We start from the raw sequence: 72,089 nt of genomic DNA, 5'->3' as shown, positions 1-72,089 counted from the left end.
TCAAGAAATGAGAAAAGACATTATATATATGTATATATATATATATATGTTTATGGAATAGTTTATGGCGTAAATGACAGATTTATTAAAATAAGAAGAGACCTATGTGACTATATTTTAGTAATTATAAAAATATTTATTAATAAATAAGTCTGGTAAGGTAAGTGGTGATCAGCTAACAAGAATCGTAATGCCATGTTCAGACCTTTGATCTTTTTCCTTCACAAGAGTTCGCTGAATATTTGTAAGGATGGAAGTGATTTGATAGAAATCTAGCTAGAATGTGAATAGTCATGGGGGAAACGGGCTGGAAAATTAGGTATAATTATTGGAGAAAATGAACTCTGGGATTAGATACTAAAATAGACTGTTAAACACCTATGTGAATAAGAACAGAGAACACAGGTGGAGAATGGTAGTGTACACGGGGAAGGTAGAATACTATAGATTTGGTAGTAAGTTTCTTCTACAATTGCATTATTTTTCTTCTTTTTGCCTTGTGCCTTGATGAAAAATAATTGTACAAAAATGTTACTTTCCCTCATTGTTCAAATCCAAGTCTTTTATTTGACTGGTAAGGCTCTAAAATATATCCTAATTCCTTCTTTGATCTCATCTACTTCTCTTCACTCTCTCTCTGTCCAACTAGACTGACATCTTCCCCTTTCATGAACTTGCCAGGCTTGGCTCAGAGCTTTCACACTCTCTGTTTCCTTTGCTTGGGATGTTCTTCCTTCAGAAATCTGCATGTCTTGTTTCTTCAACTCCTTCAGGTTTTTATGTAAATGTTACCTTATCTATATTTTCCATCTTATCTAAAATAGCAATCTCCTTCTTTCCCATCCCTGCTCTATTATTTTCTTTAGCACTTAGTACCTAACATAATAAATGATTTATTCTCTTTATTGTTTTCTCCACTAGAATATAAGTTCCATGAAGTCTGAATGTTTTACTGCTTTGTTTGCTGTAAACTCAGCATTTAGAACAATATTTCCACCATTGTAAATGCTCAAATATAATTGTTAAATGCATAAAGTGGCATGCTTTTACAATGTATGTAGCTGCTTTTGTGCTTTTTATATTTGTATTCATTTCTGTTATATATACTCTCTATCACCATCACTTTGTGAATTTGACCAAATTGGTACACAGAAAACCTCTGGAAACCCTAGACAACTCACTCATTCTCATGTAACTAGGCCTCCACCTGCCCCCTACCCATCCCCTACCTCTCTCTCTCTCTCTCTCTCTCTCTCTCTCTCTCTCTCAGAGAATATAAGGGGAGAAAAAAATATTTTTATTCTAACTTAATATCAGTGTAGATGACATTATATTAAATAATATTTTTCTCCTAAGTGCAAAGTATATATAGCATATTATGTCAAGTTCCACATAGTGACAGACATCCAATAGTCATCTGACCTTCACTCACTGCTTTGATTTGTTAGAAATATATGAAGGGCCCTGAGTCAGGGGAAAATAGATTCTACTTAAGCCCTAAAAAAAAAAAAATTATCACTAACCTCCAAAGTAGTCATAATAATTCCCTTGGCCAGTGATTGGTTTATGAGTGGCCACATGACCCATTTGTAGCTAGTGGGGTGGAAGTGGCAGGCTACTGAAATGGGCTTCAGAGAAAGTCTGTGCTTTATTGGTCATAAGGTCAAATCCAATTGTCATGGTGCTTTAGTTTATTTCCCTTTCCTATTCATCCTGCCTGGAATGTGAATGTGATGACTGGAGATGCAGCTTTCATAAGGTGATAAACGTGAGGAAAGCCAATGTGCCAAGACTGACAAAGCAGAACATCAGAAAGACCCTTGTTCTCTCATGGCATTATTCAGTACCTGCAAGTCAGTTTTTTGGCTGACTTCTGAATTTCTTGTTACATGGAAAATAAAAATATATTTGCATAAGATACTATAATTGCATTTTCTGTATTCCTAATTGATGCACTAGTGAACAAGTGATTTAAGTATGTTGATGCAGTTAGCTAGTATTAATACAACAGTACCATGCTATACACTTTGCTTACTTGCAATAATACATTCATTGTAAAATATTTTAATAATAATAAGTTATATTAGAGTAATAATGAGATATTAGGGAATTTCATATATAATTGTGATTTATTGAAATGAGCTAATGGCTTCATGAGGTAAAATTATATTCAAAAAGGAGGCTCTCAATAGATAATAACAGCTAATATATATTATTTTAGTGAAGCAGAATTCTAAGTGCTTTACATTTGATATTCCATCCAATACTATAAGTTTATATGAAATCAAACATAAATATGTGGTACTTAATATTTTCTAACTCTCTGTTCTATAGATATCATTTTTTCACAAGAGATTTTCTAAATTCCACATATTAAAAAAAAGATCCGAAGGAAGATGTTACATAATTAATTTCATCCTACATAAAACAGTGTCAAGTTTGGTTGATAGGTGAGATTGACACAAATTTAATACTAATGCTCCGTTAAATGTACTTTAAATAAAAGCATCTAAGTCTCCCTTCTGATATGAGCAATACTTTTCAGGCTGGTAACTCTTAGAATCATGTCCTTTACTATTCCAAATAATAGTTTTATCACTAATTTGAAATAACATTGTGATATAGTTCATGACAAAAGTAAAAATGTTGAATGATGTCCTTGAATAAAAAATAATGAATAGAACATGAAATTCAGCTTAAAGGCAATTTTTTAAAAATCTGGTTTCCGGTCTGTTAAGTAAAAGGTTAGCAGTTGCCCCTCTGTCCTAACAATAAAAAAGCTGAACTGAAAAATTAATATTTCTTCTTAGATCTGTAAGAAAAGTGAGATAACATGGCAAACTGCTGCCCTCCAAATTGGAGAAATGGGCAAACACAGAGAATCACGACTTACAAGGGCAGAAACCCAAGCGTAGCAAATTCCACAGGAATCAGTGCCAGGGTGAAGAAACCTGACTGTAATTGACAAAACTGCTGGAGTTCAGTGTGGACAAGTCTGAGACTTAAAAACTCCAGGGAACTCCTGATTTTACCTCCGGGAGCATTACCAGGGTCTCACAATGAATGTCAAAGAAAAATTCTCTTGTGCTTCTGGCAGGGGAAGAAAAAAAGGAATCATTTTGCATTATGCCAGAGCATTCTATTCTTCTTAGCAAGGACTGCCCTCAAAAGAAACTATTTAACCAGGGCATAATCTGCTGGGGTTTTATCAGAGCCTAATTGACTTGAGGGAAGGGAAATGCCCAACTCCAGTTGGCTCTAGCTGTCCATTTGGAGGAGGAAAGGGGCAAAGGGAGAATGGGAAGCACATGTGAAGCCCACAGTGCAGAACGTAGGTTCACTAAAAGACTGAGACCTAATCATAGAACTGCAAAGAGCTTCCCTTCCCCTCACAACTTACCACCACATTACTAAGTCAATTAAGCAGTTCCTTTTACCCAGTAGCAGTTCCTTTTACCCATTATATCATGTCTAGTAATCAAGAAAAAAAATTATAAGACATACTTGTAACACTCAAACACACAGTTTAAGGAGAGAAAGCTAGTATCAAAATAAAACTCTTATGACAGCGATGTGGAAATTATCAGACCAGGGATTTAAAACAACTATGTTAAGATCTCTAATGGATCAAGTAGATAGTATGCATGAACAAATGGGCAATATAAGCAGAGACACAGAATTCTAAGAAAGGGGAAAAAATCCTAGAGACCAAAAATATGGTAACAGAACTTTAAGACATAGTACAAGGCTATTGTAATCAAGACAATGTGGTATTGATAAAAAAGTAAACAGATCAATAAACCAAAATAGAGAGTCCAGAGATAAATCCACGTAAATAGTCAAATAATCTTTGACATAGGTGAAAAGGTAACACAGAAAAGAGTCTTTTAAACAAATGGTGCTGGAACAACAGGATATGCACATATAAAGAAGTAAAACTGGATGCAGACCTTACATTCTCCACAAAAATGGACTCAAAATGGATTGTAGATCTAAGCGCAAAATACGAAACTATAAAACTTATAGAAGATAACGTAGGAGAAAATCTAGATGAACTAGGGTTCGGCGATGACTTTTTAGATAAAATATTAAAGGTGTGGTCCATGAAAGAATTGAAAAACTAGACTTCATTAAAATTACAAAATTCTACTCTGTAAAACACTGTCAAAAGAATAACATGATAAGCCACAGATTGGGAGAAAATATTTGCCCAAAACTTATGTGATAAAGGACTGTTATTTAAAATGTGCAAAGAAAAACAACAACAAAAAAACTCTTAAAACTCAACAATTAGAAATTTAAAAACCCAATTAAAAAATGAGCCAAAAACTTTAGCAGACACACCACCACAGCATATGGCAAATAACCATATGGAAAGATAATGCACATCATATCATCAGGGAAATACAAACTAAACAATGGGATACACTACACACCTATTAGAATGGCCCAAATTTGGAACACTGAAAACAAATGTTGGTGAGTGTGTGGAGCAGCAGAAACTCTCACTCACTGCTAGTAGGAATGTATATTGTAAACCCACTTTGGAAAACAATTTGACAGTTTCTTACAAAACCAAACATACTCTTACCATCTGGGCCAATAATTATGCTTCTTGGTATTTACTCAAAGAAGATGAAAACTATGTCCACTCTAAACCTGATGTGTATATGTATAGCAGCTTTTTCATAACTGCCAAAACTTGGATACAACCAAGATGTCCTCCAGTAAATGAATGAATAAACTGTGGTACATCCAGACAATAGAATATCATTTCATTTAAAAAATGAAAACAAAAATAAAACAAACAAAAAACTACTAAATCTCAAAAAGATATGGAGAAAACATGTGCATATCAATAAGTGAAAAAAAGCCATATTGGAAAGGCTACATTGGATGTGATTCCAAACATATGACATTGCAGAAAAGGCAAAGTTATGGGAAGAGTAAAATATCAGTGCTTGTTAGGGATTAAGCAGGAAGGATATAGAACAGAGAGGATTTTTTAAGGTAATGAAATTATTCTACGTGATACTGTACATGACATTGTAAATTTGTCCAAATCCATAAAATATACACCAAGAGTGAATCCTGTCAGGTACTATGGGCTTTGGGTAATAACAATGTATCAATTGTATATGTGCAACAGGGAGTGTATGAGAAATCTCTGTATTTTCTAATTTTGCTGTGAACATAAAACTGCTCTAAAAAATAAAGTCTATTTTAAAAAGTTAAAAGAAGGAAAACAGGTTGAGAAGTGGTTTGAGGGGAACTTCTATGGTGCTGATAATGTTCTCATTCCTCAGCCCTTAGGAATGACTTGTATTTTGACTGTTTCTGACTTCCATTGACATTAATCGATGATGTGCATTCAGAAAGTAGTGACCTAACATTTAAATTGATGTTGGAAATTATCTTTTGATTAGCATAGTGTAGCATCGCATTGAATCTTCCTTAAAACAAAAGAAAAAAAAAGCAGTGCAGATTTCATTTCAAAAGATGCTCAACTTCATTAGCTATTAAGGAAATGCAAATCAAAACTACAATAAGATACCATATCATACCTGTTAGAATGGCTGTTATCAACAGGACAAGTAATAACAAGTGTTACAGAGGTTGTGGGCAAAAAGGAACCCTCATATACTGTTGGTGGGAATGTAAATTGGTACAGTCACTATGGAAAACAGTCTGGAGGTTTCTCAAAAAACTACGAATTGAATTACCATATGATCTAGCAATCCAATCCCTTTTCTGGGTATTTGCCCAAAAACCCCGAAAACATTTATCTGCAAAGATATACATGGTGTTCATAGCAGCATTATTCAGTGGCCAGGACATGGAAGCAACCAAAGAGTCCTATTATAGATGATTGGATAAAGAAGCTATGGTATAGGAGGAAAAAAAATAGCATAGATGATAGAGGCTCTGTTCATCCCTCTGGAGACCAAGTCAAAGCTGTGAGGAGCAACAAGGAGCAAGGAGCAAGGAAAAAGCACCTGGGATATAGATGAACAAACCATACAACTAGGGAGAAATCAAAGAAATCACCCTGCAATGGCAGAAGGTATGACGGGGCAAGGACCCAAGGCTGCCCACTCTCTAGCAGATGAGTGAAACAGAGGCTGCAGCAGCGGCAGCAGCAGATGCCTCTTAACGGGGCCGCGTCCGCAAGCGGATTTTTGTGATGACGGATCTGCTTGCTCTGAGCACCAGTGCTGATTCGGCTGTGCACAGGAGGCACCAGGGACTTACAAGGAGACATTGTCAGAGTGAGGGTTGAAGCAAGACTTGCTCTATACAGAAGTGCCAGCAGTATCCATCGTTCCTTGTTGAGCCCTCCCCGCTCTCAGTGGCGGACACAGCACTGCCATAGCCGTGACGTCATCAAACTGGATAAAAGAGGTCGCTCTACCCAGAGGATTCCCTGAAAACCTGCCTCCCCCAATTCATGACCCTACCCAAGCCATATCCAGGTATATCTTCAGCGAATCAGGTGCTCCTTGCTGAGCAACGCCTAGACTCACATTGGAGCCAGGTGGCCTTGGTTTCTGTTGTGGCCTCTTGAGGCAACTATAAGCACAGCATCTGTGGATTGCTTTATAATCTCAACAGGTGGTCCTGAAGGGATAGAGGCTTGAGCTAAATTTGGCCTGTAGCTGAACCCCTCTCAGGACTGGACACCTACTTCACAAATCCACACTAATAAGACCGGGAGACTTAGGAGCTTTGATTAGTACATAGAAACAGATATGGGAAGGCAGCCAAAATGGGAAGACAAAAAAGCAGAAACCATATGAGAGAAGAGAATAGTGATCCAGATATAATGGGGTCATGAAATCTAACAGATGCAGAATTCAAAACACTGGTTATAAAGATGTTCAATGAACTTTTGGGAAGTGTAGATATATTCAGTGAGAACTTCAACAAAGAGATAAAAAACATAAAAATAAAAATGGAAATTATAAAAGAGAACCAGTCTGAAATGAAGAACACATTATCTGAGATGAGAAGTATATTAAATGGAATAAACAAAGGAATAAACAAAGTGAATAAATAAAGGGATCAAATGCCCTATCTAGCGGATGGGAAAGCCAAGATCATGCAATTGAATGGCAAGAAAAAAGATGCCAAGACTATAAAAATAATTTAAGGAGCACATGGGACACTATTAAAGGTCAAAATATCCATCTGATCAGCATATTTAAAGGAAGACAAGATGTTGAACAGCTATTTGAAGAAATAATGATGGAAAACTTCCCTAACCTGGTGAAGGAAATGGACATACAACCTCAGGAAGCTAAGAGAACCTCAAAAACCAGGGATCCAAAGAGGCCCACACCAAGACACATCATAATTAAAATGCCAAAGGTTAAATACAAAGGAAAAATCTTAAGAGCAGCAAGAGAAAAGCAGAGTTATCAATAAGGGAACATCCATAAGACTGGCAGCTGATTTCTCAAAAGAAACTATGCAGGACAGAAGGGCTTGGCACAAAATATTCAACGTGGTGAAGACCCAGGATCTACACTTTCCAACTAAAAGATAGAGTGGATGAATGAATAAGAAAATAAGACCCCTACATGCTGCCTACAAGAGATTCACTTCAGATTAAAAGATACACACAGACTAAAAGGAAGGGGATGGAAAAAGATATTGCTTCGATGGACCTAGAAGGTATTTAAGTCAGACAGATAAAGATAAACACTGTATCATTTCACTTATATGCAGAATCTAAGGAATAAAAAGAACAATCAAAAACAGATTCACAAATATAGTGAGCGATTTGGTGAAGGTCAGAGGGGAGAGGGGTTGGGGGCCTGAAAAAAATGGAGTAAAGGGTTAAAGAAGTACAAATTAGTAGCAATGAATGGTCATGGGGATGGGGAGCATGGCATAGGGAATGCAATTAGCATTAATACATTGGTTAGGTGGAGGGTCAGGGGAGGGGGGGAACAATTGGGGGGGTCATTTTATGAACTATATAGATGTCTAACCAATGTACTGCATACTTGAAACTAATTAAAATAAATAAATTTTAAAAAGATACACACAATGAAATATTACTCAGAAGAAAAGATGAAATATTGTCATTTGCTACAACATGGGTAGATCTCGAGATAATCATGCTAAGTGAAATAAATCTTACTGGAAAAGTTGAAAACAATATGATTTCACTAATATGTGAGATATAAAACTGAAAGCAACAAACATGACAAACAAATAGAGACTCATGGACACGAATAGTGGATTAGTTGTTACCAGAGGGAAAGGGGTATGGAGTAGGTAGATAGGGGTAAAAGGGGTCAAATATTTGGTGATGAAAGGAAATCTACCTCTGGGTGGTGAACACACAATAATGCAAAATATATAAAACACACTGTTGAATTGTACATTTGAAACTTATTTGATTTTATTAATCAATGTCACACCAATCATCTTTAATTAAAAAAATGTAGATTTCATTTCAAAAGATTAACATGAACATTTATCATTAATTTCAATTCAATAAGCAATACAATTTTTTTCTTGCATAGTATAGAAATATATATGCATTTTTTTTAAGAAACAGTGTAGGTCTACAATAAAAATTAGTGAGCAGTAAGAAATAATAATTCAAATACAATAATAGCATACAAAAAAGATTTAGTGATAAATTGCATAATTCAAACAAAAACTATATTCTAATTTTTTAGCACTCCTCTCCCCACCACCTGGGGAAAAAAAAAAAAAAAGAAATAAAGTTCAGCAAACAGGAGTAGTTAAGATCAAGGTAAATACTGGAAAATAAGTAGCACCTTTAGTCAATAAAATGATTGTCAGCATTTGTCTTCAATAATCCTAAATAGAGCACTTCTGATTTTGTAAAGAAAGTAAAACTAGTTAATATGTACTATGAAGTTTAGCTGCTGCATAATTCAGCATTTGCATAGAATCTTTACTGACAAAAAAAATGAAATCTTCAAAATAGACTAGCAATTTTAAGATAAAATGCTACAGGTGTTTACTTTCTACGTCTTACGTTGAAAATTAGCCAGACAATTCTAATATACATTCATCTTGCATCATACAATACTGTAGTATTCATTTAATAATCTAGATCCATCAATTTATTTCACAAAGGAATTATTTTGTGCCTGGCATTTTGTTAGACATTGAAGTTGTTAGTGTAATTAACATAACATCCTTGTCCTCAAGGAGCTCACAGTCTAGTAAGAAAGAGATGAATTTTAAAATATATTCAAAACTGCTGACATAATATATACTCTCACAGATGAATTCAACATTTGATTTCAATTTAGAGAGCTGAGAAGATAAACAAATTAATCAAATGTATCTTTGATATGCAAATATATTCAAAACAAAATAGAATACAAATCAAAATTACATATAATGCTTAGAAAATAAGCACTACAGTTTACATGTCCTTTCTCACTAAATCCAGAAATATTCATACTTTGCTTAGAATAGCATGTAGTAAAAAAATAAAGTTGATTAAATAGTCTATCAGAAATTTGTACTCTAACAAACAAGCTATCTGAATGGGTCTAAGTTAAAAATCTTTTTAGATGCACATAAAAAAACAACAAACCTAGAATGAAAGCCTTAGAATGTTTTAAAATTTCACTGACATTCGTATGAGGTAAGAATTACATTTTTGTTCATCTGACCAGAACTTTTACTAACCTTAACAGAGTGTTGAGTACCAGTGTTTTCATACAGAGCTTCTCTAGCTTATTTTGTCATATTTGAATTTAAAACAGAGAAATGAAAAGCTCATTTTACAATGTGAAGGAAAATACCTGCTGAAAGATAATGGATTTATAATCACTGAATAATAACCTAGTGAAATACTGAATATTATACACTTTACTAACAAGTATATAGGAAGGCTTTATGGAGAGTGTGTAACTAGGGAAAGTAAACTGAGCCCTCCAAGGAAACAAAAATTCTATGGTAAAAATGTCCCTAATTAGGTTAAAGATGTCCATAATTCTATAGTAAAAATTCTCATCATTAGCAAGAGAAGTTGAGCTAGACATCATGAAAAACAATGAAAAGAAAATATATATTTTTTAATATAGGTATAGAGGAGGGGGTGGGGTTAAGCAGCATGGGATTGAGATAGAAGAAATAATTTGGCCTAAAAAAATTCCCATATGGTCCACTAAAGTCAAAAATTCTTTTTCCAATACAACTTTTCCTCTTAAGATAGAGGTCTAAAATTATGATTCTTAATACTACTACAATAATGCTTCCATGAAATGAATATAAATCAAATTAGGTGAAAGTGGTGGGGACAGAGACTAAAATAAACCAGATCGTAGGACCATGTAAAGTGTTAAGATCTATTGTGTACAATTGATAGCAAAGAAGAGAAAAATCAGAACTACAGAAAATGACATGAGCTAACAAATTATTCCTTTTTCAATTATCAGTTGATAGTTTATGATATTGATTATACAAGCATTATAATTACAGATAATGGGGCCTCTCAGCTTTTAAATGCATTTCTCAAACATGAGGTCATACACAATGGATATGTAGAAATCAAAACCCTAAAAAAGTGACATGAGTTGTGAGATAGGGTGGTTGGAACTTGGTAATAAGGAAATGAAACTTAGGAATCATGTGAATTTACATTGAGAAAACATTGTCTTTCAATATGAAGTACACTAGAGCCTGACGCACTGCCTCTTCAATGTGTGCTGATTAGACCCAAAAAGGATCGAGAAAGAGGGTGTGAATAGGTCAGGACAAGTCTATACCTAATATTCTATTTATAAATTAGTAAAGGCATATTTAAGGTTAAATGGTGAAAAATATGGGGTGCTCAGTTATCACAAATGGCCAAATAAACTTGAATTACTTTGATCATGAATTATTTTGGTACCCTGGTTTATGATAACCTTCCTTCTGTAAAATTCCATGATGGAGGAAGAGGACTCAAAAAAGGATTTTGATGGTGTTCTCTGATTTTGCTTTATATCTTGATTTTGCTTTATATCCTAGGGGAATGTATATGTTCTGCACTAATTGGTACAGACACAGAAGCCAATCATATTTCCTCCATTTATGTGATTATATAATAATGAATGTTCTGTTGATATTCTCTTCTCAATCTTTGAATAATTCCGTTAAAAGAACATATATTCTAAAAAGTTCAAGGGAGTGGGAAGAATGAACAAATAGAAAAATTTATTTTGCCCTGGAACAATTGTGAATCCTGTATGTGAGTTTAAGTCACTGTTTTAAGTATGTTCTGACTTAATTTTCAACATTTATGTACAGAAATTTATGTGTGCATATTTGTGACTTTGTGCAGTGCTACTGCCAGGCATGACTTTATATATCATATCATGTGCTTTGAATATGTAATTTCCCTTCCCTTTCTTTTTTAACAATATAATCAGTGTTAGAAATTAAAAGTTAATGAAAATGACCAAAGAGCAATGAAATAAATACAAACTGTTTTTGACTTGACAAGAAATTCATCAGTATGTAAATAAATCCCCTTTCATGAAGAAAGCCACTGAAAGGCACCCACCAGCATGTCTCTATCAGCAGGTGATAAAAAGAACTATAGCCTTAGACCTAAAACCCTACCATAATTACTTTGCTGTTTTCTCCCCCAGGGGTATGATATCTATATTAACTTAAATGTATTCAAGACATTTTGGGGAAATGTTTAAGATTGGAGAGCTACTACATGATTTATGATGTTGAATTTCTTATGACGAGTCAACGATTGAATACAAAAGCACTAATAATATGAAAATAGCTCATTCCAGATTCAAGATTGGGTGAAATTAAATTAAAAACAGCCATATACTGCCACATTTCCCTGATTAATTTACATGTGGTATTGGCACATATTGTTTTACTTAATATTTTAGAAATCCAAATACCTCTTCATATGCAAAAAGTAAATGTTAATGAAATATGAAATTTTATATAGCTTCCTAAATATGAGCCACTTGCTTAAACAGTGCATAAATTTTACAAATCAAATCTTTAATATTAACTATCACAAAAGCTTGATATCCAGGTACAATCTTACAGCAAATAAGAATATCACTTGCCTCAACTACAATAAAAAAAAAAAGAATGGCAAATTCCTTTAGACATCTTAAGAGTGATATTGCTTCAATACAAGCACTAAATGTTTTTTAGTAATCATAATCATAATTTAAACTTCAGGTTTGTAGATGTAAATATTTATGTTAGCCATAGTGCACAATTTCTTTCTTGTTTAAAACCCCTTTATTAGTCAAAATGATATTTATAGTTCTGAATGCACACAACTATCATATGCCTCTGTATTAAAGAGTGATTCAGAGTCCCAGATGTTTTCACATAGTTATGAAAACGAGAAACTGCTAAATTAACCTGGGTTGCAGTATTGAAGGCTTCTTGCTTGGTATCACAAATATATACCAAGCCACAGACAACTTCCAGTTCTAGAAGCCTCTTTTAACAGTCTCTTGGTTTAGTTATGTTCACAGGCACCTGGAAATCCTATCAGTAGAAGGCAGAATTTTCAAGTGCTACCATTCCTATGACGTGAGGCATATTCAGTAGCTGAGTAAAAAGCCAATTTGTAGTTTCTACTTTTTGCTTTCACGTTTTGAGGAAGGGAGGTAAATGAGAATGTTTATAGGGCTCATTAAAAGCACCTCCCACTCTAAGTCAGCTTCACCTAGAGGGATTACTCATAAGAGTAACCTCCTAATCACCACTATGTGTTGGGAAAAAATGGAATTTGGCCTGTCTATAAGCCTCTCTACTGGGATTCCAGTTGATTCCACTTTGATATCTCAATATGAAAATGAGTCTGATAGAGTTCTGGTGGAAAAAAAAAAAAAAAAAAAACCCTGGTTATTACTTTCTGGATTACTAACAAAAATCCTTTTTAAAATCAATAGTCATAGCTTATTGCTTGGAGCTATTTAGGCTTTTAATTTAATTTACATATTAGGTAAAAATCCTGAAAATTATTTGAGGGTTCTAGTCTCTAGCACTAAGTACTAATAGCCCCCTCAAAGAAATCATGTGCATGGATTAATCAAATCTAACAGTGCTTATAAATAATGGTTAAAAATAGAGTTTCTTCTTTTCTTCAATTTTATTTTATATTTTGAGATGCTTTTTTTAGTTTTATTTTCAAATCAAGATCACCCCATTTTCACTCATATCCTTATCTTTAAAATCCACATTGTAAAGTAGTATACTGATATAATGCATTTCTTTTTTCCTTCATGGATTTTTCTGAACTTGTCTTTTGTTCTCCAGATGCTGTGTATGTTTGTGTGTATATATGTGTGCGCATGCACCGGCACACACATACATGCGTGTGTGGGGAAATTAATTTTTCTTTAATTCCAATTCACACTTTAATAGCAAAAAAATGAAATATGGAGAGCGTACTCTTATAGGATTAAACATAATTCTTATAACTATTTAAACCAGGGGTTTGAAATTCAAATCTCTATAACCAAGACTGGAAGTTACTGGAGGACTTTAAAATTATTTTTAACTGCCACAACCAGAGTCTTGTATAGAAATAAACCCATTGCATGGATTCTTTATATACATAATCTCAAAATTTAACTTCTCAAAAAATGTTTTAAAAGAAAACATTTAAAATCTGCCATTGAGAAAAATCTCATCTCCATCCTTAATTGTAACATCTTATTTCAACTAAAAATATCTCCAATATTCTGAAAAAAAAGAAGTGCTCCTAAGGAAGTCATAAACACTGAAATCAGAGATGGGATTCTTGTTATATATTAGTTTCTCTTTCTGAGCTCTTACTCCTTGATCTCTTATTTTTGACACTAACAACAGAGTGTTTAGATCTGCTCAAAGATTCAGATTCTCTGGCCTCAAGCTTATGCATTCTCTTCCTTGCTTCTTCCAACTTCTTTTCCTTTGCAAGCAATCTATAGTTTATAGCATTGCCAATGAGCAACCACAAACTTGATAGGAACACAATAGCTCCACAGCCCATATACATGTATTTATATTCTCCAGTTTCATCCACCAATTTACCTAAGAGACAAAAAAAGCATTTTTTAAGATAGCACAATAAAAAAAGCCATAAATGATAAAACTTTCAAATAAGTTCTTCCACAAAGTATGTACTTATTTCTTATGTAAGTTAATATTAAATGAGACTTTAACAAAGAAAAAATATTCCAGATTATGACGTCTATATATGCAAATAAAGGCACGTATGAATGGGCACACGCAGCATTATATTACCAGTACAGGAAAATCCTTGAAAATTATTACCATCTCTCAATAAAAATGTACAAGCAAGACAAAATATGTATATATGTTTTTGGGTATATAGTCATAAATACATACATGTGTGAGGTATATTTTTTATATCCATACATGTAGAAATAGATATACTTATCTATCTGTTTACAACATATACATTGAGACTGCTTCATTTCCATGCTTCTTATCTTTTCAATAAAGAAGGAAACATTACATTCTTTAGGAAAGACCCAAAGGCTTTATAAAGTTCTTGACAGAGCATAATGTTTACTAAATGCTTTTTCTATGATCAGCACTAAGCTAAACACTTTATTTGCAATATCTCATCTAATCCTACAAGAGCACTGTGAGGCAATCTGACCATAGGAAGAGAGGCATACTAAGTGGCAGAATCTAGACTCTAACTAAGGTCTGTCTGAATCTCACATTCTTAACTGCACTGTAAAATAGCTTCACCAAACCTCTTGGTTAAGTGTTATGTCACTTTTTGGGCCAATCATAGTTTTTTATTTTATTTTTTTTTAACTTTACCTGAATCTAAATTATTAAGACCAAACTAACCAGAAAGAAAATATTTATTCCATTTGATTATTAAAACATTGAAACAATTAGCCTGGTGTTATATAATCTGAAGGTTTACTGACTTTATAAAATATTTCAGTTTACAGTCTTGCTTATACAGGCATTTAACTGTTAACAATAATTATTATCAACAAAATTTAGTGTATACAAATATATATTGTTTGTCATATGTGTATTCCAGGTGATTCTGATATAGACTTATTTGTTTATTCATAATCTTTATCATTATAACTAAAATCTAGTCAGTGGCTCAGTATTAAATTTAGCTACTTGTAAAATCTATTTGAACAAAGTTACTTGTTTTAAACATTAGGTAAATGGTGAAATAGGCTTATTTAAGTATGACATATATAAGCATAACAAAAACTGTATAACTTAATTTTTCATTCTAACCTTGAGTCAAATATTCCTATTCATTCAATGATTGTTATACTTCTAAGTAATAACTATTTGTTCTATTGCCCCATCAGAGTTAGTGTCACTTTGGGCTGCCATATCAACATACTTTCTAAAGGTTTTGAGAGTTTTTCATCATCATCGAGAAACCATATATGATTTCCAGAACTTCAGTTCTTTGTAAGTGTAGCAGTGACGGTTTGGGCTGAAAAAGATTAAAATAAAAATCATGTTGTCCCTATCTTTCACTGTTCTACTAACAAGAGTAGTAGGAGCAGCAGCAACTGTTTAAGAAGTAATTTCAATGATACTCATTCATTCAAAAGTATTTAGTGAGTACCTACAATGTACCAGACACCACTCGAGCAGATACCAGATGCTATAGAGAAGAAGCCTGTCTAAAAGTCATGGAGTGTCAGGGGTAACAGGAGGCAGAAATAAGACAAAACAAAAAAATAGATATATTATGGCTAAAGTCTGAGAGCTTCATCAGGGAGCTGCAAATCAATTACTGCCATTGCCACCACTGGTACAATAATTTGGCAATATTAATACAATAAGCATTTAAGGATACTAAAATTGATATAAATATTATTAATACAAGTTCTCAGCACAAGTATAAATAGCCAATTCTGATTCCATGACCTGAGACGATATTTTTTCATCCCACCATGTCTGGTGAAATACAAATTTCTCTGTTGATATCAAGAATTTTAATGTGAATGAACAGCCTTCTAAAACCCATTCAGTAAAACTACTTCTGTATGGAAAGATAGGCCCATTGTACTTAGATAATGAAATCAGTTGGCTGATAAATAAGATCTACTGGCTTTTGCTCTTTTTAAAAATTCTTTTGGTGCCATGGTATATCCACATTGAGAGATATACCATTCAAAACATCTGTGCTAGTTAACATGACAACCATGGTGAATAGAAAATAGACAACTACACAACTCATTTCTGACCAAGTGAAAAACAAACATGAATTTTTCCACTTTAAAAATGATTCTTTACTGTCATATAGGAAGTAATTTATAAATTTACATTTAGCCTGGCAGTTACTGTGACCACTAGGGGGCAGGCCAGGAGTCTAAATGAATACCTGTTTAGTATACAGTGATTACTGGAAAAGACTGGCCCACAAAGAGGATTAATATTTATAACATTAAAGACTAAACAGTCTTAATTTCAAAAATGAACTTACACATGTGTCTTTACTTAGTCTCCTTCCTGGGTTATTTAGCACAGAAACTTTTGCAGGCATCAATGAAAAAATTTCAGATTTTAAAATTTAAAGGTAGTCTTCATAATTTATAAATAGTGAATGTAAGTATGTGACCAAAAAAATGACCTTAAATGATCTCCCTTTATTCTTACATTCCATATGTATATAGATATTCCTATCGGTGATATTATAAAAGTATTCCTTTCTTAGGCATGTAACGAGTTCCATATTAAGATAACCAATGTATTCCAATAAGAAAATAGATCCTGAACTTTTGAGATAATTATTTTAAAATTTTGATTCATTTTAATGTAAACAGAAGAGAAATTTATTCACCAATGATAAAATAAAAAGTAACATTTTATTTTTATATTTTAAAAAGCATCAAACAACTGATAAAGGTAAAAACCTGAAAATTATACTACTAATGGTCAAACTTAAATTCTTAAATTCATAGGTTCAGGCTCTGAAACAAATTTAGGTCTAAAATCAACTAATTATAAAGTTTAAAAATACATAATAAAACCTCAAATTAACACACCCGCAGTCTTTCAGGCTATTAGTATTCGTTATTACAAACCACATTATATACTATCAAGTCTCAGTTAATGGCTATTGATTTTATACTTGTTGCTTTCCCTGATAAGAAATATTCTTACCAGCAAGAGGAGGGCCAAGAAGAACTGGGCAACACTCTACTACTGTGACGAGACCCACAGCACTGGAAAATCTTTGAGCACCAACAAGGTCCATGAGAGTTTCAAAGAGAACACTGCTAACACTGCCAAATCCAAGGCCAAAAAATACAGCATAAAGCACCAGGCTTGTGTAATCCTCTGCCAATGGGCACAAGAGATGACACACTCCAGTGAACATAATTGCAAAACTGAAAAAGTACTGGATGCGGGGTCGAACAAGTGAGGAGTTTGCAATAAAACCTCCAGCAGGTCTAGCAAACATATCAACAAAAGCCATAATAGACAGCAGGAGAGCTGCAGAATACTCATCAATCCCTTTGTCTTTAGCATATGGAGCCAGAAAAATAATGGGGGCAAAAAACCCTAGAAACATAATGACATTTCCAGATAAATATATCAAAAATCCCCTATGCTTGAAAAGGGAGAAATCTAAATACTTATTAATTATTTTCCATGTCGATTTCTTCTTACGGCTTTTCTTCACACCTGGTTGAAGAACTCTTGCACTGATCTTATTTTTGGACTTAGTTTGTTTAGGTCCAAGGGGTCTCATGAGGGCCCCAGCCACACAGGCATTCAAGAGTATAGCTCCCAAAATCAAGAAGCTTCCTTTCCAGCCATAAGTATTATAAAGAAACTGATTGAAAGGAGCTAAAGTACTTAAAAAAACAGGACTTCCTGCCATGGCGAGTCCATTCGCCATGGGTCGTTTTTTACAGAAGTATTTGCCAATGATTGTTAAGGCAGGTTGCAGGTTGAAGGCAAGACCTAAACCTGAAAGAAAAAAGAAAGAATAGAAAAACATAAACACATTATGCCACTCTCAAAAGAAATTACTCTTCAAAATGTACATTTAAGTGGGTAAGGCAGAACAGAAATGCAACAGCAGGTAGTGATTTTTGTTAATTATAGATATCAATAGGACAGCACTTAAACACAAGGTTCTCATAACTGGACACTCGATATGCATGACAGTTTCATATTGCTTTCATTAAAACACAAAAATAAAACCAAGAATTACTGATGTTTCAATAATCAGAGAATAGATTGAAGCTAGGACAAAGTTATTATTTCTTAATTTCAATCACTTAATTCCACAGATATATTAATTTCTATTCACATATATATGTACATATATATGTGTATATATATATATTAGATTTCTAATATATATATGTATATATATATATATGTATATATATATACATATATATATATTAGATTTCTTTTCCTTTTGGGAAACTCTGCATTTAAAATGTTAATACTTTCTTTTCAGAGTTGAATAGACTAAAAACTTTGTCACTTATAAACAATCTTAGGTCTCCCCAGAGATATTTCTTCAAAATCATGCAAATGATAAAAAAAAGTGATAAATTCATGCCATTAATTTCGTAGTCTGCATCCCTTACATTCCACATTTCATGATATAGATGCACATATGTGTTAAATAAAAAGTAAATAATTTCTTGGCTTGAAACATATTCTTATTTGAGAGATTAAAGGTTAATGTTTATAGAAGTCAAAAATTCACACTGTTGTGGGAACTCCTTGGCAGTGCTAAGTATAGCCTTTGAAAAATGAGTTACTTCTTATAGCTTGCCAAGGTACTATTTAGCAATAGTAATGAATAAGTTTGTTTAAAAAGTACATAAAATTGAATTATATAAACTACTTCTCTTTCCTCTTTAGCCTAGGTCTTATTCTATATTATTTTAGGTGCTATAGAAGTAGGAATTCTTTTGCATTTACCAATTTATGTAAATCGAGACAGTATTGTAAAGTGGTTAAGTATTTAGATTTTAGGACATTCAGTTCTGAGTACAAATACTTATAAGCAAACATTTAATATGAGTATTTTCTATGATTAGGAGGGTCCCTAGCAGCTGACTATAAAGAACCAAGAACATACTTTGGAGAGTAACAACAGGGCAGTATGATCTCTGATTCTACCTCAGTTATACCTATGAGACATACAGAATAAGTATAATTAGATCCAACTTAAAAATAAAGAAAAACTGACTAGCCTATGGTTAGCAGCTGGCAAGTAGAAGAACCAAAATTAAAACTCAGGAATTGTGTTTTGAATTGTGTTTTGAAATTGTGTTTTAAGTTTCCTTATCTTCTATCTCCCGCTCCTTCCACCTGGTTCTATCACCTGGAATTTTTCCTTCCGATGTTAATCTAAGTTCTCCTTAGGAGATGTCAACCATCTATTTCCTATTCTGGCATGGCAAAACAAATATGAGATTTGAAATCAAAAGATCTAAGTCTGTCTCAACTACTTACCTACTAGGCAAAACACTTAGACTTCTTAAGCTTTAATTCCCTCAATAACAAAAATAAGAATTTGCCAAAATCAACTAAATTCTAGAACTATAAGATGTTACGCAATGACACTGTGATTATTATTATTTGTAACATTTATTTAAAATTAACAAAATGTTGGGCACTCTGTTAAGTACCATATATTAATTTTTTACATTAATCATTCCAATGACTCCCAAAGGAGCTATCATCTTCCCCATTTTAAAGACAAAGAGACTGAGACATAAAGAGGTTCATTTACCCATGATCGCACAGCTAATATGTACTGAGTCAGGTTTAAAAACAAGACCCATCTGATTTCAGATAACAAAAAGTATTGGCTAATAATGACGTAAGATAAATCCCTTAAAAGTGTCTTTAATGGTTGACTCTAAAAGTGCCAAAGCCTTCAATACTCAAAGGAATGGAACTGAAGTTGGAATAATGTATAATGCTGCTGATATTTGTGGTACAGTGATATTAAAATCATCTTTTTCCTAATACATCTACTTGTAGGCCCAGGCTAACTTTATGGTTAAATTCAATATGTAGTATTTCTGCACAAAGGAAGGTATTCTCTCCACTATGACAATTCTTAGATATAATATGACTCTCATTTACAAAAGTTGTTTCAACCATATCAAAAATAAAGAGAGTCGTGGAAAGGTAAAGAGAAAGATTGTTACATTACTATGACTGCAGGCTTTAATACATCTAATTTTTTTTCATCAAATGATACATAAGTACATAAGGTTAGACTGATCTAAAACTGATAAAAAGGGAAACATATTTACTTTTTTATCTGTGGGCATAAGAAAACGATTCAAACTCTTTATATTTTGAAGTCTAATTTTTCTTAAAACTGAATAGAGATTTGTTTGATTCAATTTATTATTGAGGATAATAAAAATAGTGTTTTCCAAATGTACATATTCAGGCCAATGTGAGTCCAGAGACATGATGCATGAGAAACAATTGTAATCAAATGACAGTATGTCTTTCTAAAGTATTTGCGTTTAATGGCAATTGTGCCTTACAGAGCTTTTAAACAGAATGCTTTAGGTAAGGAAAATATGGGATACCTATACAAGTTGGTATCCCTTATTGTCCTTACCTAACGCATTCTGAACGCACTAGTGAGAACGCAGACACTGATAATTCTGTTGTTAAAGTTTAATCAGTGCATCTGGAAAATATCTTTTTGCCACCATTTTTAAACTATTAAAAGTTATATATATGTCAGATACTCTAAAGAGCAATAAGTAATAAAAAATAAATTTTTTAAAACGAAGCTATTTCTATGTCACAGAGTGTCCATAAAACCATCATACTGGTCGAAGAATAAAGGGTAAAACAGTAAAAACAGACCAAAGTTGTTTTGTTTTTGACATTTATATCATTGTACATTACATATCTGATAACTTGTTTTTTTCCATTTCTTGAAATGAGTTTGACTGAACATTCCATAGCTAGTATTTCAATGTACTAGATGAAAATAATTTAAGGTTGCATCTGACATAAAAAGGAAATGCAATGAAAACAATAAAAACATTCCGTTGTTCATGCTTCTTACAGAGTTTTGCAAACAACCTAAATGTTAAGAAGATAATAAGCTGAAAACAAAACTTACCTCCAATGAATCCGATGGTGAGGTAAAGCTCTAATACGCTGGTACTGAAAGAGGCAGAGACCATTCCCAAGCAGCATAACACACCTCCTACCATCACCACGGGACGGCTACCATATTTATTCACCAAAATACTGCTTATGGGACCTGCGGTAGAGAGGAGATGAAGAAATATTCAGTTGCTGGGTCATTTATTTATTTTAAACATTTGCTAATTTTGAAAGCTGAGAAAGCACATTTAATGATCAAAAAAATAGTAGTTCACATAGAATATAATGAAGACTTTTCGATACTTTCCAATCAGTTTGACTGGTTATTTTTAAATACATATATTTGTATGTACATATATATATATGTGTGTATATATATATATATGTGTGTATATATATGTATATATATATATTCATGTAAAATAATAAATTAGAAGTGTTTAACAGATAGTTTATTATGGCCATTCAACTTCTGATGGAAAAGTTTTTCAACAAGGCATAGCTAAACAGTCTAAATATCTCAAGTGCAGGTAAATTTATGTAACAAAAATTAAAGGATTATAGAAATGACTTGTATGTTAGAATTTTATTTTTTAGAATAATGTGTGTGTGCACAAATACACATACATGCCCTTAACTAGAGTTCAAATTTTTTTATTATAAAACATTTTTTTCTTTTATGATTTTTCTTTAGTATTATTATTTCTTTGATTCTAAGACATCAGTTGTTTCCATTTTTTTCTTATATTAGAAATAAAGATGTCTCACTCTTGATGGTCTCTTAACAATCTCTTCATCAGGTGGCAGTCATAAGTAGTAATGTAGCTATCATTACCTATGCATGCTGAATTTGGTTGTTATTTCTGTGGTTTGGCCGGACAATGGCAATATCTCCCATTTCAATCAAACCATTTGAGGCTCATTTGAAAAAACAACATGAAATTCTCATTGTCTGGAAATAGTCTGTTGACACATTCTGGTAAGGTCAATAAAGTACCAACCTCAAATTTACAGAATGGATGCAGTAGTTTAGATGGAATTACCAGAGAAAACGGTGGATCTCTCAATTAAAATACACATCCTCATCAGTGAAGAGAACAATTTCTGTGTGAAACGTGAACACTGAGACTTTAGACTCCACTAATTTAGAAGAGCCAGATACTGAGTGGGAAGAAGTTTTTGAAATGCTTTAATATTTTTAATGTATCTTTTCCGATGCATATGTTCATATGAAATATTCATAAATGATTAAAATGATTAAAACAATCTGTTTACATCTAGAAAAGCTCTTTTGATAATTAAAGTTCTAAATATTTACTGATTATTTAGATTAATTACAATAGTCTCTTCTCTCAGTATCATAGATATCACATATACTATTTTCTATGTGGTGCCTGGATAACTAACAAATGAGTTAACTGATTACTATATTTTATAAATGTGTCTTTCCAAAATGTGTAAACTGAAAATGGAAGATAGGCTATGCATCACAACTAAAATTGTAGTGTATGGAAAGTAATTATATCTATAGATTAGGATAATCATATTGAAGCTTTCTTCCATTATTGTGATTAATTAGGGTAGCTACTAAAAATGTCTAGAAGTGTTAGCATTTGGTTTTTTGTTTGTTTTTTGAGGAGGCTTTGATAATATCTACATTGGGATGAGTCAAGATGCAGTCAAAGTTCTAATTTTAAAAAATATTTTAAGTTATATACTTTAAATGATATAAGGGATATAGTTACACAATTCATCTATAATCTTTTCTCTAGTTTAAAAAAGATATACTTTTATAAGTGATTATTCAGAAATAATCAAAGCTTCTTACCCTTTAATATTACATACTTATATTATAAAATATAAAATATTTCTACTTTGTAATAGTTGATCAAAATTACAATTATGATATAAAATGAAATGTACTTATTTTATAAAGAATCTCTAAATGCTTAATATTATCTTGAAGAAGCATCTAACATTAGGTGTAAAACACAACACCATCCATTGCCCCTCCCCATCCTATAAGCAGTTTGATTTACTGTATTAACAAGACATAAAATTTCAAAAAAAATAAATCCTCATCAAACGAGATTTTTATTAAACATGAGCTAGCTTCACAGGTATCCCTTTTTGATGAGTCATAGGCCTAATCATATTCTGAGCTCATTCATTCATTTATTTATTTATTCAATCTTTTCAGAACTTTTTACTCAGCATGTGTTTTCAAAGTAATCATGATGTTTAATCATTAGTTGTCAAAAAAGAAAATTCTCTACCTGCTGAGAGTTATATCTGAGCCCACATCTAAGCTGAGCAGTTACTGTTCATCAAAATTCTTTGTTCTATTTGCTTGTCGAGCAGTTATAAGAAAATGATGTGCAAGAATAATGTTGCATTTCCGAAAAATTCCCGAAAGTATCAGAATGTATCTAAATCAGACTATCTACCCGCTAATTTATTTTGATCCTATTTTCCAATCTAAGAATTTTTAGTGTCAAGTATAATGACCATGTTCATGCTAGCTATGGAGTTGTAAAGGAGAGCATTATCACAGAGCAGTGTAAGGATCCCAATACTGTCACCCATATTTCAGTTACTTCTTTGTCTTCTAAAAGCTACTTCTGTCTTTTGTGTGTGGTTCCACAACACTTAGCAAAAGATTATGTATTCTGCCAAGGAAGCTTCTATGAATCCTTACAAATTAAGAGTTTGCCCACTCTTAAAACTGTTAGACTTGTAGCTGGTAACACACAGAAACAAAACACTTACTCTCCTTTTTATTCGTTTGAATCTTATTCATACTTTCTATTCTAAGATCTATGAAAGTAGCTGTCACATATACTATTATTATTCAACATTTATTGAGGTATTACTTTCTGCAGGCAGTGTGCTAAGAATTATACAGGCATCACTGCATGTGATTTTCATGGCAATCCGATGATATAATTGCTTAATTAAAGCTATTAACAGTTGATAAAACAGAGGTGTGCTAAGTGTTTAGATAACTTATTCAAGATCACATCAGTATAAGTGGTAGAATGTGGATATGAGCCCAGGGTCATCTGATTACAAAACTTGTATTTTTAACTGTTATGCAGAAAAGTGTCAGCACAGCAAGGGCTAAGATTGCCATCCATAAAAAGGCCTGCTTTCAAGGTTGGCTCTTGGCTGGTATCTGGGAACTTGGATTTCAGAAGTGTTCTCACCATTCCCTAACTGATAAGACTGGGCTCATCATGCCTAAAATGTTTTTCAATGTTGTTATGCTAAATATCTGCTTTCTTTCTGGGAGTCTGGAATTTTGGTACATGCCAGACAGAGAATGTTTAGGTGACCAGCAACACAACAGAAACCTTAAGCAGTGAGTCTCTAATGAGCTTCCTGGTTAGAAAACACTCCACACATTCTGACACAACTAATTGCTAAAAGAATTAAGCCCATCCTTTGTGATTCCACTAGGAGAAGACCCTTGGTAGTTTGTGACTGATTTCCTTTGTACTTTGCCCCATGTGCTTTTTCCTCCCCTGATATTGTTTTGCATCTTTTCATTGTAATAAATCATAGCCATGAAAAAGACATTGAGTCTTGTGAATCTTCCTAGCAAAGCATCAAACTCAGGTATGATGATGGGGTCTCTGAATACTATATCTCTCCTACTGCTAATTTTGAGTTTTGCAAAGAGTAGTTATAAACAGATGGTTTTTTGTTAATATTTTTTTAAATGTATGACCTACACACACACACACACACACACACACACACACACGGTCTATTGTTTTGTATATTGTTCTGTTCTGTAGACATAAACTCATAGTGCTTGTTTTAATTTCTTTTATATATTGCAAGAGTACATATTACATGCCATGAGAAAATTTGGAGAGTATGTTATATAATAAACATTTCATAAAATATATTTGATCAATCTAAAACCATAAATTGCAATTGACTATCAATTTGAGCTACACAAAAATTTTTATGCATAGCATAAACACTAACAGAAGAAATGATAAACTGCTATAATTTATTTTTATTTGCTTTATTTCCAATTTGTATATGTAGTATCCTATCAAATCAAATGATAAAAAGCAGTAGTGCAGGACTAGGACTAAGCTGTTTGCAATTTCAGAAATTTATCTGTGTTTACTAGTTTTGTTTTTGTTTTTTTTTTTTTTACTAACAGAGACTTTCTAAATTTGAAATATTTTACAAAGAGATTTTTTGAATTTGAAAACTGTTGCTATTTAAAGTGGGTCAGAGAGTGGGACTGTCTTCATTAACTACTTGTTTGCCCGAGGTCTATCTCTGCACTGAAGTAGCAATTGGAAATCTGCCTGGTTTCTCTCTCCCTATGACCTCTCTTTATTTAACTTGAGCAAAAACATGAGGAAAGAGTCCCTGACAGTTAGGAAGCAGCTATTGCATTTGCTTCTAGGCAAGATGACAACATAAATGTTACCCAGGTAAATCGTCAGCATGTTGCTCAGTAAGTGTTCTAGTTTAACTTACTAGAGCTGCTCCAGTGCCACAAAAGATGAATCTTTACGTCAGCTGAAGACACTCATGCTGTACTCATTCAGCATTCAACTAATATATTAAGTATATAAAGGTTTTGAGTCAGTGGCTTGAGTAGTTGTAGAAATCAAGAAAGGGATCGATTAACATGCTAGGTATACTTGGTACATAACAGGGACAGTGCGTACCGGGAGGTGACATGGTCTACAAACTTATCTTTGCATCTCTGCTTGAGATGTTCTCTCCTTTATATGTAAACAGTTTATTTGTCTCATACCCAGGTTTCCGCAGATAGATTAACTCAGATCGCTTACCATTCCAATAGATGAAGCTATCAAACTTTAATGAGGTATTAAATACTATTTTGAAAATACACCTATAAAACTAAAGCTCATTTTCCATGCTTTCTATATTAAACTGGCATCTTGTCAAAATTTTTTAATATAGATCAAAGGATTTGAAAGTGATCCTTCTCTACAGTTAAGGACAGAAATGCCAACTTCTTTTGTGTTGGTTATATTATTCTCATTTGGGAGAGACGTTTTCACTTCTTTAAGGCTGGCACAATGGCTACATAATAATAAAAATAACATTTCTTAAGGACTTGGCAGATTTCTAAGCTCTTCACATTATAAAATCACACTTAATCCTTACAACCCCTCTAAAAGTTGGTACTGTTTCTTCATTCCCATTTTATATATAAGGAACCTGAGGTGCAAAGTATTAAGTATTGCTCAAGCACTCTAACTGCCTATGGTAGCGATGTATACTCCTTTGAAGAGTTATTTCTCCCAGGAGGAAGGATTAAATCTCTTTTACATGCATGATGTTCATTTTTTAAAATAAAAATTTACATTTAATATTACATTGTACAAAATTTATACTTGACATTCTCTGCTCTTTGGAATAACGTTTAAGTAGATTTTAAAAAATTACTATATTTGCAAAAACTGTTAGTTCCCTACCCAAGAGCCATGCCTTCTGTCTTCTTCCTAACTGAATCCTGATTTTGCTTTATACCTAACCTCTGCCGTGAGAGCGCATGCCTAATATCTGGGGAGTGAATCATAAGAACTATAAGCCAATCATGATAGGACAATTCCCATTACCAAATATTGGTTTGAACATAAGCATTTGGAGACGATTTACATAGGGTGAAATTTTCCAGAGACTTCTTAGAAAGTATTTCTTCAGTCTTGTAAAGCAATATAGAACCTCTCCATATTTTCATGACAATGATGCCTGGAGGTTCCATAATCATCTTTGGACCATGAAGAGGGCTTGAAGATTAGACAGATACTTAAGCTCTTGATTAGATCAAAGAGCCAATAAATCAGCCAAGCCAGGAGCTGCCTTAAAATTTCCTTATTAGTTTACCGATGGACACTGGCTTCTTATCTACTTACAGTTTAAAATATCCCAACTAATATGATAATAGAAAAATTCAATTCTACTAAAAATTTCATAAAATCTGTTAATACCATCTCACACTAAAAAGTAGTTAACATGAACTAAATACTTTCTTTTCCATTAAAGCTTGAAAGTTTACTTAGTTTCAAATAATTATCTCAGTGTGATCTAACTATAGAACATTAAAAAGTGATTCTGACATTTTCCCCCATTTGTTCTACACAATTAAATGTTGGAATAGTTCAATCCCAACAGGATTTTTGAAATATGGATATATAATTCAGAATGCATCTGTCTTAGGTAACTAATAAACAATATGACCATTTCCAGATGATGCTAAAATGTTTCTGTTCATGGATAGTTTTCCCTCATAATTTTTGTTGTACATAGAAGATTGCATGAAGTTCTATGAAATTTTATATTCTTTCCTTCCACCATATTCTTCAAAATTAGGTTTAAATAACACTGCCATAATGCATTCCATGAACCCATCTGTCTAATGTAATCCTCCAAGCTTTTAATTGCTATACTACATTGTTCCTATTTTTCTTAAGATAGCAATAATATTCTACCTTGTGGTATACTTATTTGCATATTTGCATTAATCACTAGAGCTTCAACTCTTAGAAGGGAGGAGTGTAATTTTATTCATAAGAGACATAATTTATTTCACATAGGAGATAGTAATTATTTTAAATTTAGATTAAATTGTTTTCTAAGCTGATTTAGAATTGTCATATGATGCACCATCACTTAATTGGCATGATATCAGTATTTAATAGAGAAGACAAAGTTTTATGAGGATATTTAATCTACTAAGTTCCTTTCTCTTATCTAAACCACAAATAAACAAATAATACAACATATATGCCATATTAAAGGTCATTTTAGATATGTGTATATGATCACCATTCATCTTAACTCGTCTTTAAAAGTACCTTGGTTTATGAGTAAAGATATTTTAAGCAAACAAAATTTCTAACTAAAGTTATGAGGTCCACTCATCCCAACATTCTTACCACGATCTACTACAGTATATAATGTATATATAGGGTAGCTATAGATGTATCTGTATATGGCTGTGTGTTGTTTTGAATGCAAGGAACATAATACCAAGAGAATGTACTAATATTCTTTGTGCACCTTTTACATAAGTTCTAGTATATTATAAAGTACTATGGAGTAATAACAATTAGTATTCACTGCTTACTTCAGGAAAGTAATAATAACAAATATTTAAACAAGTCCTCCCTTGGTTAATTCTCTTGGTGAACAACTGTGCATCCATTTTCTTCTGCTTCTTCTTTTGGATTCCTTGAAGGAGTCTACTTTTCACTGGGCAGCCACATGCTCAGAGAATTAAACTCTATAATGAGGTAGGAATCAATTCCATTTTACTGAGAGAGCCAATCATGGAAATCTCATTCACTCTCCATTGCATGATTTAGGGCTAGGCTTACATTACAATTCCGGCCAATGAGACATGAGTGGAAATCTTCCCAGTGATTTCTGGGAAAGCTCTACTTTTCTTAAAGAGATACAAAGAAATCACTAACTATTGTCTTGTATGCTATATTGTCTTGAACCACATCAACCATCTTGTGAACATAAAGAGTTTTTCTCTTAAAACTCTTAACTGACTGCCTGAAGAAAAAACTAGCATACTAGACAGTAATTATTGGAAGTAAAATAGTTGCTTTAATATTTAACAGAAAAATCCATGTACGATGTTACCAAATATTTAACTAATGATAATGAAGACATTAACCAATCCACTTCCTGCTTCATATCCTTTTACTGTATCTTCATGTAGGTTTATTATGAAGTTAAGCAGCTTAAACTTCAGAGCCCTGCACTTGCAGGACCCTTTCAAGGTCCTGGGAGTGCTTAGAGATGTATTCACAAGGTCATATGTTTAGCAAAATCTGAGAAGACGCTTTTATATTTTTTCTCAAAAAAGTTTCTTTCAAATTTTATGATATTTCAGGGACTACAAAATCTATAACTACTCCTAGAAATGCCAGTATATTTTGGCTGCGATATAAACAAATGTTTGAGTTTAGACTTAGTTTCACAAAACCTGTCTGGATTGTTTTGTTCTTGGACTAGTAATCTTATTTGTGTACTTCTTAGCAACCATAATCAATTAATATGATTTATAGAATTGGAAAAATCCAGGTGCTAACAAAAACATAATTTTAGTTTCTCTGTGACCACTGCAAACAGAGGCAATCTATTTCTGTTCCATAAATAACACTCATTAGAGTGTTATCCTAATAACAGATTGTAAGAACATCTTCGTCCATAAAACCCCTAATTATTATGCTGTCTACTTTGTCAATATTCTTTAAAGGAAAACCAAAATAATTTTTGCTAGACTCACTCAGGTGCATGGGGGTAGAGCTGATCAAGAATGCCAACATGGCTAGAACTAAACTGATATACTCTTAAGATGCTCTTGATGACTATGACAATAGTAATGATATGCTAACTTAATCTGCTTTGGCTCGGCTCAACATTAAATATCAAAAACATCTTCTCATTCTTCTGAGCTTGTTTTAGACTTTAACTACTTTGGGGGTTCCAAATCCAAAATTTCAGACTAGAATTTTTTAATGACTATCAAACAGGACAAACAAGCCCTTTTTAGCACTTTCGACTCTGTATATCACTGACACTTCAAATCAGTTGAGTCACAAATATTGTTTCATTTGAGCCTCTGAAATAAAATTTGCTCTGCTCTTGTTTTCCTGACTTCATTCAATATCACTATCCATTCAATCAAGCCAGAAAGTTAGACATCATCCTAGATTACTCCTTGTGTTTCATAGCTGACATCAAATTAATTACAAGGTATTACCAATTCTATTTCCTAAATATATCATTTCCTTCTTTTCATCTTTGCTCTGTTTCGTTACATGAAGTTCACACGAACTTTTACTGGACACAAATAGTTGACCAGAGTGGTCTTTCAAAGAGCATATTATAGATCATGGTTTTTCTCTTAAAACTCTGAACTGACTGCCTATCAGCTTCAAAATTGATTAAATACTTTAAAAGGAGATATGGCCCATTCATTCTGCTACCGGTCTTCAATTTCACAATTTTTCACCAATTTTTTTTACGTTTTTCATGGTCTACTATCTTTGTGAATGCTGTTCTTTTAATATATCTTATAAATATTGAGAGTATACCATGTTTTAACATAATTCTAGACATTAACGATACAGAAAAAAAAACAAAAGAAAATTAAACTTCCTATTCTCCTAGCATATCCATTCTAATCCTTTCTGCTTGGAATGCCTTCCTTGCCAACATAGATGGTTGACATTGGCTTGGGGAAGAGAGAATGGGATGTTACTAAGCAATATACGTAAAGTTTCAATTAAACAAGATAAATAAGTTCTAGAAATCTGCTATCCAGCACTGTACATATGGTTAACAATACTGTATGACATAAAAAGTTAAGAGGGTAGCTCTCATGTTGTGTTCTCACCACAATAAAATAAAATTTTATCTAAAAAAAAAATTTTTAATTAAAATAATTAAAACCTGCAGGAGAAAATCAAATGATGAGGATGGAGAATCTGAGTGAGGATATAGCACAGAGTAATTCTTCCAGAGATTTGTTTGAGCCATTGCATCTTTGTTAGGGTATGATATTCATTTTGACTGGTACTACCTTTCTACCTTTGAAAAGTATGGCTAAACAAGTATGGCTAAACAGACATCATATCTAATAGCCAAAGTGGTGCTATTGTTTGAAATAATTTAATCCTCTAATTTGATGAATTTGGGGAAGTTTTCAAAGCAAAAAGTCTTCCTATTGTTGACATACCTCACTTTGCAAATGAGTTCGAATGCATTCTTTGTCTTGTTGCCAACAGCAAGCTGCCCTTCTCAGATTTCTGATAATGTCACCAGTTAGTCATTAGAACTGCAGTAGTCATTTGATGTTGACTAATATTAACTTCCTTAAAGTTTAGTAAGAAATTGTTATTAACTGAAATTCATGATTACCTATCTAACTGAGGGGTATCTATCTCCAAGCTGCTCAGCCACCCTATTCCACTCAAATTATATGCGATTGCTATTTTAATTTTTTTCCAAATCTCCTAAAATTTAAGCCTCTCTTTCTCCTACTCTGCCATTATTCAGCATATGACCTCAAACTACTCACTTGAAGAACACAGAAAATATCAAGCAAGAAATACTTCAACCTCCAGTGAACAATTGCATGTTTAAATTTATGTTTGAATATAATGCAAAACCAACAGGGCCACAGTCTCTCATTTAAAAACACCCTTGTGTTTACCTGTGATCAAGCACAGTGTATAATGTGTCACACAGCATGATGTTACATAGAATTAGCAGACTTCTAACTTAATCTCATCTTATTGCAACCTTTTTTCTTTTGAAATGAGTATATTTTCCTATCTGACATCAAGAAATAAAACCCATCAGAAACAGAACTCTTATTCCCTGTGAACTGTTGTAAAGTGGCTTCATTCTTTCTAATGGCTGCAATGCATCATAAACTCAAAATAAATTAGTGGCCATTAAGCCAGAGGCTCCCCACCATTTGTATTATAAATGATGCTTAGACATCAGGCATTACTGGAATCACCTTTCATCTGAAGAGTGATATTGATATCTTAAGCCAAAGCACATTAAAATGATCCAGTGAAGTACACTGACTTCAGGAAGGATATTCATATATTGCTTGTGATGAGAATAATACTTAGATTTCCTAGTAGCAAAAAACAATTCTTCAAAAATAAAAACTATATTTTTGAGGTAGAAATTAAATACGGCTCAAATTAATAGGACTTTTCAGGAACCTCATAGTAGTATACTATTTATACCACCGCAGTTTGCCACCTAAATCACAAAGCACACAGACAGCATTTAAAATGTATTCCTGAGTTATAAAATACAATTTTGCATTCATTTTTGTATTATGTTTTCAACTCTTTTCAAGTAATCTAGCTCTCCCACTGTCTGAGATTCCCCATACCACTCCTTCTGTCCTCAAAACACCTATCCTCCCTCTGCCAGAATCTACCTCTTCACAGTCAGCTTGTGGTGACACCAGAGAAGTCATCACCAGGGACCAGCTCAATTTTTCGTGACTGAAAACCCCACTCTACCTGAATATGCACTCTTATTCCTTCTCAATACGACATTTATATCCACTTCATATTTCCAATGATCTCACTAACAGAATTGTAAAACTCAATATCAGTTGGCTAAAGATCCTTTGTCATGGAACAAGTGTTAGGATAGATATAGATAATTTTGTCTCATGACCACTCCTTTTGAATATAATTTTTATTTGAATAATTAAATGGATTTAGTACGATTACTATAACAGCCTAGAGTTCCTTCCTTATTATTTAAAGTAACTTCGCATATCTCTATTCTGATCCATTTATGCATTGGCCATTAAGTGTAAATCTCTGGACAATCTTATTTCAAAATATTGTATCACAAAGTTTTTAAATTTTTTTCAGAGATGTAAGTAATGATTATTGAGTGGTGCGCTTTTGGAGGAGTTGAATTGTGGGTGCTAGATCTTAGGACAGGAAGAAGAAGCAGAACCTGAACATTCACGGTTAACAACCCAGACAGCCTAGAGGTGGGGGATCCAAGATTAGAAGTCAGATTTCCTGGTGCCCAGTTATCTGTAGCCTTTTAACTTTCAATGTTATTTCTTAACTTGCTCACTATTAACAGAGTCATGAAATCTCGTGGATCAGAAATTGGCCAAAAAGATTTTAGATGATATATTTCAGTATCCAAATGCAGTGAGAATAGTGATAAGATTGTCTGTCAATCTATACCTAAAAACTTTAAATATTCATGATGCAAAATAGTTTAAAATATTGGTAAAAGAACATACACTTTGGCTAACTGAAAATAGCCATTCTTTATATTTCAAAGGCCTTTCCCCAAAGAGTTCCAAGTTGCTTTTATTTTCTACATGGACACCATTGGAGTTTAGGGAAGCAATATGGAACTCCAAAGTCTAAGGCAACCGAAATTAGCCACATGGACTCATTCCTCACTACAACTTAGATAACTTTAAACACGGTCAAAGGAAAAATAAAATTGAGGTGAAAAAATACTTTTGAACTCTACCCACAAACTGATAGTTTTGATCCCTTCCTCATATCCCAAACGTGATTGAAATGGTTTAGTCTACATTCTTTCTGTGGTCTGCTGAGACCACACTAAATACAATGTGGCAAACTGTTCTGTTTTGAACAGTGCCAAGTAAACTGTCAACACTCAAAAAATAAATGATAAAAATAGGAACATGTGGGAGTCAGTTCAGGGAGAAATAAGCGAAATGTCTAAAAGGCTAAAGGACTTATTTATGAGATATGATTAAGAGGAAAAAAAATAAGTAGCTTGGTCAAACAATACTAAGGAGGGTGATGGAATAACTGCTAGTATTTTTTGGAAGGCTTAAACATGTTGAAAACTAAAAGATTATTCACCAAATAGGATAGTAATAATAATCACTTTAGACCTTACATTTCTTCAGTACAATTTTCAAAATACATCTCACTTATCTCAGAGTGTAATTAAATAGTACAGAAATTATTTTAAATCTATAAAACTTTTTGTGGTGAAAATAATTTGACTAAGGGCAGTTATTTCTAATGGAACAATGTTATGTACTATTTTCAATAGGAAAAATGAGAATTGACCCAACAAGGAGAAATAATCCTGAGAGATGGCACCACAAAAGCCCAGAAGTCAGGAGCAGATGCCTTCAGTCCTACCACTGTTACTCTCTATGTGGCTTTTGGAAAACTCATAACTTTCTTAAATCATTTTTTATCTGTAAAGTAAAGCAGCAGTCAAGTGGAAGAGACTTTCCTTCACTTTGTAAATGTGAATGAATTCACAAAATTATGATTCAAAGTGTGAAATGTTTCTTTAAATAATATTAAATTATATGGATTTGGAAATGGATTCTAGCTGTTTAAGGATAAACTATACCAATAACGTGATACACTAAGTACTCATCAGCTACATTCTATCCCTTCATTTATGAATATTAGCAAAAATATTCCCTTTATCTCTGTGATTAAAGATGAATGTGTTCTTAAGGGAAAGCATTTATTCAATAATATTGGTATACTATAATTCTTGGGCACTGGAATATCAATAGCTATCATTTTTTGAGTAATTCGATACATAGTAGGAAGCATGGTATAGTACATTTTGCAAAATTTATCTAATTTACCTATATTTCATAAACTAAAAATTTTCTATTTTCACCTTCATTTCACAAGCAAAAAGAACCTATATGGGACTTTGTTATTGCTATATTCTTAAATGCACACATTCCATATACATCTGAATTTCAAAGAAATTATTCCTACAATGCAAAAATATCTCCACTATCTCTTGAAATATACTTTTAATAAAAACATTCTCATGACATCATTAACTAGTTAATAATGCTCTATATAATTAAATTACAGAGTCACATTGGTGTCTTAAATTCTAGCCCTATTCTATTTTACAGCTTGGCAAACATCTCAGATATAAGGACACAACTGATTCCAGCAAGTCTACCACAAATTCTATCATATAGAACATATGATATATTTAATTGGGCAGTAATACATCAGATTAGCAAGGTCAATGATAATTTTTATTTCTATAATTGATATACAAATCTGAAGACTAACCTCAGGATAAAATTGAGATGTGCTTTTTTAAAAACATATTGTATATATTAATGTTATTATTCTTATTTAATAACTTTTTTCTTTCTGCATACATATATGCATTTGAAAATTGATATTAAACTATGACAACAAGCTAAGCTTTCAGGGGAGACATCTGATATGCTCTTTGGCTGGTATGAAAGGTGAAACAGCATCCTGCTTTACCACATTAACAGTATTATTTATTCCACTGTCATCTAATCCTCAGTACTAGAATAAGAGATGGACACAAAAGCTGTATTCTATTGATGATCTACAAAAAGCTACTCTGTACTTCCATGGTCTTTCAGGTCTTCCTATTCCAAAGTTTTCTTGGAACATGTACATGACTGCTTAGGAGCTGATAAGCTATCTATAATATTTGTCATATATAAAGATTTATATATATACACATTATATATTACATGTAATGATATTATGTATAAATATATTTTTATCTCCACAATTAAAATTTTCACTGTCAGCTTTTATATCCTGCATGCCTGTTTAGAAATGAAAAGAGAAGGATTTATACAATATTCTCTAACTATAAGCAGAATACTACTTAGATACATGAAAAGAAAGGCAATAGAAAAATTTTAAAAAGCTGTGCAAACAGAAAACAATTAAAAACAAATAACGATTGTTTTAGAATTTTGTAATAGAAAATAGCTGAAGGGTTTCAGAACTTGTAAGAGAATTTTCTGCATATTTATATTGTGACCTCATAATATCACAGATTCAATCATTTTTACTTCCCTTTCTTCCTCATTGGATGAAACTACAGGTCAGGGATCACGTCTTTTTCATCTTTGTATATCAATGTTTAGCATAATTCCTGGTACATGGTAGGAGCTCAATACATGTTTATGAAATGAAATAAAAAATATGAAGTCATGTGGGTTCTAAGAAAGGAAGTGACTTCTGAAAAATCACACTATTATACAGTAGCATAGCTAGGCATAGAACTCAGTCTTTCACAGCTTATGTTAGAATTATTACAATAATTTTGATAATGATCCATTTGCTCATTCCTTCAAAAAATATTAAGCACCTACTACTGCCAGGGCATATTTTAGTGACATAAGAAGTTTGTACTATCATGACTGTTCCTTTTTAATAATAGAAAGGTATATTTCTATTAACATGAGAACTAATTATACCTTCATAAGACTATATTCTATTTCAAGAAAACAGACCAAGTTCATGAATGTGTGCTACAAGGAAAAAAAAAAGTGACCTATTAAGAAGTTTTAGTCAACTACAAATACATAAGTAACAATAACATAAGAAAATTCCAAACTAGGACACATCTATTGTCCTCCTAATTCTGTGTTCTTTTGACAGCAATGCCATAATGGATTTGATGGACAATATGGCTGTTGCACATTACCTCAACCTGAAGATTAGGAAAGAAAAAAATGGGGAATAGTGGTAAGAAATTCTTATATCACTAAAACATGAAAGTGAACAGAAATATGAACTTTAATTAAAGTCAAGAGTATTAGTCCAGTTTATAATATTTCCTTGAAAATTAATATGCTATTTCATTCTTAGTAAATTTGTAATTCAACGATCTCCAATATAGCTGGACTGCTAAGAATACAGATTAAATACCTGTGTTTATGTCTAGTTATCATTCATAAATTTATCAAAGCTTCATTTGGTTCTGTTAAAAATTTGGTCTAATTCACTTTTTATTGAGATCATAAATTCTATTGGGTTATCATTCTCTTATATTATAAAATTTACCATTTCAGGTTTCTCTTGGGCCCTATTTTTCCTTCTCCTTTCTCACTGCAATTCCAATATTGTAGAATTTAGTTAACACGTTTATTCACATAATCCATACCCTTCAGGACATTATATCGTTTTATTATCTTTTCTTAGACTTGGTATTTTTAGCTTGTAAAGACAAAATCTAATTTATCTGTCTTGATAGAAGTATTCTCTATTTCAAAAACAACACAAACTCACAAATATGTGTTTTCGATCATTTTAGTTTCTCCATTTTGAATTTTCTCTGGCTGTATTATGTTATTGAGTATGGTACTCCATTTTGTGCACCTATTGTGTTAAAATCTCTTAAAAATGCATAGCCATTCATAGCAAAAGGAGATAAAATGCAATGGTTTCTCAGCAGTTACAATGAATTTTGTGAGTTATTTATTCTCACATAAGATAGATTTTCTCAGCCTATTGCATTAAAAAGATAAGAAATGTGGAGAAAGAAACCTAGAAGATAGAACATAAAGCATGGAATAAAAGTTAAACCATCAAACCTAGACAATGTCGAAAAGAAATACAGACAAAATTTTGCCTAAGTAATAGAAAGATGAATCTTTTAATTTCTATAATTATTTTAGGTCGAAATCTAAGGCAACATTGGCATATGATACTTTCTTACCTTCTTAATCCATTTTTCATAGTTTCCATGCTGGAGATGCTGTCCAGGTATTTGGATAATTTTGAATTTTCAAAACACCTTAAATAAGCTCAATGCTAGAACACTACGTCAAAATACACAAATTTAGATGACACATATGTTAGCCCAGATAACCACATGGTTCTTTCTTGTGTTTAATTAGGGGAGTTGAAAAGAATCAACAGAGTTCAGAACTAGATACTCATGAAAAAATGCATGAACATTTTATTTATAAGGAATTGAAGCAGAGATATATTGAGTAACTTGCCAGAACTACACAGCTAGTAAGTGGTAGTGTGGGAATCTCAACATAGCAAAGTCCAAGTCCATGCCCAAACCACTCTACCATTATGTTATACTACCTCTGAAAAGAAAAAAAAAAAAAGAAAAAGAAAAAAAGCGGAGGCTTCTTTTGTTTAGGAATTTAGTCCACAAAATCAGTTTTTCACCATTGAAAGTGGAATTTTCACTTAAAAACCAATGATCATGCACTAGAAAGGAAAAAGTGAAACAAACTGCCAGTGGAAAAAAAGGAACACCTCTTAAAAAATACACAACAACAACAAAAAAATTACAGTTGGATGCTCATAAATATTATATAGGTATCACTGAAGATAAAACTAATATTCAAATGGTTAGTTAATTTAATTTGGGTCTTATTAAATTCATTCTAAGGTAAAAAAAATATGACAGCTAAAGCAATAAAAAAGTATTGTCTGAAACCAAACAGAAATTTGGGTTCTTTCTGAGAAGCTTTTTTGCCACTACTACTGATTCCCCAAAGAAGAATGAATGCCAAAAATATATAAAACAAAAAGCATTTCTATGTTCAAATTTGTTTCTTCATAAGTAGATAAATTTTTTTTAAAAACCTATATACAATAATTATTTAACATTAATGGCTATTTCATTCATTTTTACCTAGGAGAATAAAATTAGTCAAAGAGACAAAATAAGAGGTCACAGATATGAATTTAAAAACAAACTGAATAAAAACAATTTCCTTTTTTCTCCCAGAAGCATATTTTGGAATGTTAATAGTATGCACGGACCATGCTATTTTATCAGGGAAAGCAATTTCATAAGTACTCAAGAATCGCCTCAGGCTTCCAGTTCAATTGTGTTTGAAATAATATGGAAGCCATCTTTAAGGAGCAGAGGTTATACTGCCCCTGAAAAGTTTTATCCAGCTTCTAAAACAGATCATGTTTAATTTAAGGAACACCTCTAAGTAACATTTTTGCTACAACATAAAAGTACTTAATATCGTTTCTTGATAGGAGCAGTGTTCATGAGAAAAGCTTTCTCATTTTATCTGAGTAATCTCATTAAACTTGTTATTCTTTGTCTGAAAAGGCAAAATTAACTCTACATAGATATTTTAAGTGTATTTTACACCAATCATGAAATACTCCTTGTACCAAGAAGGATTTGGAAGGTTAATGACAACCTCTAAGTGTTCACAATCACTCTAAATGTAGATATTAAAATTCGACCCTTTGAATACTTCTGATAAAGGAAAAAAGAAAAAACAAAGTTTGTCCCGGATAAGAAGAGACAAAGACTATACAGAGGCTTTGAAAAGTTCCTCAGTCTCTAGATCCATATCTACTCTTTGGATGATAGACATCTGAAACATTGAGACAGACCTCTGTTTCAAAAAATAGTTTCTGTAGCCTAGTTCTTTCCCCAAGCCAAATAAGTAACCATCACATGGATTTCACAACTCTCATTTCCATAGCACACACCATTTACTCTTTCCACTAGTATTACAATATCTTATACTAGTAGAAAAAAAAAATCTCAAATATTTTTAACTTACTCTATGATTTTCTTTTCCCTCCTAATTAAAAAAAAAAAAAAACTAAAAAGATGCTTTCATGATTTTGGTCTATAGATGGTTCTTATGCTTCTGTATCAATGCAAGTCATGAACGTGAACATTGTGTTATCTAGTGGAAGTTTGGAAAAATTAAAAGAAACTCCAAAAGAAACTGACACATATATAATATTTTTCCTTTTGTTTCCCTTTGTTCATTATCTAGATTTCACTCATAGTTTTATTTACAGATTTTTTTTACTCATCACCTGAAGAGAACTGATGAGCCTAAAGTATTTTCAGAGTTCTATTTACTGGATTTATTCTTCAGCCTTCCAAGAATGCACATTCACTGCTGGGGTGCTGAGAAAGTATAAAGCTTGCTTCCATTCGGTCTCTCGCATGAATGTCTAATCTAATTATAGGTTACATAAGCGATGAGGCCAAAGAAGATAAACCAACATAATACTATAGTCATTAGACATTCCCAGAATATTCAGAGCACATTTTAATAAGAACAACGAAGGCTATGGAGCATCACTTTAGCATCAGTCTTCAAAAATCTATCAAAGCTTTACACTTAATGCTGTCCAAGTGACTAGTGACTAAATGTATCTATTATTACTTAAATAGCGAGAGAAAGTTGTATTCTTTTAGTAAGAACCAGTAAAATCCAGGGTGATAATCAAAGTCTATCTACATAAATGCTAATGTAAATTAGCTTTGTGGTTGTACAGACTTGTCCCAGTCCCAGAAACAACAAATAAAACAACTATAATACAAATATTGGGTAACCCCAAATCTTTTTACACAGCACAGGAAACTAATTCTATCAGAGAAAAAGTCTACAGGTATGATTGATCCTCATTACCTTGAATTCCATATTATCTAACTTGCTTATTCACTGAAATTTATTCATAACCTCCAAATCAAAACTCGCAGTGCTTTTTCAGTCATACATGGAGATGTGCATAGTGGGGGAAAACTGGAACCACCTGACATGCACGTTCCCACCTGAGGGCCAGTCTCTCTCATGTCAAATCTGGAAGTGAAACATGAGATTGAGATGCTGGTAATCATCTTCCCTGTATCAGGGAGAGGATATCAAAATAAATAAAGCTACCCCACTGGAAAAAGCAGAGCAGAGAGGAGAGAGAGCAATGTGATAGGCAAACAGAAATCACTGGTACTGGTTGACCTGGAAGGCACTGGTACTTGTGCTGCTCCTCTGATTCAAATGCGGGAACATTTCTGTTTAGACCTAAAAGGCTTTGAATCAGGTTTCTGTCATTCTGCAACAAAAATACATCTGCATAAAACATCTGCATAAAAACGGGAACATTTCTGTTTAGACCTAAAAGGCTTTGAATCAGGTTTCTGTCATTTGCAACAAAAATACATCTGCATAAAATATGTAATAATATAATAATATGTTTTAGAGAAATTTTAAGACAAAAACCAGAAGAGATATTCTTGCCAGGCCATATATTAATAACTAGGTTCTTTGTATAAGTCAGTAAGTGAAATGTTCACTATCTAAAGCACACATATAGAAAAAAAAAAAAAGGATTCAATAAAATTTCTTAAATTTTTGTCTGCTGAAAATAACATTTAATTATAATCCAATATTATTTGGACTAGATTATCAGCCCTTCATAGGGAAAGTATCTCCTGGAAAACTTTCACAGGTCTAAGCATATTTGTGATCTGTCCTTGATCTCTGCCTCCTTCCACCCCTGTCTTGAGAGGGACAAAGGGACCTCTAATCATAGAAAGCTGAATGGGCATGATTTGATCCCTACATCTGTGCCTCTTACTTTTATTCCAATGAAAACTGGCAGTGATGATTTCCACTTATACCTCTTTTTATATTTGAGATACTGAAGCCTTCCTCTTCTCTAACAGAGATCAGAAGAAGTAACAAACATATCGCCAAACTTCTTATGACATAGTATATACACTAAATGACATCCCGTAGTCTGTTCTAGTCCCCACTTATAATTTACATAATTATTATTATACTTAAACAACAATCTAAGCCTTCCTGCAAGGTGAGCCAAAGATCTTCCCTTTGTAGCCACGTCCTGTGGAATAAGGTTGCTGCAGTAGGGAAGAGGGAAAAGGAAGATGAGCACCAGCTAGAATTGCCTTATCCAGGTGTCCAGTGATGACATACATCCTTGCACTCACATTTCATAGGTCAGAACTTGTCACTTGGTCACACACAACCTAAGTGTAAAGAAGCTGGGAAATACATAGAAGCTCATGGCTAGATAGTGAGCATAATGGTTTCCCCCATACCGTACTGTATTTCCTAGGAAAACTTTAGCAATATCTATGTTCATGGATGGAAAAATGATCTACCATGGCATAGGTTTAAGGGGGTACCCAACCTGCTTGCTCAGGACTGTCCAAGTAGTTTCAAGTTACTGGTACTTTCTGGTTTATGTAAAGCTAAGATGAAAGCCCTACCTATTTCAAACATAGGAATAGGCTTATTTTTATTATTGCTGCTAAGATACAGCCTTATATGACTTAATAGTTTCCTTTATTCTGCAAAATATTTAGAGCACAAAGCAAAATAATACAATGTGCTTATTTACACTTAAAAACAATAGAAAAATACACCTTGTATATTATGGCCACCATCCTCCTATGCCTAAAACATTTTGCTTCTTGACCCCCAGTAATATAAACCCAGTGGTCTAATGCTTGGTCCCTTCATAGTGTAGTCCCGTCACAAAACCATCATCATTACTTTAGCACAATTGGCAGTCACTGCTCACAGAAAATAGAAAAGTTACTATGGAGACAAAGACAATTCTCCTTTCTATAATGGTTGATTCTTCCAAGACATAACAGATATTACCAGAAGAATAACATGAGGCACTCACAGAGATTGGTGGTCCCAAATCTGTGTTCGGTAATTATTTAGCTAACCATGTTCACATTATTTTTTGTTAGAGTAACAAAGATAAACATTGTACTAAAAGGTAATCCTATGTAATCACTGTTTACAAAATAAATCTCTATATCCATCTAAACAATGGAAAGTTTAAATTGTAATATGTTTTTTACTTCTACTTAGTGCTTTATCAATGGGGTGATCACTCTGCTTGACCTCTTTGCTGAAACCCGTTAGAGCACCAGGAGACCATATGGATGGCCAGATGGGTTGTGTAATTTAATGCCATTATTCTAAGAATGAAGTAAGGGATAAACATAATTTGCATTTTTTCTATCCTTCCTGCATACCTTTTATTAGTTTCATTTTTAATTCGGACATCAGACGGGAAGATAATAATACCTTGTTACCAAGGCCCAGATGCCAACTAATTACTACAAGAGACTCCAGCCCTGACATCACAGGCCAGGCCTCTGAACACCCTCTGTCTTACCCAGTGACCCCACCATGGTGATTAATAGCTTGAATACTAAGCCCTAATGAATGTGTCAGATCTTAGATGTTCTCTAAACTAACATAATTAGCATTACATTGAACAGATTATTTCAGTCACATGGCATAGAGAGTCCTATTTCATAATAAAGTACATACCTTTTCACCTGATGATCTTTGAATTTATTTTATAATCATCAACTTAAAAGGCCCCTATAAATAGAAATCTTTCAAATATTAAAGACAAATTTAAATATTTTTAAATTGAATGTTGCTTTTCTTCTACAAAAGTGAATCCCTATGTTGTTCATAGAGTGCAGTGGTTTTCAGAGATGCTTATTGAAATGCAAGTTTCTGGACTCGACTCTACCAACAGAAATTCTGGTAAAAAAGGGTTTGGAATCAGACCCAGGGCTATGCATTTTAACAAGTGATCCATGTTTCAGAAGCAGAAAATGTGGACTACATCTGAAAAAACACTGCCACTTTAGTAGCAGGACAAACATCTGTGTCTTAGAGCATATGAATCGATCAGACTTTTTTGTTCTAAATAGTGTGTTCCTGAAAAATTTATCTGCATCCACCTAAGAGGAATTGTTTTCATACTGAGATTACAGTTTTAAATGTGCCAACATTTTTTTCCTGTGGTTAAAAGATTAAAAACTAATTATCAGGAGAAGACATGGATATTATTTCCAACAAAACATATAAGTGTATGAGGTCTCCATTCAACAGTGGACATGGTACTTAGCAACATGTCTATCTTGTAGGCAGTGGGCCCGGAATTGCTTTTCCACTTTTAAAGGAAATTAATGTAAAATTACTGACAGAAAGTGTAAACACAGAAAGTGGAAAACACGTACAGGATTATTGGAATATCAATTTTTACCTTGGTAGTACCATAAAGAGACAATATCATAGAGAATAATTATTATGTCACTAAACAAGTGACCTTGGTGGATGAAGCACCTGAATTAGGTCTGTAGAAAGCCTGGCCTAGATCTGACTCTGTCACTTTCTAGAGGTAAAGAGGAAGATACAAGAAATCAGAAGACCATAGTGATGAAGCGTTTGGTGTCTCAATTTCTATCTACCACTGATAAGCTGTTTGACTTGGCAAAATGATTTTAACTACTTCCTCAGCTATAGAAGAGAGAGAATATAATACTTATTTTATAGCTCATTAAGAGGATTGGGTCATATAACACATAGCAAGCATTTAGAAAGGCCTTAGCTGAAAGTAAATACTAATAGATATCGGGTATTTTTACTAATGGTATAGCTCTGTCACTATGAGCCATATTATCTTCACCTGTAAAGTAAGAAATTACACCACATGATTTGTATGATTTCCTTAAGAGCTTAGATGCTGAGTCTATACCTATCTCTCAAAGTCAAATACGCAGTTGAAAAATGAAAACAAATCTAAATATTTTAAATAATGACTTTTAACAAATCTAGAAGATGGTCTAGTCTGCTGTTCACATTTATTTAAAAAAGATAGATGACATAATAATGCACTAATGCCAATATATATATTTTTAACATTCAGAAGTGACATGGCACATTGATTCATTCATGAATTACATCCTCATTTGAACATTAAATGTAACAAGATAATTGTAAGGTGATCATTTAAATTTTAAAATGTCATATTTAATAACTACTAGAGAGGTAAGAAATTATTTCTATCACACAAACCTGAATGGATCCAGAATGTACATGATAACACTCTAGTTTTACATCTTAGGATGAAGTACTTCATATACTTCCCGGGCTTATAGATTGTCAACAACTTGAGTTTCTCATTCAGAAGAATTTCTATCAACTGTAGCAATAGTAAGAAATTATACTAACACCATAGTAAATACTTTCTTCCAAATTAAGTGGAAAAGTACCTCTTTTGGAAGTCGCATAATTTAGTAAATCTTACTTTGTGCAAAGAAATCCTCATCCATATAAATATACCAATAAGATCAGAATTATGTAAATAGTTCAAGGCAGTTGAATTACTAAAATTATTAAAAATTTGATTCTAATTATACTTTTAGTTGATTTTAAATGACACTAATATGAAAAACAAGGCTTTAATATACCAAGAAAGTATATGTAAAACATTGTGGCATGGAGAAATTGTCTTAACACAGAATTTTATGGATTCCAAAGAACCTTACCTCCTGCGTACATAACAGCCAACATAATCGATGAAATCCATGCAATTTCACTGTAGGAAGTGTTGAATATTTGCTGAATTTCTTTGAAGAACACCGTGATGGCTTTGGGGAATGCGTATGAAAATCCAATGGAGATAAAAGATGCTAAGTCCACTACCCAGCCCCATCCTCCATCAGGAGGTGCAGACTGTGGGGTATCTATGACTACTGGCATTTCTGCTCTTCTTTTTGAAATTCAAGTAACCTATATTAAAATAATGAAACAATGGTTTAAAACATATTTTTATTTTCATGTATCACTCTTGACAGTCACCAAAATAGTATTTTTCGGTTGTAACTACAACTATATAATTTTTCATGAATATTATTTTAATACTCTATACTCAAAAAAATATCATAAAATTTACCCCCAAAAATGGAGTGGGGTATGTAACTTTGACTGTTATGGACTAAAACTTGAAAGCATTTAATTTTTTTTATGGAAACAAAAATTACTCAAGAAGAAGTTAAGAATTCAGCTCAGTACTGAAGTACTAGCAAAAAATTAAAGCTATCACAATCTGATTTCTAAGTATACAAAAAATGGGGCTAGCATCACTTAAAACAATACTTTTTTAATCTAAAATATTTGTGACTTCTATATACAGAGGTTGAAAAGGACCATTTATTAAATCTGATGAATTATAAAGAATTAAATAATAGGCATATTTTAGAATTTCACTTTTAATCGAGAACACATAAAAATATTTCAGCACACATCTACTTTCTAAACTTATAGGGTTAGAAATTGTATAGTTCTAACAAATTAAGTTAACTTTAATGCACTTCCAAAAAGTGGTACTACCTCTATCAATTTATAAATAATACCTTTCATGTATTTTTATAACAATGAAATTCTCTCAATTGAATGGATGGTATGTTATTGTTTATTAAAAGAAAGGTACATTCTTTTTAGATATTCCTAGGAAAACTTAACTGCTAGCTTTATGGTACAGAGTACCCACTACCTGTGGAAGAATGATTTTTCATAATTTAATACAATTGATATTAAATTAAAAACATCTTTATTCCCTAACATCAACTTTTTTTTGTATCCTGCAACTTTATGTAATTCCTTGATTAATTGTAACGGTTTTTTGGTGAAGTCCTTAGGGTTTCTATAATATAAGGTCATGTCATCTGCAAATATAGACCATTTTACTTCTTCTACTCCAATTTGAATGCCTTTGATTTCTTTTTCTTGCCTAAATGCTCTAACCAGGATTTCCAGTACCTAATCACCATTTGTTTGTCCTGATCTATTAACTGATACATGTAGATGACATGAAAAGACTTGTATGTCTTCAATATATTTACAGTTGGCTTTATAATAATTTTTGCTTTTTTAGAAACAACAAGAATTATCTATATATTTAATTTGAAATTAGGCTTCTCCTTGGTCATCAGATAACCCAGCCTGGTAGGTTTATGGTATGTGAGCACTGAAAATAATATCTTTTAAAAAGTATAATACTTAAGAAAGAAAGAAAAAAAGAGACAGGTGGTATATGTTGGTTAAACTAGCTGAAAACAGCAATCAGTCTTCAAAAGTTGTTTAAAGAATCTGAATTTGCTGTAGGTATTAAAAAAAAGAATCTGAATTTATATATTATTGAATTTTGTTATTATAAAGTATAAAGTTTCTTATTGCTCGAAAATATATTTTAAAAAAAATCTAGAAGAATACAGAGGAAATAACAAAAGACATTTATATGGTAAACTACTTTTTGCTTTATTATCAGAGTGTAAAAACACTTTTGAGATTTAAAGTCCACTCTCTACAATTTTCTTGCTTTATCAAGGAAAACAAAATCTTTTATTATTAATTTATGAGTTTAAACTATTGTAGCTTTTATCACATCTGCTATAGTACACACTTAAAAATACAACTGGATGATTTTTCAGTCATTTCAAAAATCTTAAATAACATTTCTAAATAATCTTAAATTTATATTTAAAGATATATCAATACGAATATTAAGATTTACCAATATTCTAATTATGTTATAAATAGTAATACTGAAATTTACTAATGAGTTACATTGATGATGAGATTTCCATTTTACAGAAAAAATCTATGCTCATCGATAAATGAAGGGGCCTTTAAAAAAAAGGCATTATATCATTGAGCTATTTTTTCTAATTCTCTTTTTTTGTATTGTTATTTTTTTCATAATTCATCAGTTTATCTCAGCATGTAATCTACTCTTCTCTGTTTCCAGCATACTTACCTGATTTTAATTATAACTGCATACTCCAGATTGCAAATCACTGTTCATATACCTCTCATTTCCATATCACCTATCTGTTCTGTTTCTTCCATATAAACTGATGTCTTATTATCTCTTAACTAAATCATTGCAAAGTGAACCCAGAACCAATTAACCTTTAGAAAATTCTACTTCCACGATTGTCACCTGTTCATTATTAACAACTCTTGAGCTGATTAATGGTCAAGATCCAATTCATATACGCTCATTGGCCTCATGTTATTTTCCTGTGCACAATTCTATAATATTTTATACAACTTTTATTTGTGGGCATAATCAAGGAAAGCAGAGTTAAAAGTAAAATTTTACCTGTTGACAGGTGCCTACTTAAAAAGACTTCTTTGGATTATACGTGGAATTCTTAAGCTCAGTCACTATTCCTTGAAGTATGATAATTGAAGGCAATACAAAGGAAGAGAGGTAGAACAGACTCTTGATTATCTAAAGAAATAGAAAAACAAGGGTTACATGTATAACTGAGTTCCACAAGTCTCACTGTAGCCACTAGCTACAATTTGCCCCAGTAAATTGTGACTGTGGTTTAAAAACTAGCAAATTCCTCAAAGGTAAACCTGAGGCATTTCTGAAGATTGGACTTTGATCCTCCAGTCTATGCTTAATAATCATTGTGGTTTAGGAAGGCTGCATAGGGACCATAATGACAGAGATCTTGACAAGTTCACATTTTAAGTGCTCACCAACATTTCTACAAAATGTTCACAGTGCCTTAACCTAACTGGTCTATTTTCATCCAGAAAGAGCAACCTATATCCAGCGCTTTTTTCAACAAATTGGCCAGTAATCCTCCGTTTGATAGCAATAGCCATAAAATTTATTTTACATCCCTTACTCTACATCGATTAACATAGACTATTTTTATACACTTTTATGTAGATATAGTTATATAGTACATATATTGATCTTTGGTTTTAAAAATGAAAGGTAGCGTTTCAGAATCTGGGGGTCTAACCAAAAAAAAAAAAAAAAAAAAAAAAAAGGGAAAATAAAAAAAACGGTAGAAGACCAACAATCCTTAAAGCAAGTGGGAAGGCTTTCCTCTCATTTGGGAAAGCGACTATTTTGGAAACTGCTTCCTGAAGTCTAGGTAGCATAGAGTGTATTCTTCTTTACAAAAACAGTATTAATTACTATAGCTAGAAGATGGGCTGTGGTATCAGCAAATTTGATTTATTAGCAATTCATATATATATGCCACATGCTATATGATGCGTTTTACTTAGAATACATTAAAGAAAAAGCTTGAGCTTTCAATTTTTTTCTAAAGATTCAATTATTTATCATAATCCCATGAACTAAGAGGAAGTGGTATTTTTTAAACACATTTCTAGATGAGGGCATAAAGAATCGGAAGTGCGAAGAGATTTTTCCAAAGTGTAATGCCCGGTAAGTGACCAAATTGGTACCATGACTAGTATCTTTTTGTTGGGCCCATTGTTACTGATTCCACTTTAACACACCAACTCGGAGGCTGTTTTTACTGCTTACAAATAGACACCTTTAGTTTTATTTCTATGGTAAATTTCTAAATTTCTATTCTTGCAAATAACGTTGCTTGTCTCATCCATTGAAATTTAAGTACTTCTTCTTTGGAATTCTAAACCCCAACTATCCTTCGAAGCCTGTAGAAATTCATCATTGTTCCAACTTATTTGTATCTGTCTTTTTAGAATGTTTTAGAGTACATAGATTACAAAATACCATTGTTGTTAACAAAAGGGCGACTTGATAGCTACTAAAAACATTTAGCTATTTCAAGAGTTTTTTGAAAATTAAGTGGTGGGATGTGCTAAAGCCCAAGAACTTTGCCTTATCTTATAGAAATCAATAGGGGTTGATAATTTTGTGGAGAAGTTAATGTAGGATAAAGAAGTAAGTAATGAGACTATTAGTGATGGTCAATGTTTTGACTCTAAATGTCATATTCAAGGCCTTTTCTCATTTAGTTGTATAGAATATCAGAATGTTTATGTATTTTGTGAATAATTATTTCTTCAACTCCCCAAATATAAATCAGTATGCAAAAAATTTATGAACCCTTATTAATAGTCTAGGCCATCCAGAAGTTTATGTTTCAAAATACAATCCAGAAATAATGTACTCAGCAAACTAAGTCCCAAATTAAACCAATAGTTGTTAGCAAACTATTGGCTTCACTATAAATTCTTCTAGATGGCCTATAGATAAACTATAAGTTGTTTTTTACATCCAACTTATAAAGTGGCCTATGTTTTCACCTAATGGAATTAATATGTCCTTAAAGAATAATGAATTAGTCTTTTTGCTGCTCTCTACCTCCTCTTTCTTATACAAAAGAATATAGTAATGTTAAATTAATGTACAATGTTTAAGTTTAGGTGACAACTCATCTAACTTTATAAGAACAATTCAACTGAACCAAATTTCTTTTCCAATATGTAAGTGAATTAAAATTGGAATCTAATCCTGGGAGGTTATTTTATTTTCCAAAGTGGACCATTTTTTAAATCCTATTGACTGATTAACTTTGACAACTCGACAAGAGAGATATCAATAGTGCATGGCCTACGAAATGTCAGTAACGCAAAACCTATTTTTAGATGTAAATTATTACTGTAGTTAAAAGGACTCTGAAAATGCTAATTGTAATAAGGGTCAAACTAACTAAAGATGCTTTCATAATAGACAAATTAGGGAAAATAATATGAACTAGCACATAATTATTTATGAAAAATTGGAAACTGACATTCCATACCAAACAACTCCCTTGATTTCTAATACTATACTTTTAAAATTGTGTAAAAGCAATGGTAGGGGGCTGAATAGTGGCTGTCAAAAAGTATGTGCATGTCCTTTCCTAATCCCCAGAACCTGTAATATGCCTTATGGGGTCCTATAGACTGAATGTTTGTATTCTTTCAAATTCATGTTGATACTTAATCCCCAATGTGATGGTATTAGGATGTAGAGCTTTTGGGAGGCAATTAGGTTATTAGGGTAAAGCCTTCATAAATAGGATTAATGCCTTTAAAAATGAGGTCCCAGAGAGCTCCTTCACTCTTTCTGCCATGTGAAGATCCAGTAAAAGATGGCTGTCTATGAACCGGGAAAAAGGCCCCAACCAGATACTGAATTTGCTTGCTGGCACCTTGGTCTTGAACTTCCTGGCCTCCTGAACTGTGAGAGATAAATTTCTGTTATTGCCACTCAGTCTGTGGCATTCTGTTATAGCAGCCCTAACAGAGTAAGATAAAAATTGGTACGAGGAATGGGGTGCTGTTGTAACAAATACTTTAAAATGTCGAAGTGGCTTTGGAAACTGGATAACAGGTAGAAGCTGGACAAGTTTTGAAGTGTGAGCTAGAAAAAGGTTATTTCCATAAATGGACTGTTATGAAAGATTCTGGTGAGAGCCCAGAAAGGGAAGAGGAGAACTACAGAGAAAGACTTGATCTCCTGAGAGAATATTTTAGTCAACTTGGATAGAATGTTGGTAGAAATATGTAAGGTAAAGGCCATTCTGATGAAGTCTCAAGTTTCTATTGTTTTAAGCCATGCAGTTTACAGTAATTTATGGCTGTCTTAGGAAACTAATACAGCAGTGATGATGCCATTATAAAAGTCACAAACCCAGCAATTCCAGTTAAGAATATTTCTCTTATAGACACACAAGCACATTTGTGCAAAGAAACTTACAGGATGTCCAGGGCATCATCATTTATAACTGTGGCAAACTGAAAATCACTAGGAAAATGGGTAATGGTTACACATTAATAATAACATACTACACAACTGTAAAAAGATTGAAGTAGATGTATATGTACTAACATGGAATATTGTTAAAAGTGTAATAAATGTAATAAAAGTAAATGGTAAAACAGGAAAATATGATTCCATTTATCTTAAACATATACAAAAAAAGACACCATATATTTGTATATGTTTAGAAATTATCTAGACTAATACATACATGTAAAAAGCTATTAATAGATGACTTTGGAAGTGGTTACATGTAATTTAGGTATTTTTGAAATGTTTAAATACTACAAAATGAATATATTATTTTTCTATTAAAAACTTTAAAAATGCAAAATACAAACCTTTAATATGCAAACATAAATACATTCCTTTATATGGTAACTTGGTTGTGAGTTGTGGCAGGTACTTCTGTTTGTATTACACATAGAATATTTATATCTTTCTTTTCTAATGCTTCGCCTTGTTAGATAAATTTTCATTACACTAAGGTAAAAAGAAATTGACCCTTCCTTATAAATCCTATCTAGTGGCTCTCACAGTGTGGCTCTAGTTCAGCAGCATAAATGTTACCTGGTAACTTGTTAGAAATGTAAATTTAAATTCTGGGACACCACCTCAGATCTACTGAATGAAACTCTGAGGTGAGACACAGTGAACTGTAGTTTAACAAGTCCTCCATATAATTCTGATGCACATTAATGTTTGAAAATTACTAGTCTAGGCTCTTCCTCTAATATACCTGCATGTGTTGGTTGTAATAACTGTAATAAACTTTAAATCCTTAGAATTCATAGGAGCACAGTTGGAAAGCCATTTCCAATTTTTTTTTTTTTTTTTTTTTTGCATATTTAGTGACATTCTCTGGTCAACCTGAAGGAAAATGCAATTATATTTAAGAGCTTTTCGGTCTTCCATTTTGCATTTCATCTTCAAAGATTTCTCTGGTGTCCTGCTTCTTTCCTCAACTTGAAAAGAAGGTCATTAACTGGAACTGGGGAAAAGGAGTTAAAAAAATTCCTGGATGCTTCTAGGAGACTATAGGGTCAGAGGATATCTTTCTCATGTTTTATTAAAAAGCCCATTTAAAAAAATATGAATAAGAAAAAAAATCCCTAAGGTCTCCTGATACCAATGATGGTATTCAGAAATATGCTAGAATCCCCTGGAAATTTCTATAAAATATAATACCAATGAGGGCAGGAATAAGAAATAGTACCACAGCAAGGTGAATAAACTTGGCCAGAGGCCTCAAGTACCGTGGTCTTCCATTTCACCAAGATAAGTTTCCCTGGTCTATTGACTCCTCTGACTACCAGGTAACTGAAACTTCCTATGAACCACCACTCTTTTCAGAATCTTGAACATATTTAGTTCTATCTATGAACCCTTTCTCATCCAACACTTTGTCAGACATATTCTTATGATTCTATGACCCCTGGCTCCTATCTCCCTTGAGTAATCATGTTTACAGTATGGGGAAACTAAAGAAAACCTAATGCCCAACTTTGGGAAATGGCTGAATGTATTACTGTCATCCACTTGGTAGACTGTTATACACAAATAAATAATGATTATAAAATTATGTAATAATGGGAATATTTGTCATATAATGGTCAGTAATAAAAGAATGATATAAACTTGTATGAAGCAAAATTCAAAACACAGTATGTGATAAAAGAGATGATTAAAAATACATAGGCTATAGTTTAGGGTGAGGCATGTAGAAAAATTATATTTCCTTAATTTTAATAATTTTGGATAATGCTATTATAATATATCTTAATATATAAAATTACATATTTAACTATTTGCTCTAATTCTGGCTTTTACATCTGCTTTGAAAAATGGGTTGAATTTAACTCATCTACAACTAGTTCAAATATGGTTATTGTAAGGTAACAGAGCAAAATTAGAAGCTGTATTATATTTAGAGATCTTAGCTCTATTTTTAAGTTTTCATTTCTTTATTTTATATTGTTTTTAGTTATACCTAAATAAAATTATGACGCTCTCATATAAGTTGTAAAGAGGATATCCAGAGGTGGTCTCGATGTATAAATTTAGATAAAAATTACACTTGTTGATTACTACGTACCTATATAATAACAATTACCATTACATCTTATGTTACATCACTGATTAAGACACCTGACACTTTAACATGCATTTTCTCATAATTCTGTTTAGTAGCCAAAGCCTCCATTTTGCAGACAATGAAACTGAAATTCAACCATGTCAAATATCTTTCCTTAAGTCTACCTGTGGCATTTGTTTCACTCTAGGACTAGGCTCTTGTAGAGTTAAGAGCTATGTACTTCCTCCTATCTTCATGCTACTTTTCAGTCATGAACTGCTTGAAGTGTTCATATTGCCACCCTTTCTGCACCCTAGTATATTTTGCCTGTACTGATACCTGCTTTGCATATGGTTAGGTGTCTGGGTTTTCTGCCCTCCATCCTTTCCCACTGTGTTTCCCCACTTCAGGAAACATCAGTTAGTTGGTAATTGCCAAAACAGGAAGAAGAAACTAAAGCTGAAGCCCACAAAAACTTAATCATCCAATGAATTCAGAGAAATGGTACCAGCTGGCATCTCAAAACTTCAAAGGGAAGGGCTGTGGAACTCTTAGGAACCTAATCGAGTTATCAGTCGTGTCTTCTATTTTACACTTGTGAGTGAATTAAATTGGCAATTTTCATTTTTGTTCCTAAGCATTTGTCTTCCACCCAACCTTGTCATGCTTCCCTACCCATTGACTTTGGGTTGAGCCATGTGACAATGGAATATAAGTCAATGACGTATAGGCCATGCCCAAGAGTAAGCTTAAAATGTGTTTGCATGTTTTAGCTCTACATCCGTAGTCCTTATCTTCCAATATAAGAACATGCTACTTTATTCTGGATCCCTGAAAATATGTTTGAAGGTCGGCCAAACTCACTAGAGCCAACCAGAGCTATAGCTGACCCACAGCCTCCAAGTAGCATGGACAAGAAATAAATATCTGTTGTTGTAAATCCTAAGATATTAGAGTTGTTTGACAGAACAACAGTATCTCAGGTTAGGTATGTAAAACAAAATCCTAAAATATCTGGCTTTGGCTTTAAGGATAGGCAGCTGGTAGTGAGGACCTTGTTAGAAGAGGTTAGAAAAATGACAACTTCTGTTAGGTGGTAATAAAATATTTGGTAATACTTTTGATTGTGATATCTCGAAAGGCAGAAAATACACACAGTGCAGTGGGACAAGAGATTTGAAGAAAGAATATTGGAAGCATAAATTGGTTGTTATTAGCTATGTTTAAAAAGTATTAGAAAAGGCAATGAGATCGTAATAGACTTGACCTGTTTGCAAGCAGGGATGAAAAGAGAAAAGGGACAACCCATGTATAACAGGTCTTGCAGGGTCGAAAGGTACATTTTTCCTCCTACTTTTAGTCTGGTAAAAGATTCTCAAGGGTGTGGCCTTAGTACCTTCTCTTAAAATCTCTTACAGGCTTAAGACAGACAGCAGTGAATTCTTTCAATTTGAAAAATTGAAGTTGGGAGTCAGGTGAGAAGAGATCAATGGCGTGATTCCTGAAGGTATAATAAACTTAAATTTTCTATAATTAAGTATATTTAGAGAGACATGTCTCACAAAGAACAAAGAGTATTACTATTTGCACTAACTAGAACCAAATAATTTTTAAAATATCCTTTAAAAGGTAATACTATAAAATGTGTTACCAGCCTGGATAAAAAAAAACAGTGACTGTTGGAAATGACCAAGTGATTAAAATAACTCCAACATCTTGTAACTTGCTTTACAAGATGTACGGAGACAGAATACTATGAAAATTTTAAATACATGTATCACGGTAAATTTTACAGTACTACAATAAACTATTGTAACCCTTTGAGAAAATGATAATCACATTAGCCCTCAGTTTCCTTATATGTCAAAAAACAGAGTGGGATTAAATGTTCTCTGAGGTCCCTTTCAGCTCATATCTGATTCTCTGACCCTATTTATAGTTCTATTTATAGACTTTCTTAGCATGCGAAAAACAAAATTCTTCCTTTTCTGGGAAAATGCTACAGCCATTCAAAAAAAAGTAGTGAACAGATGGATATTATTTGAGCAAATTTTCCAAGATTAACTATAGGCTGAAGGGGAAAAGTTCTTTTGAAAGAACCAAGTGAAGGAATTCCATTATGTAAGAAGACAGGGCCATATACTTAATTAAATGCCAGAGGCTACTAAAGGCCACATATCAGTTCCTTAAGTGTGCTTAGAATTTCATTCAATTCCCAAATCAAAATTTAGTTTACATAAAAGTTATTGTGTGAGATCCTCAGAGGATTTGGTACATGTGTGAATGGTTTTTCACTTATTAAGATTAGATTATTGAAGCATATTTTCATGTTCTTCAACAGAATATGTTCTCATAAAAGTGAGACAATTTGATTCAATGTCACAAATAAATCACATCAAGATGTTTTCCAAAGATATAATGACAACAGTACCTTGCATATTATATATTTGAAATGTTTTAAAGAAGTATGTAATATTTCAATTTATACATGGTACATTTTTATTTCTCATATTTGCCGAACTTATATACACTTAAAAAATTATACTATACAGCTACCAAATAGGAATCATGTCAATCACAGATTGTTTAATAAAAATATCATGTTCAAAAATATCACTAAAATGAAGATATCATTAATAATGCACAGAGTTGACTGTTTACAAACATTCCAAAAGGTATTCCTCTTGTCAAACTTATATATAAATTTTATGACACTGACATCAGTATGGACTGTTAACTGCTGGCATTTCTTATAAAAAATCAATAAAACCCAGCTGAAATAGGAAGCAGAGCTGAAAGTGATCACTTTCATCACCTTTTATGACATTCTCAAGATTCACTAGGAAGATCCTAAGAAAGCCTCGTTGTGAAGTTCCACAGAATTTACAATTTCAAGACCTTATATTTAGAATATGATGTTATTGTTCCGTAATACTCACTGAACATTAATAAAGAAGTTAGTGCTGACTGGAACAAAAATGAACTCAAAGTTAAATATAACCTAGATGAGAGTTACAGGAGCTGCTGAAAATAAATCAATTGGTCCAATCCTGCTTGTCATTCCTGGAAAGTCACCAGAAAGAAGCATCATCACAAATGTAGAGAAAAGAAAAACTTCTCATTCTCTTTTCAGTTTTTTGATTATACTAGTCAAGGTGGTGAATCCCACAAAAATATACAAACAGTCAAACAAATACAGTCCTCTGAGGATTGACAATATACTTGTACCACGGAAAATTAGAAGTAACAAATTACTAGAAACCATTCACCTTTGTACATTGCACTCATTTTTCTTCCTCTTAGCTTTCTCCTAAAGGTTTATAGGCTGCTTTCTTTCAGGTTTGGCTGCCAACTGGGCAGAGAAGACATCCATAATTCCAAGCATCATCTTGCTCCTAATTTAATTTATCTTTTAATTATTTTATTAGTTTAATTTTGTTTCCACCTTGCCTTTTCCTCACATACCTTGGCATCCACACATAGTCTAAGACCAGAGATTCTCCTGCCTGACTGGGTGCCATTCTGTTCCAGGTGATTCACTCATGTTTGTCCTGAATTTCCTGCAGCACAGTTGAAGAGCTCTCACTTCCTTGCCCCAATGTTTCCTTTATATCCCTTCAATCTCCACAAGAGAGTGCGATGCTTCTCTGACCTTTTGTTTGCCCACATCACACACATTGTTTGCCCTAATCGACAGCAAGACAAGTAGCTGAGAGAGGAACAACAAGCTGCCATCCTCTCTGCCCTGCTCATTAGAATGAAAACATTTCAAATCTGGGTCTAACAGCAGAAAGGGAATTCCAGTGGACAAAATTTTTAAAGACAGAAGCTAAAGAAACTATTTTTCCTAAAGACTTTGACGCTCTGCATGCAGTTATGTTTTAAGATTCAGAAGATAATATTTAATGTACATTTGGACAGAGGGAATTTTTGTCATTACTGCCTCCATCTCAGCTTTGAGTCCTTGAGAATCAGTTACTATGGGAGAATCAGGAGACATGATCCTTTACAGAGGTAATGTTTGTTGTTGTTGTTTCCACTTGAGGGGATTAGCAACAGTGAGAAACAGTAGTGGAAAAATTTCCTGATTTCAAACTCTATTACAAAGTTTTAGTAAACAAAACAGTATATTTTGGCATAAAAATCGCACATAGACCAATATAACAGACTCAAAAACCCAGAAATAAACCCAAGTATATACAGTTAACTAATATTTGACAAGGGAGCCAATAATATTAAAAAAGAAAAAAGATAGTGTTTTCAATAAATAGTGTTGGAAAAATTGGATAATCTCATACAAAAGAATGAAATCTGGCACCAATCTTACATCACTCAAAAAAATTAACTTGAAATAGATTAAAAACTTAAATGTAAGGATAAAATCCTAAAACTCTCAAAAGAAAATATAAGAAAAAATTTCTTGACATTGGTCTTTAAAACAATTTTTAGATATGACACCATAGCATAAGAAAGAAAAAGCAAACATAAAAAAGTGGGAAAACACCAAAATAAAAATCTTCTGCACAGAAAAAAAGGTCAAACTAATAAAATGAAAAGGAAATCTACAGAATGGGAAAAAATATTTGTAAGCTGTCTATCTGATAAGGGGTAAATATGTAGTGTATATAAGGAATTAATACAACTCAACAGCAGGGGAAAAAAATCCATTTTAAAAATGGGCAGAGAACCTGAATAAACATTTTTCTAAAGAAGACATACAAATGGCTAATGGATATATGAAAAGGAGCTCAACATCACTAATTATAGGGTAAATGCAAATCATAACCACAATGAGATAGTACCTCATATCTATCTGGTAGAAGGGCTAAACTTAAGAAGACAAGAGATAAGTGTTGGCTGGAAATGGAGAAAAGGGAACACTGGTGCACTGCTGGTAGGAATATAAATAAGTAAAACCACTATCGAAAACAGCATGGAGATTCCTCAAAAAAAGAAAAATCAAAAATAGAACCATCATACCACTTTTGGCCTTATATCTGAAGGAAATGAAATCACTACCTTTAAGAGATATCTACACACTGTGTTCACTGTAGCAATATTCACAAGAGCCAAGATGGAAACAACCGGAATATCCATTGATAGATGAATAAAGAAAATGTGGTATGTAAGTGTATGTGTGCATGCACGGGTGTGTGTAATGGAATATTACTCAATCATAAACAGAAGAAAATTCTGCCATTTCTGACAACACAGGTGGACCTTGAGGGCACTAGGCTAAGTGAAATAAGTCAAACAGAGAAAGACAAATATTGAATGAGCTCACTTATATATGTGGAATCTACAAACATCAAACTCAGAAACAGAGAGTAGAATGGTGGTTGCTAGGGGTTTTAGGGTGTGGGAACTGGGGAGATGTTGGATGAAGGATACTATCATCCAATAATAAGATGATACATTCTGGGGATCTAATATACAGCACGTTGACTATAGTTAAAACTTTATTACATACTAAAAAGTTGCTGAGAGAGTACATCCTAAATGTTCTCACCACAAAATAAAAATGGTAATTATATGAGGTGATAAAGGTGTTAACTACTCCTATTGTGGTAATATTTTGTTACATATCTGTGTATCAAATCATCATGTTTTACATCTTAAATTTACATAATTTATATATCAATAAAGCTAGGGCACACAGATATACTCTCCAACACACATAAGCAATACAAGGATATAAAGTTTAGAATAATGGTTACCTCTTTGAGGGGTAGGTTGGAGATGAAAAAGGAAAGGAATAAAACCATTTCAACTGATGTTTCTGGTAAATTCTTCAGTTGAATGGTAGGCTGTAGAATATTCATTATATTAATCTATTTTCTAATTTATGTAAATGTCACTTGAAATTGTATTTATCAAATATATGTGATACTAAAAATATATAATAAATAGTAATATTCTTTTATATCTATTTAGTAGATGAAAATACTATAAGAAGGAATTGTATATTATCCTCCCTGCCTCTATTTATTGCATTGTTTCCTTCATTAACATGACATACTTTAATTCTTTAAAAAATTTTAAACATTATAATTATTCAAAGTACTACTGAGGAGTAAGAGAAAAGTAGTTTCTTCATTTTCTGTTTTCCAAAAATTACAAGCTCAGTTAGTGGGGGCTGCACCTAATTGTCTACGATTGTTTTTAAGTACATGTGCTTAAAAGTACATGTGCTTGACTAGATAATGGTAATAAAAATGCAATAATTAGTAAATAGATTTTTATAAGTATTTGTGTTACTGTTAGATACAAATGTTTTTTAAAAATCAGGAGCTACTTGACATAAAAAAAAAAGAGCAGAACCATGTCAGCATACTAAATAAATACACTGAAATTATACATTAAAAAAAATAAAAGTTTAATTAAAAATTTTTTTATTCCAAATCCACATGCCCTCAGTATAAAAGAAATTTAATTTTTTCATCCAATTAGTGAAAGAGCATAGTAAAAATACTAGGGAAAAAAATGAGGTAAATTGTTTTTACCTAGAAGCATAATAAATCAGAAACAATGTCAAATGTTAGTCACTGAGAACATCAATCTGTATGATGACTCTGCTGTCAACTTCAAGTTTGAAGCTTAATCATTTTAGGAGCAAGAAAGCCTGTGTCATGTTTTGCCCAAGAGACACTTGGGAACACATATTCATGCTGCTACCTTCATAAATTTCTTGACAATTTGCCTGAAGGTCAATTAATAATGAAATAATAGAAATTTTGAGTTTTGAACAGATTATGTGAAGGCAAATTTAGTGAATATTTAGTCTGCATTGTCATTTGGTCTCATGAATATATCCACTGGGAAATACGACATAGCCTGCAAAGCTAGTAAAACATATAATAGTACTGAAGTACACTTATTAAATGCATGATTTGTAAGCACTAACATCAGAATATATCTGACTCCAGGTCATTTTTTCTGAAGGGTTGACTTTCTTTTTTAATGTTTTATGTCAAAAGAAGCATAATTCACTAATTTTTTGATACCTACACAATTTTTATTGTCACTATAAATCATACTTATTATAATAAACTATATATATTATTCAAAGACTGTGACACAATTATCGTAGATAGCAAATTGGCCACAAATTATTCCCATCCCTCCCTGCATCTACCTCTTTGAATAGTCTCTTTTCACATTTACTCTGGGCTTGGCCATGTGACTTGCTTTGTATATTAGTCTCTGTAGGCTGCCATGACAAAATACCACAGACTGGAGGCTTAAACAACAGAAATTTATTTTCTCACACTTCTGGCGGTTAAAAGTCCGAGATCAGGGCCCCACCAGCATGATCGGGGTCTGGTGAGTACAATTAAGCCAGCTTGAGGAGATCATAAATACATTTTGGTTGAGTTTTGAATGAAGAGCGTTATTTAATCAAGTGAAAAAAAAAGATAAAGTGATCCAAGAACATGTTGGAAAGGTCCCTAGAAAGAGATGCTGATATACTTGGAGAACTAACAGATAAAATTGACTCCCTCTTTCCGTAGACAACCAATGATGCCCCAGAAAATATCACAGCAAAGTCTAACAGAGACCAAAGTCAGTTGGAAGAACTGATACCCAAAATGAAACACATAGTTTCATCTTTATAAAATGTTCCCAATATTAAATTCAGTGTTATAGGTAAGAAATGGATATTGTGATATTTTCTTCATTGTTGCCAATGCTCTCCTAAGTTACATGAGACAGTTATTTACTATTTCTATAATTTTAACTTACCATAAAGAGAAGAAAATGTATTAATCAAATGTTAATATAAAATGTTTTATTGCTAAAAAAAAAAAATAAGTATGCTAAAGATTACCAATGGACAAAAAAAAACCCAAAAAACAAAAACATATTTACTGGCAACTTGTCCAGTCTGTAAGTAACATAGTATATCACCTTACTTTCTCCAGTACTTATTCTATGTTGAAGACATGGCCTCACTAGTATATTTCAGATCTACCCTCAAGTAACAACTGAACCTATTTGCCAATTGCTGTCAGAAATAACAGCTCAATATTCAATTATGCCAAAACTAACTCATCATTTTTGGTAGACATTCTTCTACATCTAGAAATGCCTAAAATTCTATCTAACAGATTAGCTTCATTATATGTGGAGTATTATGTAGCAAAATTATCCTTACATGCATATTATACTGATCAAAATTCTAAATTGTATGAGAGCCTTGCTGGAATGGTTAAGACTTTGGGAGATGTTGGGATTGGGTGAATGTATTTTTTGCATAGAAAGGACTTGAGTTTGGGGTAGGTCAGAAGGCAGATTGTTATGTTGAATTGTGTCCCTCAAAAATATATGTTTAAATCCTGTCAATACTTCAGAATGTGACCTTTTTTGGAAATAAGTAATTAATTAAGATAAGGTCATACCAGAGTAGGATAACTCTTAGTCCAATATAACTGGTGTCCTTTATAAGAAAGCCACGTAAAGACACAGAAATACAAGGAGAATACCATGTGATGATGAAGGCATAGATTGTCATTATGCTGCCACAAACTGGGCCTATCAGAAGGTAGAAGAGGGAAAGAAGAATCTACACTTCAACTTTAAACTTCTAGTCTCCAGAACTGTGAGAGAATAAATTTCTGTTGTCTTGGGCCATCTAATTTATGGTTTGTTGTTATGGCAGCCCTAGGAAGTGCTCTATAAGGATTTATAGTCTACAAGGTCAAGTTTTTTATAAATTCGCATGATTCTTATACTAAATAAGTGAAGGAAGTACTACTGTTATAGTTATTACCCCCATTTATAGCACACTTAACAGAGGCTCTTACAGGTTATGTGATTTACCCATGATTTGCAAAGCAAGTTAACTGTGATGGTGGGGTTTTGAGTTAGGTTTTCCGACACCTACACCCTTTAAATCTCTCTGTCTAGCTCCTTTTTAGATAGATCTTATATGTTTGTCTGCATGTATATGTGCATGTGTGTGTGTGCAATATCTATGGATAACTGCCAAAGGGCCTTGGTGAACTTTTTATCAATTCATGGAATATATCCAATGATGGACAAAAGGAGCAGAGAAAAATTTTTTGATGGTAACCTGATTTGCATAGTCTCAATAGAAAACTGAGAAGTGACTATCCAATAGACAGTGAATAGCACCTACGTATTATTAATATTTGCAAGCACTGTTCTGAATATAAATATTTAATAATAAAAGATGAATTGAAGAGTCTCCTAAAAACAGGATAAGCAATCTATACATACTGAACTTTAAAAAAAAACACCATCTAAACAGTTAGGGTCTCAAATTTAATTTTTTTAAACATAAGTCAAATAATTGTTTTATATTTATATTGCATGCAGATTGCTTCAAAATTTAAATAAAGATGCTTCATAATTATCTATATATTTTGATTTTATTCATAATCTACATTTCCTTAATTAGTGAAACTTCAGTTAATTAACTTATAATTATGAACCTGTTAACTTATAAATTAACTTATAACATATAAATATATATTAACGTATAATATATAAATACATATGTTAATATAATATTATATGTTATAAGTTAATTTATAATGAACAATTAATTTATAAATTATGAACCTGTCAGTGTGGCTTTAGTGTGTATCAAAATGAGATCTGGCAGCATGGTCTTCTCTAACCTTGAGGACATAAATATACATAAGCAAATCCATATGCAGACAGAAGGAATGAATTAAATAAATTATAATAAATTGATACACAAATGTTAGCAATGCCAAAGGTGAATCTGGAAAACATCACTTCACAACTATACCTGAAATGCCAACGCTTATTTAACTATACCTTGAAATGTAAATATATTACAGAATAAAATATGATTTCCTTTTCAAAAACAGCATAAATATTAACTAATAAACTATTAACTCTATTTGTCAGCTGGTACATAGAGCCTTTGATTCTAGTCCCAGCACTCCCAATAGCTGTTGTTACTCTCACTCTCTGGACTCCTTTCCTTGTCTATAAAATGCGATGTTCTTCAAGGTTCCTACTAGTGCCACATTTCAATTGCATGATCATTGATCACTGTCTGACATTTAATTTTAGTTCAAGAGAAATATAAATGGAAAACTGCATATGTAGCACCACAATAACATTTAGCTTTTGATGCTTACTTGTCTTTATCACTTGAGTCTAAATATAACCAAAACATGTTTTCTTGGGCTTGGATACTTCCTGAATAAAGATAACAAAGGCCAGATACTTTAGAAAGAACCAAAATTCTCTGTATAAGTTCACCTAATTTGTGGTTTCAGTGGTTAAGCAGTGTAACTCTTTATGTTGGGAACTTGATGCAGAATATGATTATTCTGTACAGAGGAGCTATCTTTAGACTCCAGCTGTGAAACGGTAAAATTTAGTAAGCAATGTTTTAATTATATCTAAACTATACCAATGGTATTACCTGAAACATAACTATACAATAACTTCATATCTTGCCATAATGAAATCCCAAATGTTTTGGGAAGAAATTATCAAAGCCCCATAATAAAACCCAACTTATTTTTAAAATTTTTTCAGCAAAGTACACATAGACATTTATAAATCATTACGATTGAGAAAAAGAAGATCACTTTTGAAATCGTTATATAATATCAAGTAAAAATAAAATTTTAGTGATTAAAGATTTGGTGTTATTTTCAAAATTCAATGTTAGGCAAACTTTAAATTTCCCTGACTAAAGAAGACTTGGCAGACTATATAATGTACTATATTATTTTAAGTAATTATGATTAATACATCTGTCAGCCAAGAGATTTAAGAATGACAATAGTTTTATAAAGACATTTAAAAATGCTATTTCCCTAATACAAGCACAGAATCCTTCATTAATTTTAACACAGTACAACTCAAAAGCAAAATCTGTTTCTGTCAGCCAACATTTATAGTTTTTCATTATCTTTTCATTAAGCTTAGAACCTGAAATCAGTTGATATTAGAAGAATAAAAAAAGAAAAACTCTGCACATCTATAATCTACAGTATAGCTTAACTTGAGTACAATTTGTATAAGTTTAAAAATTACCTGAATAGAAAGAGAACGTGAGTTTGACACTTTTCTCAAGGCTCAGAGCTGAAAACAGATGCAACTGATCATTAACTTTTAGCCAGAGGCAACTTTGCACACAAATCTCGGGAGACTCTCTGCTTTGCCTTTTCCTTACTGTCAAATGGAGAAAAGGTAGCTTTCTCTCTTCTTAAAAACTTGCTTTGACATGTACAATTAGTTCATACTTTTCAGCTAAAATTAACTTGGTTTAAATTATATCTTGGGTCAAAGAAGATGACCAAGTCTGGCAATTTGAACTGCTAAATTTAATCTTCTGATTCCTTTTTTCTGATGTTGATATAGCCACATTTTCAACTGTATGCACCATCACGTGATTTAATATCATGTATAGTACACATTGTAAAAGTACTATAATATATACACTAATGTACCAGTGAATCTTCACAGAATCTAAGGCTAGATAATTCAGTAAGTTATGAACAATAATAAAGAGGACAAGGTCATGTGCTGAATCCCTTGAGAGCCAGTTAGTTTCATTTTGTTGCCTAATCACATGTCACACTCCTTACTCAGCCAGTTGTTCTTTAAATGCACGCCATCTGTCACAAAATCCTCCTTAAGAGTGATGGTGGATCTGACGGTAGGTCAGTGTTGCCACCTTTGTTTCTGAAGAAGTTGGTGAAATAAAGAGCTATTGTTCCTTAGATATTTCTCATATTCTAGGTAGATATTCTACCAAACAATTTACATCCATGATCGTTCTCTAAACCATATAAGATAGACATTATGATACATCTTTTAAGCATGAGAACACTAGAGCTCAGAGTTTTGATTACTTATATAAGGTCAGATAAATTATGGGTCCTGAATTCCAATTCTAGGTTGTTTGGATCCAAGATTCATGTTCCTCTCCAGTGACAGCAGTCTAGGCTTTCCAAGGTCAGTGACTGAGGGGAATTTGATTTCCCAAGTGAAAGAAGCCATTATTAGATCTAGGCACTAAGCAATAGCCTGTTGTAAGATATACTTCCCCAAGATTTTAAAAGGCTGCATTTCTAAATGTATGTAATGGTTACAATAACCAGGTAATGATATAAACAATCTCTGGACATTTGCTCTAATTTAACCAAATAAAGCAAATACCTTTATAAGATAAGATGTGATATTTTCCTGTCTCTTCTATTAAAAACTTCAGTTGAAAAAATAAATAAAATAAAATAAAAGCATCAGGAAATGTTGCTTAGTACAAAACTAAACATACACTGAGACTATATGTAATACAATGAACAAATTGTACTATGGCTTGCACAATTATGTACTACATTTGACAAACAAAAACGTTTTTACTGAGAATGCTTTAAATACCTTTGTCCTAACACAGCAAAGTGCTTAGTAGCTAGTAAGTGTTCAATACATTTATTTGGGGGTAAAATTACCTGAATGTAATATAAGTGATTAATCAATTGAATATAACCATTTTGTACTCAAATAACTTTCTTGTTCAAAAAAGGTGGAGGAATAAATTTCAGTCAAGTTGTTTGCTTGATCAACTACTTTTATATAATGCAAATATGACAATAAGACTATATTTTTTGCAAATAAACGATTATACTTTAAGTAAACATGTTATTAATTATAATAAGAATGCTAACTTTAAAAAGCTCTTGCATGTATAATTAACTTTTTACTTAGTATTATAAAAGTTTTAAAGTTAAAATGAGAAATATGAAGTTATCTAAGTTTAATATGTAATGATCATGTTATCAAGAAAGTAACCTGACAACATAATATCTATAAAAATTAGAATTGGCAGGATATGGACAATGTATTTTGTACTTATTTTGTATGATTTTGCTTAGTTATTACAATATTGAACCCTTAAAAGTGATAGAAACTATGGTCTGTAAACTTTACAGAGCTTGTTAGAAAAGTTTAGAGCTTTAATTATGAATTATATATTTGTTTTCTATGTAGAAATCATTTTTCTTTACATATTTCTCCTACTATTATTTTAACATCTTAAATATATATTTTTAGTAAAAATACCAAAATTTAAAAATTATCTAATTTAAAATAGGTGTTTGCTGAAGTAGAAAAAAAACAACAAATATAACTAAGTGACTTTAATATGTAACTTTTGACACCTGTGTAATTACAGTAAAACTTCAACAATTTAACTCATTTTTTACAAGAAATATATCTTTGTTCAATCACAGAGAAATCATTTTATTAAAGTTGAACAACTGAGTTCTCTGGGATATGAGATAAATACAGACAATTGTGTTTGCTACATAAACCTTTGAGAAAAGAATAGCCAAATGCAGAAAGGACTTGTTCACCACAAGCCCTGGGAGAAAATAGCTGAAGGTTACTAACCTTTGTCAAGGTTACAAATTCTCAAGAGCAACTCCAAAAATATGATAATGTGAGGTTGTTTGTTTATTATTTTTAATTCCAGTTTCCAAAATTCTCCAATAATGCAGGTACAGAAAAAAGAAGAAATAAAAGTTTTAGGGGAGAACCTTGATGAATAGCATGTATGCTCATGGAATAGGTTACTAATTCTGCATTTGAAACATGACAATAAGTTCTTGGCAATGAATTTGTTTATAGTATTATTCCCAAGTTCCATGTAGCATTTGCACATTTCCCTTGTGAGATTTTGATGTTTTTTGCATTATGACTAAGGAGTGAAAACTGAGTTAAGGTGGAAAATTCAAATTTTTCATGTGAATAAAAAGTGTAAGAAATTGCACAGGGAAGAAGGCTTGGTTATACATTTGGGGTGAGAAAAGGCAGTAAACTAGTCAGAAGACATTAAAATCAAATTCCTCACAAATACAATGGAACTCTGTTAATGATCTGCTTTTCTTCCGAATTAAAAAAAAAAAAAACCTACTTTTTTTCCATATTCTGTTCGTGGAAAAGAATCTCAACATTTGTTTAGCAAAACTGACTGTTATCCTATTATTTTCTGAATTCTAGGTTTATAATGGCACTAAAAGGCAGTATATACTGGGGAAAACAATCCAAATTCATTCTCTGATTTAATTAACCCTCAGAGTTACAATGTGAAAAGGAATTTTTTTAATCTTGATAAGCATTAAAGAAAAAAAGAGTCTTTAGTTAAATTTGTTTTCATAGAATAATTCCTTTAAGACCATGGGAAAATATAATGGGAGCAAGATAGACCTAAAAACAAAATATACAAGTATTCTATTATTTCAACAGATTTCCCCCTTTTTGCAAACAACAGTAGCTCACCAATAGAACATAATTATTGGAAGTGATGTGAGTACATAGAATAATATCCTTCTTTCTTTCACTGTTATTCAGTCAATAGAAGATCTGACTTTATTCAGTCAATACAGGAAACATGTTCAGAAAGAGAGTGCTTTAAAAATATCCTCTAGCTCAGAACCTTTGATTTCATTCAGCTACCTGCCATCACCCTTAGCATGCGTTGTGTGGCTTCACAACTTTCTATTAAATACACCAGCATTCTGCCAATGACTCAGCTCAAAGTCTCAGAGTCAGCACGTTTCCCTCTCTCTACTATCAAATCCAAGTTGCTAATCCTAGTAGACCTGACTTCCACAAGGACTCAAATTTATGTTTTTTCCTTCTTTCCGACAGGCACCATTTTATTTCAAAAAACTTGGTAGCATTCCAAATGTTATTCCAGTACCCAATTTCTCTCCTTCAGAAAAGCCTCAATATTTTCCCCTAAATTATAGTTAATACAAGCTCAGACCATGACATCCTCCTGTTAAAACTAGTTAGTATCTCCTTACCTCCCATTTCCAACACCCACACACCACAAACATCTCTGTGTGTGTGTGCGCACATGCACGCGCGCGCGCACACACACACACACACACACATGCAAATACCAGGGATATGTTATAAAATAATATAATTGTGTAGTTTCTATCTATTAATATAACCAATAATACTAACATAGGTGTTTTAATGTGCTTTGGTTTTTCACTGCCATTAGTAAAATAAAAGCTACTATTTTTCCTGGTTTTAAAAACAGTGAAAAGGTATTAGACAGTAAGAGGATATAAGTAAATAGAATTTAAGGCAATGCTACACTTAGCCCAACCATGTCTCACCAAGTATGAGATTATTACACACCTCAAAATAAGTTTATATCTTTAATAAAAGTTAATGAAAGCTTTAATTTTTTAATTTATTTTAAATGAAAGTATAAAACTTTCAAATGCTGAAGCCGTGGAATACAAATAAGAAAAAATTGAAAAAAATAAAATGGTTATTGCCAAAAAGTTCAGAGATAACAAATGCTGGTGAGGATGTAGGAAAAAGGGAACCCTGATGTATTGTTGGTGAGAATGTAAATTGGTACAGCTACTATAGAAAATAGTATGGAAGTTCCTTTAAAAATTAAAAATAGAACTGCTGTATGATCCAGCAGTCCCACCTCTGGGTATATGGCCAAAGAAGATGAAAGCACTATCTCAAAGAGATATCTGCACTCCCATGTTCATTGTAGCATTATTCACAATAGCCAAGATATAAAAATGAGCTAAGGGTCAATCTATAGATAATTGGATAAAGATATACCAAAAGAATTAAAATTCTACCTTTTGTGACAGCATGGATGAACCTTGAGGACATTATGCTAAATGAAATAAGGCAGACAAAGACAAATACTGTATTTACATAAGAAATCTAAAAACATTGAACTCATAGGCACAGAGTAGAATAGTGGTTGCCAGAGGCTGGGGAGTAGGGGAAGAAATGCGGTATGTCCGTAAAAGGTACAAACTTTTAGTTATAAGATGTTTAAGTCTCAGGGATTTAAGGTGCAGTATGATGACTATCATTAACAATACTGAATTATATACTTGAAAGTTGCTAGGAGAGTAGAGCTTTAATGTGCTCACCATAACAAGAGCAAAATGGCAATCAGGTGAGGTGAGGATGTGTTAACTAACTTGTGGTAAATATTTTTCAATATACATGTTTCAAGTCATCATACTGTACACTTTAAACTTAGACAATGTTATATGTCAACTATATCTCAAAAAGCTGAGGGAAAATAAAGTAACGTAAAGTCATATGGCAAAGGCAATTTATAGGAGTCTTGACCATGCCCTAGGACTTGATAAGATTCCTGCGGCTTCAATTCTTTTATTCCTTTCTGGTTTCCTGTGTGATCTAGACTTTCTTAGTGTCCTCCTCAGCAGCAGACTGAGCACATGGCTCTTCTGTGCCTTTATCTAGCCCTGTGACAGGCCCTAGACTCCTTACTGGGTTTTATCCCCTGAAGGACAAATTATTTCCTATGGTGTAGCATAAGTGCTTTCTTTCTGTCCTTCTTCATTCCATTCTAAAGGATTCTAAATTTAAAAAAAGTAAAATAAAAAAATAAAGTATTTGGTTTAGTGTTAGAAAGCTTAGGTTAAGGCCTACACTCTACTTCTTACCTTGAATATATTACCTAACCTCTCTGAGTTTCAGACTTCTCACTGGCCTCATATTTCCTAATGGAGACACTTTGGATAAAATAACACTGCAGTCTGTCCTACATCTGATTGCTGAATTTGGAAGAAAAAGAGAAAAAAGAAACTAAGCAAGCTTAGTACAGACATTTCTTTCCCGCACGTGCCTTCCTTCCTATGGAGGAGGGTGTATTCTGGTTTGGTCTATACCATGTGATAATTCTGCTAGGGCAGGTTCTGCTCACACAAAAGGAAAAGCTAAGTTTTAGAGTTAAGTTCAAATTAGAAACTCCATTTGACCATATATCCAAGCCACATTCTCTACTTCAGCATCAGTTTTAAAAATCAAATAGATGAGATGAAAGGACTAGCTGAATCTATTTTTTCTCTTATGTTAATGAATCAATTTAACTAACATTTAATACTTTGTGGTGCCATAAAGCTCTATGTTTGGTATATGGTCATATCATATTTAATCGACTTAAGAATTTCAGTTGCAACTAAAATGCATTACCCAGCGTTCATGACCCTTTCTAAAATGAACAAACTTTAATTGAGACATAAATAAAATATTTTTTACAAAGGTGTTTACTAAAGGAGCTAAATATGTATGATGTGGAGAAGGGAAACATGTTATTCATGTTTACACATGGTTGGTTATTACCAATAGAGTGGTAAAAAGTTAAAAATTACATCAGCTGAAATTGGTAATTTTATTGATATATTTCACTAAAAAACATCCTATTAAAATAAGGAACTGTTTTAGAAACCAAAATAAAGTTTAAAGGAATATTTAACACTATGCAAATCCACACTCAAATTTTCAAGAGAAACAGCAGATAATTCTACTCTCTCAAGAGAGAGAATTTTTCCCTTTAACTTAACGTCCAACCATGTTTGTAAATATTCAACGTTCATTGACACTTAAGAGAAAGTTCTGTGAATGAAATGTTCATTAACACCTTAATCGTAATTCTATGTTTTATGATAATTGTGAGCATTAGTAATAAAGTCAAAAATAACTGAGAACCCATCTAGTATTTTCTTTTAAAGTTCCTTTTGCATTCTTTTCTCACAAGCCTAGAAAACATGTTTGTTTTGGAAACAAATGGCAAACACTACAAAAGAACTTAAAGTGAGCGATTAATGATCAAGGCAAAAATGTAAAAATCGCATCAGCTGATCAGTGGCTGACTGATCCAAGGTTGAAGCATGTGAGGTCATTGCAGCAAAGTGGAAGAATAACATTTCTTTTCCTGTTAAATGACAGGCATGGGACAACAAACCACCTCACACTCTTAGATATCCAAAAACAAATCCATTGTTTTAAGTTTACAGAACCATCAAAGGTGATCTTTGAATGTCACAGGAAATTGTCTAAAGCTTTGTTCATACAACTACAGAAACACTATTTACAACTACTGTATATAGCCATTTTCACAGCCACTTCAAGTTCCATTGCATTCATTAATAAATAGTATAACCTAAGATTTCTAAACAAGTGCAAAAAATTACATGAGTGGAATCTAAGGAAATGACATCCAAGCGTCTTAGAATAAAAATAAAGAAAACACTAGGATAAATAGTTTCGATTGCAGAAATTTAGCAAAAATTGAATGCACTAATCTTATTCACATCTCAATTATATATGAAGATACAAATTGTCTGCCCTTCTAACTGAAGAAGTCAAAGATGAAGGAAAATCAATCAGTATTGAAAACAAATATAATTTTAGTACCATATTGAAAATTAATCATGAAGAGGGATAAAGCCAAAACATTGTGAAAGCATATTTTAATGAGCTTGTCTCATTGATGTGTCAACATGCTTAGTTTATCATATCTCTATGATGCAGATTGGGGTAGCTGTGAGGGGGGCTTGCATGAGGAAATGTGAAGAGAGCCAAACAGATAGGAGTTTCTCTTAGCTACCATCTCCCCTGCAGCCAAGTTTATCTTTTATTCTATGAAGGGAATTGTACACCACAGCCTTTAGCAAAATTATTTTCATATATGATTAGGATAGACAAGTATGGTGTGGTGCTTTTAAGAATGTGCCTCAAAGACCTCCAACTAGAGGAAGTATAATCGACCAAGGTCCCAAGCTGCTGAACTCCAGTAACCCGTTGCTGGATTTGCAAAGAGTCTGCATATGCTGGATATTCATTAGTTATCTTTAGGGAAAATCGACTATTGTTATTATTGAGTTGTCAAAGCCCAGGTTGCTGCATAAACATCAAAAATTGAACTCAGTGTGAAACTTAGTTTTAAGATAATTTTCAGCTTCCTAATGTAGTTTCAGAAAGATAAACTACAGCAAGTGGGTTAGAAAACTACACAGAGAGATTTTTGTTCCATATAAATATAACCTCTAAAGTCAGAGATATCTAAAACTTAAATAGGCTGTTTCGATCCTCTTAATTATTCTGATAATAACATCCTCACTTTATAAAACAGGAAACACTTGGTTTGGAGAAACCAAGTTATCAGGGTTACCAATTTCAAGGGCAGGAGCCAATATTACAACCTCAATTTTGCTAACCCTTTCCACAATGATCATCCAGTTAGAAGGCATTTCTTTCACAAAAAGACCCTGAATGCAGCCATTAATGGGTGGCTGGACTGTGTGATGTAAAAAAAAAAGTCACTTCCAGTGCTAAACTTTAATGACTTTTAAGAGAGCATGCACTTGAAAATGTTGTCTCCTTTATTTCATATAAGGCATGTTTCTTTTCCATACATTGTGGAAGAGGTAAATCTACACATCCAATTTATATTTCTTAGTTTATGCTACAGTTATCAAAATGCTCAGGTAAGGCTATGTCGTTTTTATTTTATTTTACTTTATTATTTATTAAATTTATTGAAGTGACATTGGTTAATA

The 72,089-nt window shown here is 32.6% G+C and overlaps 1 protein-coding gene across 1 annotated transcript; it reads right to left on the bottom strand.

The window, feature by feature from the left end:
* Positions 1-13,780: 13,780 nt before the first annotated feature.
* SLC16A7 (solute carrier family 16 member 7) lies at positions 13,781-44,782 on the bottom strand. Its single transcript, XM_006923921.1, has 4 exons — positions 44,569-44,782; positions 21,119-21,262; positions 17,146-17,958; positions 13,781-14,049 (listed from the first exon to the last, which is right to left on the bottom strand). Exons 1-4 carry the CDS (start codon positions 44,780-44,782, stop codon positions 13,781-13,783), a joined length of 1,440 nt encoding a protein of 479 aa, XP_006923983.1.
* Between the last annotated feature and the right edge of the window lie 27,307 nt (positions 44,783-72,089).

This window comes from Pteropus alecto, unplaced genomic scaffold (assembly GCF_000325575.1).
Source record: "Pteropus alecto unplaced genomic scaffold, ASM32557v1 scaffold76, whole genome shotgun sequence".
Taxonomy (NCBI): Eukaryota; Metazoa; Chordata; class Mammalia; order Chiroptera; family Pteropodidae; genus Pteropus; species Pteropus alecto.
The sequence above is the reverse complement of the archived record's forward strand: the minus strand, read 5'-3'. Positions and strand labels throughout refer to the sequence as shown.

Coding starts and splice junctions, on each gene's coding strand:
- SLC16A7 (XM_006923921.1), bottom strand. CDS start 44,782: ATGCCAGTAGTCATAGATACCCCACAGTCTGCACCTCCTGATGGAGGA. Junction 21,263..44,568: donor GGCTGTTATGTACGCAGGAG/GTAAGGTTCTTT, acceptor TCTCTACCGCAG/GTCCCATAAGCAGTATTTTG. Junction 14,050..17,145: donor TCTTGGCCCTCCTCTTGCTG/GTAAGAATATTT, acceptor TTTGTCTCTTAG/GTAAATTGGTGGATGAAACT.